General features: G+C 48.3%; 1 protein-coding gene across 1 annotated transcript; it reads left to right on the top strand.

The window, feature by feature from the left end:
* Positions 1-34,384: 34,384 nt before the first annotated feature.
* On the top strand, positions 34,385-61,842 carry CAPN9 (calpain 9; the record flags this gene model as incomplete). Its single annotated transcript, XM_079711278.1, is given in 17 exon segments — positions 34,385-34,418; positions 34,421-34,540; positions 34,543-34,732; positions 35,181-35,244; positions 36,297-36,442; positions 39,778-39,946; positions 40,861-40,944; positions 43,083-43,091; positions 43,095-43,168; positions 45,409-45,486; positions 49,440-49,600; positions 51,810-51,874; positions 52,682-52,750; positions 53,280-53,358; positions 55,197-55,313; positions 58,619-58,677; positions 61,816-61,842. Coding segments are annotated over 17 exon segments (1,545 nt in total).
* Between the last annotated feature and the right edge of the window lie 10,247 nt (positions 61,843-72,089).

The raw sequence follows: 72,089 nt of genomic DNA, 5'->3' as shown, positions 1-72,089 counted from the left end.
CCCTGAGCCCTGTGCGGACGCAGCCCCGGGCTCACTGAGCCTGCCCTTCCCCCCAGCTCCACTGCCTGCACAAGCCTTGCTGCCCTTCTGGCCAGAAGAGGACCCAGTGGACTGTTGACCACAGTGAATCTTCTCCCAAGCCAGCCCTGCAGGACCCAGCCCTGCTCAGAGGGTGCGGAGGACCCGGCCAGCCTGCCTGTCGCTGAGGGGAGCAGGTCCCCTGGTGAGACCCAGGGTGGGCTCAGAGGAAGGACAGCCCAGGCCTGGGGGAAGAGACAGCCTCAGCGTCTTCAGTGCTAATATCCGCTGCAGCCCAGGTCACCACTGGCCCCTGGCGCCTGCGTCCTGGGTGCTGTTTAGCCGTGGCCTTCCAGCAGCTCTTCCCCTGACCCCAACAGAGCCCCCAGCTTTCTTCCCACAGCGGACAAGCCCCCCACAGGGAGAGAGCTGGGGAGGGGTAGGTGTGGAGAAGGCTCCCGCTTACCTTCTGCTCTCGTCCCCAAGACAGGGGTGGCCTCTTCCTCTGGCTGGGCCACTGAGGCCCTATTTATGTCTGAAGGGTGGGGACCGTGCTGTTCCCAGGCAGCCCTGTGCTCAGGCTCGGGGGAGGGGTTGCATCACGGCGCTGGGCCGTGGGGGTGGGAGCCTCAGGCAGCTGCCCGCCTAGAGGGACAGACGCCAGGCCAGGCAACTCTTATGCTGGGCCTCCATCCAGGAAGCCAGGGAGATCGATGCACGCTGTTGCCTCTGACAGACTGAGCCGGTACATGGTCGAGTTACACATTTACTGAAGTTCTCCCGAGCAGAGGCTGTTGCGGAGTGTCCCGTGTGGTGGTGTGATGCGTCTCGGCCCCCAGATGTGATGGCCTGAGGCCAGACCCCCAAGCCTTGGGCCGGAGTCCCCTTGGGGTGTGCTTCTGAGAGGCCCCAAGAATGTGCGAGCTCATGGGCGCAGCGGGAAGGGGAAAGCCCCGCTCAGGTGGCCTGGGGGTGGCCTGACCCAACGGCCTTGAGCGGCCCAGCCGTTGTCCAAATAGCCACTGGGCGCCCACTCCACACGAGGACCTCTGACAGGCGTGGGCAGAAACACACAACCAAGCAAAAGCATCTTCTAGAAGCTTGTGATTTATCTGGGGAGACCATTAGACACCAACTAGACTCAGACAGGTGGGAAGGTGCCCACAAAATACTTTCAGATTGTGAGACAGATCAATCCCTTAAAGCTGGGGAGGGTCTCAGGGTTCTCCCTGTCACTCGAGTCAAACCTTGAAGGATAAATAAGTTGGACTTGGAGGTTAAAGAAGCGCTTTTCAAGGGTGGAGACAGATATGACAGTAACAGAGGTGGGGAAGCATGGGGCTCGTCTGGGGGTCACCAGCCAGCCCAGGGGCTGGAAGCAGGGGGCAGTGATGGCAGCCAAACTGCTGCTGCTCCTGGGCTGCCCCCCGCCGAGAATCCCCCAGACACAGAGTTTCAGGCCAAAGTCTGCAGGAACTGGAGTTGACACACAAGTTGCCAGCCTGGGTCTGGGTCATGTAAAGTGAGTGACAGGGAAGGAAGGATGCTGGTTAGAGCCCGAAGACCACTTCGGAGGGTAGAGGCAATGCCCGGAGAGGGAGGGATTGAAGACCTCTGAGCAAAGCGGGGGGCATGATGCTGGACTTCTCCTTCAAAAAATTCACTCTAACAGCGATACCATCATAGGAGGTCTGGAGGAAAGATGAAGAAGGTACAGGCATCACATTTCCAAGCTCAGGCTACTGAGAGAATGATGAAACCAATAACCCCCGAGAGGGACACGGGAAGTACAAGAGCTCTGGGGAAGGACTGCGCAGAGTTTGAGTTTGGATGGGTTTCTTTTGAGGTGTCTATCGGAACCCAGTGCTGAGCACTTGGGGAGACGTTTCTGACGCTCCAGAGGGCGGTCCAGGCTGGGGACGCAGACGCGGGAGACAAGTGCACCACCAGCATGTAATCCAAGGCCAGTGGGAGGAGGTGTTTTACCCAGGGAGAGTCAAAGTGAGGAGAGGAGCCGCTAGGGAAATCCAGGGGGAGAGGGAATGGGATAGGAGTCAGCCAGCCTAGGAGGGGTCCAAGGGGGCAGTGTAAGAAGCATGAGGTGGAGTTCCAGAGGCCAGGGGGCAGTTCTGATAAGTGAGGAGTTATGGCCTGAAAGAGGTCTTCTGAGCAGGATGTCATAATGGCTTAGACTCATTGGTACTGAGATGTGTCCACACAAAGCATTTTTGATCAATCATTTACTAACCCTTTAGCGCTCGTCAAAGGCCAAGAGGAGGTGGGTTGAGGTCATGGGCAAGTTGGAGAGCGGCCTCAGGGAAAGATGAGGGAGGGACCAGGCGCAGATGGTTTGAGAAGACAGTGGAAGGAGAAGTGGGCAGATTGAACTGTGAGCTCCTTTTTTTTTTTTTCTTTTAGATTTTTTTTTGATGTGGACCATCTTTAAAGTCTTTATTGAATTTGTTACAATATTGCTTCTGTTTGATGTTTTGGTTTTTTTGGCCGTGAGGCATGTGGGATCTTAGCTCCCTGACCAGGGATCGAACCCACACCCCCTGCACTGGAAGGTGAAGTCTTAACCACTGGACCGCCAGGGAGGTCCCGTGAGCTCCTCTTTATTGAAATGTGATAATGAAAGAAGAAGCATTATTCTGTATTCTCAACTCTAAAAGAGAAGGGAGAAAGAATTAATATTTATGGAGCAGCTGCTGCATGCCAGGTATATAAATCTTTCAACATCGCTGCAGTATAAACTTTACTCTACCCATCACCTAGGGAGAGAAAACTGAGGTCCAAAGAGGCTCAGCTATTTGCTAAACGTCACCCAGAAGGAATCCAGGTCTGTCTGACCCCAACGCCCATTCTTTTCGTACCACTTTTGTTCATTTGCCCAACAACAATTTATGGAACACCTATTAGAATACATGCCAAGAATGGAACTCATCTCTGAGGTGACAACTGGAAAAAAATCAGGCACAGTCGCCACCCTCATGAAACCTACAGTTTTGCAAAGTGTCAAAATTAATCCGTAATTGCATAAATAATGATTTATTTGCAGTTTGGATAAATGTTAGGAAGAAGAAGAGTCGTGTGCAACCTGAGGATAGAACAGGAAGCCTAGTCTAGCCTGTACGGTCAGGGGGACTCACTTTGAGAAAGGAGAAGGCAGGACAAGGCCTTGAGGATGAGCAGGAGTGGCCCCGGGAGCTGTGTTGGTGGGGCCCCGACCTTCACTGGCCGGGGTCAACCTGGACCCACGTCTAACAGTCTACGACTCTCGCAGAGACAGGACAGACCAAGGGACGGCATAGTCCTCTGGGCAGGTCTCTGTCTTGCTGGGCTGGGAGCTGCCCCTCACTCCTCTCTCTGCCCTGAGTGACCACAAGCACCCTTCTAGCCCTAGGAGTCCCTTACCTACCTGTCAACTCACCTGGCCGCACAGATTTCCCTGCCCTGAGAAGAAGATGCACCCAGCCCAGGGGAGGGTCTGGGCTGAGAAAAGTGCTCTCCCACTGGGCAGCCCACTTGCCCCTCAGGCACTTAGTTTGGGCATTACAGATAAAATTTAGATTGTGCTTGTTGATGTGGCATTGAAATGGGTCTTAGCCCAGCTCTCAAAAGGACCACAAATGTTTCACAAAACTGACGGTATCAAGAGGTGGTAGAAGACATCTGCTATCTAGACAAATCATAATGCACAGGTTTTTTATTAAAATAGTGAATTTGGGGGAGGGGCCCTGAACCCCAAATATGTGTGTAACCAGGTTTTTTTAGTAATATATGACTTTTTTTTCTATTAGTTTCTGCTTTATAACGAAGTGAATCAGTCATACATATACATCTGTTCCCCCATCCCTTCCCTCTTACGTCTCCCTCCCTCCCACCCTCCCTATCTCACCCCTCCAGGCGGTCACAAAGCACCGAGCTGATCTCCCTGTGCTATGCGGCTGCTTCCCACTAGCTATCTACCTTACGTTTGGTAGTGTATATATGTCCATGCCTCTCTTTCGCTTTGTCACAGCTTACCCTTCCCCCTCCCCATAACCTCAAGTCCATTCTCAAGTAGGTCTGTGTCTTTATTCCTGTTTTACCCCTAGGTTCTTCATGACATTTTTTTTTTCTTAAATTCCATATATATGTGTTAGCATACGGTATTTGTCTTTCTCTTTCTGACTTACTTCACTCTGTATGACAGACTCTAGGTCTATCCACCTCATTACAAATAGCTCGGTTTCGTTTCTTTTTATGGCTGAGTAATATTCCATTGTATATATGTGCCACATCTTCTTTATCCATTCATCCGATGATGGACACTTAGGTTGTTTCCAGCTCCGGGCTATTGTGAATAGAGCTGCAATGAACATTTTGGTACATGTCTCTTTTTGAATTATGGTTTTCTCAGGGTATATGCCTAGTAGTGGGATTGCTGGGTCATATGGTAGTTCTATTTTTAGTTTTTTAAGGAACCTCCATACTGTTCTCCATAGTGGCTGTACCAATTCACATTCCCACCAGCAGTGCAAGAGTGTTCCCTTTTCTCCACACCTTCTCCAGCATTTATTGTTTCTAGATTTCTTGATGATGGCCATTCTGACTGGTGTGAGATGATATCTCATTGTAGTTTGATTTGTATTTCTCTAATGATTAGTGACGTTGAGCATTCATTCATGTGTTTGTTGGCAGTCTGTATATCTTCTTTGGAGAAATGCCTATTTAAGTCTTTTGCCCATTTTTGGATTGGATTGTTTGTTTTTTTGCTATTGAGCTGCATGAGCTGCTTATAAATTTTGGAGATTCATCCTTTGTCAGTTGCTTCATTTGCCCTGAACCCCAAATATGTGTGTAACTAGGTTTTACTGCATCATCTCAAAATGGCCCAATGGCAGTGGGAAAACTGAGGTGTGAAGAGTTACATCTTGGGACCACAGAACTAGAAGGGGCCTCCCGACAGTGCCACCCTTAGATCCCACAAGCCACGCTCCAGAGCACCTTCCTCTAAGTGTTCCAAGCTCTCTGGTGCCTGGGACTGGCAGGGTGGCAGGACCATGACCTGTGTGGCTCCTGATTGCTCTTTCTCCCCTTCAGTGCACTCATCCCCCAAGTGGCACCAGGGGTTGACCAGATGTCCAAGTGGCTCCAGGACTCTTGCCTAGGGAGTATCCCAGTTCTAGGAAGGCCGTCTACTAACGGGATCACTCTTGCTGCCTGGCACAAGGTTTCCTTCACTGTATGTGTGTAGCAGGATGTGGGGTGTGTGTTGTGTACATGTGTGGTGTGTGTACATATGAGTGGTGTGTGGGTACGGTGTGATGCATGTGTATACGTTTGGGTGTGGGTGGGGTGTGGTATGTGATGGTCTGTGTGATGTGGTATGTGATGTGTGTGGTGGGGTGTGTGTGTATGCGGTGTATGTACGTGTACAGTGTGGTGTGGTGTGTGTATGTATGTGTGTGGTGTTTGTATGTGTGTGGTGCGGTGTATATATGTATGTGTGTGGTGCTTGTATGTTTTTGTGTGTATGTATGTGTGCAGTAGGGTGTGTGTGTGTGTTGTGGTGTGTGTAGTGGTGGCGAGCTGGGCACATTGACTGGTGTTTGCCCATCCCGTGTCTCTTCTGTGCACATGTCGCCTCCCTGGGTCACGGACCCAGAATTTTGGCTCCCAGCCTCTTTCCCAGCCTCCCTGTCAGCTGGAGGGGAATAGACACCACGTTGCCCAGTTCCTTCCTCTCTTCTCCAGGCTTTCCCTGGGTCCAGGCTCTGCTGGTCCTGCCCCTTCTATCCATCTTATTGTTTGTGGACTCGCCGGTTCCCCAGTTCAAGCCTGGACCAGCTCCTGCCTGTGCTGGGCGGCCAGTCCTCTGAGCCCTCAGACCAGAGGCTCTCCTCCCCACCTCTAGCCTCGGCCGTGCCCACCCATCCCCCAGACCCAGGTCACCTCCAGCTGCTCCGGGAGCTTCTGCAAACCCTGCCCTGGTGTAACTCCGCTTGGCGAGGCCCCCCCTCAGCCCTGAGGGAGCCTGCCGCACGATCATACATCTTTTAGTATATTTGAAGCAGCTTCTCAGGGATCACGACCCAGGTCAAAGTTCATTTCAGCCTTGTCATGAGGAGTGGGGCTCTAAAACAAGGCAGAAAATTCTCTCTTGGTAATGACATGACAGGAAATAATCGTTGTCGGGTTGGACACAATAAAAGGACATCTGCCTACATTTTCTGCAGGATTGGTTCAAGGCCCTTAATCAACTTTCAAGGGTGACTATCAGCTGGGTGGGTTTTCTAAGCGAGGCTTTTAAGCTCATTAAAATAAATCAGAAAATTGCTAGAGCATTTTATCAAGAATGTAAATTATCCCTGGAAAGAGCAGCCACTTCCAACAAACCACAGACTTTTGACCCAGTCAGATTTAGGACAACTTCTTTCCAATAGGTGCTATTTCTTGTGCTTTCATTCCAGCAGTGGACACTGGGGACAGTTTATCTGTGGCTAAATAAAGACTTGAATGAAAGTGAGCACTGGCTGTGGAGGAGGCTTCTCTCAGAGTCGGACCAGGGACCCAGCCATGAATATGGTCGGCAGATGCGGTGACATACTGGTCAGAAGGTGCCCCTTGAGCTGACGATGTTCACGTCTGTGTGGCTCAAGTCTATTCTGTGGTTGTGAGATGAAGATTGATCTAAGCCAGAATCCCTGCCTTCCCAGCTCCTGACCAACCAGCTAGTCACGGGACAAACACACACAGACTCCTGCTGGGAAGTAAAACAGAGCCAAACCAGGAGAGAAGGAGGTGTTTTATTGATATATGTGAGGCAATCCTGCTTGGAACCAGCTTGCACGAGGTAAGGAAACAAGGAGGGGTCAACACAGGAACTGGGTTTCCATTTTTGCGTCTAGGAAAAAACTAATTGTTTCACAGGGGATTTGTTTCTGCCTGGATCAGACTGTTTTACCATGAATATGTCTTGTGCAAGACACATGGCCACTAAACTCATCATTTACTGGAACCAGAGGATGGGGAGGAGCTCGCTGTCCTACGTCCAAGGTTTTCCCTTTATGACAATGACAGTTTCCACTCCTCCTGAGTCCTCATTGCTGCTCCCTTGCATCAGGAGAGCTGGGGCAGACCAGCTCTGCATTTGTAACCTGGACTCTTTAGGGGAAAGTCCACTTCTTTCTCATAAAGAACACTCACATACAAAGAGTTTTCTCAGTTGGCTCAAATGAGCTTTAGATTTCTGGTAAATAAAACAAAACAGTCACAGCTCCCCCATTTCCCCAGGAGGAATCTGCTCCCCATGTAGCCCTTTTAGACATCTCAGGATGCTCCGGGCCGTGCCCTGCAGACTGCTGCAGGCCACCTTTGTCTGGTAGAAGTGTGGCTGCCACTTCGGACACAGCAAACCATGGAGTGGAGAAGTTGGTGCTATGGGATAATGAGATCTGGGAAATTTTGTGATTGGACCATGTTTCAGGAGTTATAGCCACACTGATGGCTTTTCTTGGTCGCCAATTACAGTTTTGTAAATAAGAAGGGGGTTGTTTGTCCCTATCAATTTTAACATGAGTTGATACAATTAGTGAATTCAGTTGCATGTTCTTTTGAAAAGTAGTAATAAAGTTTTTTTTTTTTAATTGGGGTATAGTGGTTTTACAATGTTGTGTTAGTTTCTACTGTACAGCGATGTGGCGTTTCCTGTGCTATACAGTGGGTTCTCATTAGTTCTCTGTTTTATACATATTAGTGTATATATGTCAATCCCACTCTCCCAGTTCATCCTACCCCCTCCCCCGCTTTCCCCCCTTGGTGTCCATACATCTGTTCTCTACATCTATGTCTCTATTTCTGCCCTGCAAAGCGGTTCACCTGTACCATTTTTTTAGACTCCACATCTATGCGTTTATATATGATATTTGTTTTTCTCTTTCTGACTTACTTCATTCTGTATGACAGTCTCTAGGTCCATCCACGTCTCTACAAATGACCCAATTTCATTCCTTTTTATGGCTAAGTAATATTCCATTGTATATATGTACCACATCTTCTTTATCCATTCGTCTGTTGATGGACATTTAGGTTGCTTCCATGACCTGGCTATTGTAAATAGTGCTTGGCATAAACTTTATTACCACTTTTCAGAGAAAACCATAATTCAAAAAAACACATGCACCCCCAAAACACTTTCTCCCCCTACACCTTTCTCCTTTGCCCACATCCACATAGAAACTGAGAAAAGTAAATACTCACTTTCTTAGCCTCCTCTGTAACGTTAGTGGCCAAATAAAAGAGTTCTGGCCAGTGGGACATAAACAGGAATCTGTTGAGGGCTCTGGAAGTGCTTTTGCTTTCCTTTTATTAGCAGAGTCACTGGCTCAGACTCTACCTCTTCTTCTTCCCTTAAATGTTGCTGTAATGTCTGGAGACAGAGCAGCCATCCTGCAACCATGAAACAACAAACGTAAGGACCAAAGGCCAACAAGTCAAGAATGATTGAGTGGAGCGCTGGAAAAAACCTGGACTTTTGATTGACATATAGAGCTGCTACACTAGTACCAACAACTGCCCGTCTCTAACCTCTACTTGTCTGGACCCAACTAGTGGCATTTTTAGACGGTTATGCGCAGCTGAAAACATCTCTAAAAAATACAACTCTTACTCCCACCCAGAGGCCAGAAGAGCATTCTTTAAAAATTCAACTCCATTGAGTATAGTATATTTCCTGTCAAATTTCAGCCTCTTTGTAATGGGTTTTCTGTTTCATATTTGTTTCAGTTGGTTTTAATTTTAAGGACGCATGCAAAGTATAATGAAGTGTAGCAATTTCCCAATTAAGTTCAGAACTTAATCTGCTATGCACAGATGAGATTAATGACTCTAAACCCTGAATGAATAACAAGGTAAGTGTCATACCTTGCTTTGCTATTAGTTTTTATTTTATCATATAATTAACCCTGTGATGAGGGTCTGGACAATCGTTCTGCCTTCACTTTCAGTAAGATGGGAATATTGTTACCTTCCCTATATCCATTCCCAGGAGGTTTATGGTTCTTAATTTAGCACTGCAGGGTGTTGAGGTCTTCTAAGAAAACTAGGTATGACTCTGACAATGCACACATTGCTGGCATACAGTCTTCTAATAACAGCTGCCATCCTGAATGACTGGGTGAAAAGAAACCATTTCTAATGTGTATTCCAGGACCTCCCTATTTATAGTAGTCTATGGTCAATCTTGGCAAAGAAAGGATACTTTGTGTGTGTGTGTGTGTGGTATGCAGGCCTCTCACTGTTGTGGCCTCTCTCCCGTTGTGGAGCACAGGCTCCGGACGCGCAGGCTCAGTGGCCATGGCTCACGGGCCCAGCCACTCCGCGGCATGTGGGATCTTCCCAGACCGGGGCACGAACCCGTGTCCCCTGAATCAGCAGGCAGACCCCCAACCACCGTGCCACCAGGGAAGCCCAGAAAGGATACTTTTATAAAGCAAATAGAATGAACATCTATTCCAGGGATTGGCAAACTGTAGCCCAAGGGCCATATCTGGACCATGTGTAAATAAAGTTTTATTGGAACACAACCATGCTCAGTAGTTTTCATACAGTCTATAGCTGCTTTCAGGCTACAACAGCAGACTTGAATGGTTGTCACAGAGAACGTATGACCTGCAAAGACTAAAATATTTATTACCTGGCCCTTTACAGAAAAATCTTGCTGACCCTTAACCTATTCTGTTAATTCAGATTGCCAGTGACAGAGGCAATAAATCTAGACTTGTATATTCTCTCCTTTTATTTAAAAATTAGCATTGTAAACATGTACTGTATTACAGCACTTATTTCATGTATAATTTAATTATTTCATTCCTACATGAAGGGATGACTACTCAGGGAATTCTGAATATAATGACACGCACAAATTAGATAACATATTTTATTCAACTCATAATGAATATGACAGGTAGAAGTAGTCTACACAGCCTATCCACAGACAATGGCTAAAACTGCATGTTACACACTTTGTCACCAACTGAAAATTGATTTTAAAAAATAAAAAATTGATTTAAAAAAATTTAAGCCTTAGAAACTGGATTTGACCAAGGTGGGGTGGGAAACAAAGAAAAACAAAAGGAAATTTTGTATCTGACCATAAAAGAAAACTTTCAGTGGCAGAAGTTATAATCAGGAAAATTTGATAAGGACAAAAGCTAATTGATTAATCAGCTCTTCATTATAAACTCTAAACAGAAAAGAATTTATCCTGATGAAGAGTACTTTTGAAAAATCAAAATGGAAAATGTTTCATTAATTAATTTTAGAAAAATAAAAATGATTTAACCAAGTATATAGAAATTGATTAAGGAATTAAATTGGCTTAATGGATTTTGTTCCAGAAAATACATTTTTCAAGGAAAATTCATCAGGAGTCATATAAAAGTGCATACAATATTCTTATTTAAAATGGCGAGACTTCCCTTGTGGCGCAGTGGTTAAGAATCTGCCTGCCAATACAGGGGACATGGGTTCGAGCCCTGGTCCAGGAAGATCCCACATGCCACGGAGCAAATAAGCCCGTGCGCCACAACTACTGAGCCCACGAGCCACAACTACTGGGCCCGCATGCCACAACTACTGAAGCCCGTGTGCCTAGAGCCCGTGCTCCACAGCAAGAGAAGCCACCGCAATGAGAAGCCCGCTCACTGCAACTAGAGAAAGCCCGCACACAGCAACGAAGACCCAACGCAGCCAAAAAATAAATACATAAATAAATTTATTTAAAAATATAATAAAATGGCACATTCTCAGGTATCCTGCTTGTTTTGTGGGTGCCTCCTTAGTTCAGGAATGGCCCTGGACAGGCCTGGGGAGACATTTCTCTGTCAGTAGAGTGAGGTGCTGTGAAAGCAGGTACAGCAAGTACTATTTCTAAATCCATTTCTCCATTCAGACTCTCTTGCCCTTATACTACTGCAAGCAAGGTGGCTGAACGCCAGGTGTTTGCTTTGGCACTCACACAGCTGGGAAAAGTCTACGGAGGACAGTTCCACTCACCATTTAATAAGTTTAGATAAGACGTGGCTGTTGAAATGGAAAAATGTTGTCACCGTTTTTCCACTGAAGCGCAGCATTGTGATGGTAGAAATTCTGTGCTGTGAGCCTGAGATGCTATCTCTTATGAAACCAAGCTCCAGAAATAATATTTATTTAATGATCGGTTTCTCTTCTAGGAAGAACATGGCAGAGAGATTTGGAAAGAGACATATTAGTGCCTTCCTACTGCAAAGGAGGAGAAGTCGGAGGATTCAGCCTGGGGGAGCCCGTCACTGTGGGTCTGTGGGGGAGGCTGGCGGCCACAGCAGCAGGGAGGGGGGTTCCCAGGCACCGCTGGGTGCCCCCAACCCCCATGCTGTTGTGCAGAGAGCTAAATGGTTCCTCCTGCCTGAACATCTGTGTGAGGAGAGCACCCACCACAGTCCCTTTGCTCCTCTTCACCATGAGAGGGCCCAGCTGCCTTACAACTGGTTCAATGGCAGATGGTCAAGCCAACTGGACATAAGGCTTGGCCTTACATGTCACCCTACCAGCCAAGGTGGGAGAGAGCTCCATTTGGTTTGCACTTACAATATTTTAAAAAGCAACACCAAACGAAAACAGTTAGTTCGACTGACCACTTACATTATTTTATTATATCCTTAATCAGCAGTAGGATGTCTGATGGGTGAATAAATCTCTTCTGGCATCCTTTCTAAACATCCTTGTTCCATAATTCAATAAAGAGTCATCTGTGGGTGTTCTTCAAACTGAAAGACTCACAGAGGTCCAGATGACCCAGGGTCAGCCATCCCCTTCTTCCTCCTGTCTTCAGATTTGTCTCCCCTACTCTTCCCACAACAGGGCCTCACTGAGCCCAGCTACCATGTCTCCCCAACACTTGTCTTCCCACCTCACCATTCCCTTGGATCTCAAAATATTTTCCAAGAAGACACCTGGACTACCTAAGTAAGGAATAAGGAATTTGGACAAAACACCTGGAAGTCCTCCCTTCTCTCTCTCTCCTAGATGGTCATGTCATGGAGTCCTTCTCACGTCAAGGTTGCCCTCTCCATTGTCTGTACCTTGAATGATGAATGGTGGCACTTCCAGGCACCCCAGTGGGCCTTGGAGAGCCCGAAAACCACACCAGTGGTGCCCAGGTATGATACCCAGAAAGGACTATCTCTCCTCCTAAAGATTCTAGACAATAGGAAAATACAACTCCCCTTAGCTCCCTGCCCCAGAACATTAGTGATCCCCCGTGCCAGGAACTGCTTCTCGTACGTGAACCCAACTGGGTGGTCCCCCAGGCCAGGGCAGAGAGAGCATCTGATAGCACCAACCATCCAAACTGGGAATCCCAGATGTCTTCCCCAGGAGGCAGATATCCAACTGCACTCAGTTCTTCCAAGATCATAATCTAAAACTATCAATCAACTGTTAACAAATATTTACTGAGCACATATAAACAGACCACAGTTACAGAAGAGATTGGAAAACTGGGAGCTAATACTATATACAGCTTCATGCCATGAAGGGGGAAAACCTAAATGACATGTCACATTTCTCTAGCAAAATCCACATAATCAATACAGGCTCAAGAAGAAACAGAAATCCTAATAACGGAGAAGGGCATAAAAAGTTCAGTCAAAGTTCTACCCCCCAAAAGACACCATGCCTGAGTGGGAAAATGGCAAGTTCTCTCCAGTTGTAAGGAACCAACAATTCTCCTCTTCTGTGAATAATTATCGAGCACCTACTCTGTGTAAGATCTTGACCTAATGCCGGGAGGCATATAATACAGGAAGTTCTCCAGCCTTCAAGGGTCTTACGTCAAGCTGGAGAGGTAATATTTATACACATGAAGATGTAACCAGTGAAATATTAGCAACACTAATAAGATACTGGCACTTACCAAGCACTTTTGATGTACTTGACGTCTTTACCAAGCACTTCACATCTACTTCTTCATTTCATTCTCCATAACACGGTACACAGAACAAGTGTAGCGTGTGCTATTTGCCCTGTAGCTCTTTCAGGGCAGGGATTATTTTTGCTCTTGCATCCTATATTCTTTAATTAAGGTCCGGGAACATACCTGGCACATTTCTGTATACCCTGTAATCCCCAGTAGAAAAATTCCTAACTCTGGTTTGTTCTGAGGATTAAATTAGTGAGCACACGCAAGGCTTTGGAACAGAGCCTGGCTTGCAGGGAGTGTAGTTTAAGCATTAGCTGCCCTCACTCATGAAAGGTCAGCTGGTGGCGTGGTTCTCAGCCAGCAAGCTGGGGAAAGAGAGGAGGTCCCCACGGACCTAACTCGTCCAGGCTCACAGCAACGGCAAAGCCAAGGCAGCCTGACCCTCCCCCGACCTGGAGCCCACGGCTTCTGCAATTTCTCCATCAACTACCTTGCAGGGCTCCCACTGCCCTTTGGCTGCCACTTTCCACCCGCTCCCTGGCCTTTCACCCACATTCAACAGGAAATTGATGATGCTTGCTCCCTGCGCCCCTGACCCTGGTTCCCAACACGCAGCGGACCCTGTGTAAGGACAGATAAAAGTCTAAAATTCTTCCTGTTGAGAATGGGGAAGAGAGTCCCCTCCCATCCTTCTCCTCAGGGCATTTACCTTAGAAAACGCATCACTGTAAATACCTTCTCTTCCTTTTGAAATACAAGCATTAAGGGAGATGGTGCCCTATCCTCCAGTTCAGTGGGCACCTGGCTCCAAGTTGCAAAACCACTTCCTGCCATAAAGATGTGAGAGTTTGTTTTTCCTCTGGATGAGGCCAAGTAGCCAACACAGATGGCTCTCCAAATACCAGGTAAAGCTGGGATGAACCCTGTGTGACCAGTGGCGCAGTCAGGCCCCCTCACGGGAAGACTATTTACTGTTTATCATGAGAACATATGTGTGATTGGTTGTATCTGCTCATCTGCATAAAAAGTCAAGGTTGCTTCCTGTCTTTGCAGTCCCTTAGCGAACGCCTGTGATGCCCATCACACTCTGGTTTAAATGCTTATTCAATAATAAAAGTGTTTGCTTTCCCAGCTGCTTGGTAGAGAGGACGTCTGGGTTGGGAGAATCCAGACGTCCTCTCTACCAAGCACAGCATCCCATGCTGGCACTGCTGGCACTTTGTCCCCAGCAGTGCCCCATAACTCGGCCTCGTGTATGCCTGGCTCGTTCCGCAGGCCTCCTGACTAGGCCCCCTGCTTCCCCTGCTGCCCCGTCCATCTGTTACTCACTCAGCTCTCGGTGTAAATCAAATCACATCATATTCCCTCCCGGAGTCAAAGTCCCCAATGGCAGCCATTCCCATGAGCCAGCTGCTGCCTCTCTGTAAGCCTCACCCTGCGACCGCTGGGCTCCAGCCATGCTGACCGTCTCTGTCCCCTGAACAGAGACTCTCAGTGCTGTCCTGTCCCCCCGCCCCCAGCGTGCTTTCTTCCTCAATCTGGAACAGAGGTCCCTCACCACTTGAATCTCAGCTGGAATCGCACCCCAGGGAAGCCCTGCCCACCTCTCCCCTCTCAGGACAGCCTTACCTGTTTTTTAAAAATTTAAAAAGATTTTTGGTCGTGCCGTGCAGCATGTGGGATCTCATTTCCCCGACCAGGGATCGAACCTGTGCCCCTGCATTGGTGGTGTGGAGTCTTAACCACTGGATCGCCAGGGAAGTCCCAACCTTACTTTCTTTACAATCATTGTCATCACAGGAATTGCATTATTGATGTCTGGGTTAATAATTTATGTCTGAGCTCAGTGAGCTCCCTGAGGAGTGATTTTGTTCGTTGCAATATTGCCACATCTAGAGCAGTGTCTGCCTAAAGGTAAGCCCAATAACTGGTGTGCCCACCAAGTCGTGGGGCGGGTAGAGCTGGGGCAGGCAGCCTGGGCTTTCTGGTGAACTGGTTGAGGGCTAAGCCGGGTCAGCACAACTGCAGAGAGGCCCCTAAAACCAGTCTCTCATGGGCTCAAACGAGCAGTTGGCCCATTAAAAGTCAGCCCCTTCATAGGGAGATCAGCTCGGTGCTTTGTGACCGCCTGGAGGGGTGGGATAGGGAGGGTGGGAGGGAGACGCAAAAGGGAGGGGATATGGGAACATATGTAAAAAAAAAAAAAACAACCAAATGACAACAACAACAAAAAAAGTCAGCCCCTTGTTGTGAAAACTCCTTCCAATGGAAATGATAGAATATTACTATCAACGCCCAAACTCAACTCTTTACTAGATGTTTCCAGGCACACTTCTGTGACAGCTGGCATCTGTGACAAATACTGGCAGGAACTGGTACCCAGTGATCACCTTTGGTCGTGAGGCTGTTTCTCTTACTAAGCGATTTGTGTGCATTTACCTACATCCCAAAGGCTGTCTCATTTGTCACAGTTTAATAAACCCAGTCGTACCAAAATGGTATCTTTGCTTATTGTGTGAAAATAGGAAGGCTTTGAAGGAGTGACTTTCCTCTTTCAGGCAGCAAGGGGTGACGTTCAAAGGTTCTTCCTGAGTCTTTTGTGCCTTCATTGTTTTCATCTCAAAATAATCTGCAAGCCAGAGCGACACATCTTGGGGTGGCGGCCCTGAGCCCCATCAGTTCCCTACTCTGAAGCTTCCCTGGAATTACTTCACACACAAAAAGCTGAGTTGCTGGCTGTGGAGAGAAAAAATGGTATATAACCAAGTGGTAAGGAATCTGCAGAGGGAGAAAAAAACATAGATTGGAATGAGGATCAACCAGCAGAAAAGAACAGAGTTGCCACCTAAAGACTGTCCCTTGTCATCTGCCTCTACAAGGATGACGTCACCAGCCACTGCCATCGCTGACCTTCAACACCCCCCCAAAGAGTTCAGGGCGGAGATCAGGAATGCGGCGCTCTGTGCTCTGGGAAAAACTGGCAGAGCAGGGCTTCAGATAAATATTTTCAGCAGAAGATTTTATGAGCCCAATTCTAGCATCTTCTCACATCTAGAGAAACACTAACATCACGAACAGAAACATTTGCTCCCCATGACTAACAGCCTTCTGCCAAAATGTGTGCTTAAATGCATACAACCCCTTCACTAAAATCACATGTATATTGACTTTCTCCCCTACTTCTTCGGATCAGTTCCTCAGAGCTATGTGAGACACTGTCTCCTAGGCTATAGTCCTCATTTTGCCCCAAATAAAACTTAACTCACGACTCTCATACTGTGTATTAAAAAAAAATGATTTATTTGGTTGCACCGGGTCTTAGTTGTGGCTCACCAGCTCCTTAGTTGCAACAGGTGGGCTCCTTAGTTGTGGCATGCATGTGGGATCTAGTTCCCGGACCAGGTATCAAACCCGGGCCCCGTGCATTGAGAGCATGGAGTCGTATCCACTGCGCCACTAGGGAAGTCCCTTGTGCATTTTTTTTTTCAGTCGACAGAGCACACTTCCTTACACCCCACTGACCCAGGCCCTAACCCTGGGAATGGGCCAGTCCAATGAAATGTTTCAGTTTCATTTATCTAATGGAAAATGCTAAATTTTTTTAACATCTTTATTGGAGTATAATTGCTTTACAATGGTGTGTTAGTTTCTGCTGTATAACAAAGTACATCAGCTATACGTATACATATATCCCCATATCTCCTCCCTCTTGTGTCTCCCTCCCACCCTCCCTATCCCACCCCTCTAGGTGGTCACAAAGCACCAAGCTGATCTCCCTGTGCCATGCGGCTGCTTCCCACTAGCTATCTATTTTACATTTGGTAGTGTATATATGACCATGCCACTCTCTCACTTCGTCCCAGCTTACCCCTTCCCACTCCCCGTGTCCTCAAGTCCATTCTCTATGTCTGCATCTTTATCCCTGTCCTGCCCCTAGGTTCTTCAGAACAATTTTTTTTTTTTAGATTCCACATGTATGTGTTAGCATACGGTATTTGTTTTTCTCTTTCTGACTTACTTCACTCTGTATGACAGACTCTAGGTCCATCCACCTCACTACAAATACTTCAATTTCATTTCTTTTTATGGCTGAGTAATATTCCATTGTATATATGTGCCACATCTTCTTTATCCATTCATCTGTTGATGGACACTTAAGTTCCATGTCCTGGCTATTGTAAATAGTGCTGCAATGAACATTGTGGTACTTGACTCTTTTTGAATTATGATTTTCTCAGGGTATATGCCCAGTAGTGGGGTTGCTGGGTTGTATGGTAGTTCTATTTTTAGGTTTTTAAGGAACCTCCATACTGTTCTCCATAGTGGCTGTATCAATTTCACCACTATTATTCAAGATTGTTTTGGAAGTTTTAGCCACAGAAATCAGAGAAGAAAAAGAAATAAAAGGAATCCAAATCACGAAAGAAGAAGTAAAGCTGTCACTGTTTGCAGATGACCTGATACTATACATAGAGAATCCTAAAGATGCTACCAGAAAACTACTAGAGCTAATCAATGAATTTGGTAAAGTAGCAGGATACAAAATTAATGCACAGAAATCTCTTGCATTCCTATACACTAATCATGAAAAATCTGAAAGAGAAATTAAGGAAACACTCCCATTTACCATTGCAACAAAAATAATAAAATACCTAGGAATAAACCTACCTAAGGAGACAAAGACCAGTATGCAGAAAACTATAAGATACTGATGAAAGAAATTAAAGATGATATAAACTTTTTTTTGGTAGATGTAAGTTAGACACTACTTGCCCTGTTTGATTCACATAAAATCAACTTTTCCACGATGATTACACAAACTCCTCCTTGCTGGGCAGTGTATCTGGGGCATGCTGCTTTGGAGCACCCCAGAGGCCAGGTTGTTAACTTCGACCTGGAGTATTTTCAAAGTTTGCATACTGGTATTGAACTCTTGTTCTATTACCATGGAGAGATTTAAGATTACCTTTTCCAATTCATAACCTCTAAAGCTTAGGAATAAGACCCTCAATGCTGAAAAGAACTTGGAGTTGTGATACACAAGGAGATTCTCTACAGTTTCTTGACTGACACATTTATGAAGCAGAACTTCATGAACGAAGAAGCCCAGGTTTGTAACTTGGCTGGCATTTGGGGTAGAGGATTTGGTGACAGAAGAAGCCAAGTGCCCAAGTCTACATCATCCAGACCATTGAGGTGGGAACCCTTTATATACTTTGTTGCCACATAAAATTAAAAAACCAGTGTGGTTTGCAGACAAGGTTAGAATGGAATCTGTAATTCCCAGTGTCTGGAGCATTCTATGGCCTTTGTCATTGGTGTCCCCAAACCTCCATTTCCCATGTGCTTCTGTCAATCTTTGAGAACAAAACAGATTGCAAAAGAGCCGGTACAGGAGGCCTATCATCTGGTTTTGGCAGCTGTAAAGTTTGGTTCTGTCACCTAACCAAGTTAAGTCCAGGGTTTTAAAAATATATATATATATATATATTTATTTATTTATTTATTTAGCTGTGTTGGGTCTTAGTTGAGGCCCACTGACCCACTGTGTCGGGTCTTTGTTGCAGCATGTGGGCTTCTCTAGCTATGGAGGGTGGGCTTCTCTCTAGTTGTGTCATGTGGACTCCACAGTGCATGGGCTCAGTAGTTGTGGTATGTGGGCTTAGCTGCCCCGCAGCACGTGGGCTCTTAGTTCTCCGACCAGGGATCGAACCCGCGTCCCTTGCATTGGAAGGCAGATTCTTAACCACTGGACCACCAGAGAAGGCCCAAGTCCAGATTTTTGATCCACCCATATATAATTTGGGTACTGGCCCGTTTAATCATGGGCGGTAGCTACAATACCCAAGTTGTTCAAGGGTGGCTGTGAGCCATTTGGAACATGTGGTGATTTGGCAGACGTTTGTGTTAGAGTCACTCACAGCTTTCTTGAGAGGTTTGAGGATGCCACCTGTGGGCTCAAACTGCAGAGTTTGATTGCAATATTGTCCTGGAATGTCACCCAAGAAAGGTCCAGGGTCATGTTTGTTTTCAATGCAAAGGGAAAAGTTTCCACCTATGGCCCTTATCTGAGTAAGGGACAGACAGTCCTTGGGCTTCTATAGAGTTTTCTGGGGTCCAAATGACCATCCACAAAGAAGACAGAACATGACACTGGACCTCTCCTGGAGTGTATTTTCTTCTAAAGACCCTGACATACACCCAGTCTCTTGATCTAAAGGGATGGCGAGCCTTGTCAGTCGGTGGCGGCCATGCCCCTTTTATCTGTTGGTGATGTGCTTCAAGTACACTTGTTAGTTCTTGTATCTAGCTAGTCATAGCATTGGTTGTTCACGTAAGACTCCATAATGTTCATTTAATCCAGGAATGGAAGGTTTACAGATGCCAGTAGGCATTGGTTGTCCAAACACTAGTTCAAAAGACATCAATCCATGCCTCCTATTTGGAGTTTTCTGATCTCTTCAAGGGCCAAGGGCAAAGCTTCTGGTCATTTAAGTTCAGTTTCTTGACAAAACTTCCCTAAAGTCTTTTTATGTCTAGATTTTTATGTTCCACTTGCCCCGATGATTGAGGATGATATGGGTATGAAAATTTTTTGTTTTAATTTGGTTGCACTACGTCTTATTTGCAGCACGTGGGCTCCTTAGTTGTGGCATGTGAACTCTTAGCTGTGGCATGCATGTGGGAATCTAGTTCCCAGACCAGGGATTGAACCCAGGTCCCCTGCATTGGAAGGTGAAATCTTAACCACTGGACTGCCAGGGAGGTCCCTCATTTGGCACCCTTTTGTATCCATTTGTCTTTTTCAGATTGCAGGGCATTTGCCCAATAGTCAATAATGTCAGTCAGAGATAAAGGCTGGTTTAAAAATTGGGTAGGGAAAGGATCAGGGGCTCCCTATAGAGCTGCATGTTTAGCAGCTCTGTCTGCCCTATCACTTCCTAAAGATACAGCATCTGTGTCCTTAGTAGGGGCTGAGAAAGGAACAATAGGAATTTTAGAAGGCAGGTGAATAGCTTGTAATAGGGCAGCAATTACATGCGCACTAGCAATAGGAGTTAATGATCCGCTGGATTTCCAAATTGTGGCAACAGCATGGCAGACTCCAAAAGCATATCTGGAGTCTGGGCAAATAGTGGCAGTTCTCCCTCTCGCTAATGTACAAGCTCTAGGAAGAGCTATGGGTTCAGCAGCTTGGGCTGATTTCACAGTCAACAAAGAATAAGCCTCAAGAATTTCATCAGGGAAGCTATGGCATAACCACGTATTATGTTTCCCCGGAAATTTCGCTTAGAGGAGTCCTCATGAAATAGAACTGAGTCTGGATTGTTTAAAGGGCCGTCTGAGACATCATCTCGTGGCTTAGAGACCACTTCTGTGGTTGCAGGGCGATCATATGGGAGAGAGTGGGTTCTCTGTAATCTGGGAGGCGCAGCAGAGAACCTGGGGTCAAGGGGTTACAAGACTGAGAGGATGGAGGGTTAGTTAGAAGAGCCTGTCCAGAAGTGGTCTGTGCTGTGTAGAGAGGTGTGTGTCCTATGGACGCGTAAGATGGCAGACACAGCCTGGGGAACACAGAGACAGATGCGGTCTAAGGTTACAGCACTGGTGGCAGCTGCAGACATCATATGGGGCAAATCTGATGCTATGGGATGTAACTGCCATGAGAAATATGCTATAGGACAGATCCGAGAGGCACAAGCCTCTCCTACAATGCCTACAGCAATCCCATCATTTTTATGGTGGTATAGATGAGGAAGTTTGTGAAAAGTAGGTAAGAGCTGGGAGTGTGGATAAAGCTTATTTTAAGGCTTCAAAGGAGGTGCATGTCTCTGGAGGCCAGGAAATGGGTTCTGGAGTGGTATCTGGGAGGCGTGCCTACAGAGACTTAGCAAGGGCTGCAGAATTAGGCATCTATCAGCAGCAGTAGCCACCAGCTGCCCCTAAAAACTTACGTAACCATTTTTTCATTTTAGGGAGAGGGATGGACAACAATGACTCTCCAGGTGTTTGGGGTGAGCCTTTGAATGCCCTGAAATATCTTATGTCTTAAGTAGGTAACAGTGGTTTGCACCCATTGAAGTTTAGATCTGGAGGCTTTATGGCCTCGTTCAGCTGGTCCCTTTAGGAGAACAAGGGAGTCTGTAAGAGCTGATCACAAGGTAAAAGGTTGAGACTTCCCTGGTGCTACAACGGTTAAGACTCCACGCTCCCAATGCAGGGGCCCCAGGTTCGATCCCTGGTCCGGGAACTAGATCCCACATGCCTCAACTAAGAGTCCACATACCGCAACTAAGAGTCCACTTGCCTCAACTAAGGAGCCAGAGAGCCTGCCTGCTGCAACTAAGACCAGGCGCAACCAAATAATTAAATTAAATAAATATTTTTTAAAGAAAACAAAGTAAAAGGTCAACATACTGAACAAACATTGGAGACTTGGGTAAAGACTACAGGATCTGGTTTGCCTTAAAGACTTGGGAAAATGCTGAGGGAGACTCACAATATCCATGAGGTATGAGAGTCCATATTAATTGTCTCCCTTTAAAGGTAAATACAAAAAAAAAAAAAAGAGAATGCAAGTCAGAGTGCAAAGAGTTTGAGAAGAAAACTGAACAGAGGTAAATTACTGTAAAGCAGGAGTCTGCATCAGCAGGAATTATTTCTGTGAGAATAACAGCTGGACCAGGGACCACAGGATGTCAAGGAATTGCAAAAGAGTTTTTGGCTCTTGCATCTTGTACAAATTGATAGATTTGGTTCCTGTCAGAATCAAATTTGACTTCTTTCTCTGTTGGCAAGATTGGGATGTTACAGGGTGAGGAAGTAAAGACTAGTATACCCTGCTTCAAAAGGGAGTCTATTATATAAGCTACAATATATAAGCTATATTGTACACCACAGGGAATATGGCCAATATTTTATAATAACTATAAATGGAGTATAACCTTTAAAAATTGTGAATCACTGTACTGTATACCTGTAACATATACAATATTGTATACCAACTATACTTCAATTAAAAAAAGGGGAATCTATTAGAGATTTAATTCCTTGCTTTGCATCCCTAGACAGAGGGATTAGGCTATGTTTGTGATACCGAGCAGAGCCCTGTGGGACTCCTGGGCACAAAGCCTTTCTGTGTCCCCCTATTTCTTTGATTACAGGAAACAGCCTTCATTCAGCCTCCATGACCTTCCCTGAGTTCCAATGGGCAGATCCAAGCAGTTGCTAATCAGGGAAGGAAGGGGATGCAGAGACAAGGGAGGAGCAGCCAAGAAACAACAGTGCAGCCTTGGGACAGGGTCCTGGTTCCCCCTCAAGGGATTCACACAACAATATCTTTTGGACTCTTTATAGAACTAAAACTCCAATAAATGGAAGATGAAGCAATCCTCCTTCCAGAGAGAAGGTCACTGGATTGATAGCCTCGGAAAACCAGAGAAGCTTATCTGGAGACCTCCTGAGGCCAGATTAAAGGAGTGAAGGTCCTGCATACACCCTAATCTTATCAGCAACCCCACCCTTGAACTATTTGCTATAAAACTCCTCACCAAAACCTCCTGGCTTGGGACACATACTTTTTTTTTTTTTGCGGTACGCGGGCCTCTCACTGTTGTGGCCTCTCCCGCTGCAGAGCACAGGCTCCAGACGCGCAGGCTCAGCGGCCATGGCTCACGGGCCCAGCCGCTCCGCGGCACGTGGGATCTTCCCGGACCGGGGCTCGAACCCGTGTCTCCTGCATCGGCAGGCGGACTCTCAACCACTGCGCCACCAGGGAAGCCCGGGACACATACTTTTTGAGGGGCCTGACCCCGCTGTATTCCCCTTTGCCTGGCAAAACAATAAAGCTATTCTTTTCACCCAAAACTCTGTCTCCAAGATTCGATTCAACACCAGTGCACGGAGGTCGAACTTTTGGCATCAAATTCAATAAGCCTATTTATGATAAAACCCAGAGGTAACTTTCCAGGTTTAGAATAAATCTTTACCATGGATGCAAGGGGCATCCCTGGTGAGGGGGTAGATGTAGCCCTCGTGATTCAGAGGTTTACTCCCAGAAATAGTCTAAAAAAGTAAAGACCTTCGTTGCATAAGTGGTAAGGATGGTATATATTTGTGGTCTCCCACAAAAATGTGTGGCACCTTTGCCTATAAACCCACTAATTATATGGCACTGGGCAGGTACTACTGGAATGGGACTTTTCCAACACTAACAAGCAACAAAGTTTGCGACAACGAAGGTCCCTTTCAGACTGGGACTCCTTGTGAGAGCTGGAATGGCTGGACAAAGAGGGTGTTGTTTGTGACTTAGTGTCTCAGAGCCCCAGTCTACTTGACTGGCCACAGGATGCACCCCCATAAATGCTCCTTCTAGATGGCGGAGACAAGAGAGAGGTTTCTCACTGGCCAACAAGCCAAACTCTTCAGGACATAGAACAAGACAGAAAGGAAAACTTCAACTTTTTCTTATCTGCACATTAACAGTTTGCCTAGGTCTTGAGTTTCTTGGGGTCATGCTAATGCCTGGGAGGGTGGGGATTGGGTAACATTTTACAGAGTACTTTGTTGCATGGAAATTTTCTTGAGGTTGGTGGGTGACCTAGTGTCAACCTGACAGGTTCTGTGACCAGCTTACCCCCTCGCAGGTGTCTTCTTGAGGTGGCGGGCACCCTAATGTCTATTAAATGCTTGCCTTGTACCCACCAACGGGGCAGCTGTGGCTTCCAAAACGTCCCTTAGCTTTAACCTCGTGGGTCTATCAACCCACAGCAGTGTTTGTCTACACAGACTCGTGGTCTGTGAGGTTGGCCTGAACAACAGCATTATAGGGCCTGTGCCTGTATCCCACCCTATGGAATTTCCTTCTTATGACAAATGACACAATACAGACGAAGAAAGACAGTAATCATCTCTGGGGGGCTGAGGGGCAGGGAGGATCAACACACCAAGAGTGTGCTACCAAATTCCCAACCAAGTGTCACTGAGCCAGGGAATTAGTTCCACAAATGTTTTCTCCTGCTAATCTAAATTTAGAGACAGAAAGAAGGAGATTCTCACCACATTCGTGCCCCTGAACCCCACAGACAGATTCTGGGAGGCCGGCATGCTAAGAAGTATCACCTTCTGCTGGCCTTTGTCAGGTGTGCCAGTATCTCTTCACCTGCATCCGTCTTCAGGAGGAAGCAGCTTTCCACCCAGAGAAGGCAGTTTTTCAGCCAGATGTTCCCAGCCAGGGAAGTATCCTTCCAACTACGCCAACTGTGGGGAAGGGGAAATTTCCCCTCTTTCCCCACCTCGTTCTTTTGTCTGGCAATTCAAATGACCTAGGGAGAGTAACAGGAGAAACTCATCTATGTTACCTGTGCACAGGGAATCCACATAAGTATGAAGAATTCCAAAAGCAGTGAGGCCAGGTGAGGTAAGGAGAAGGAAGTAGGGGTTTGAGGCCTCAAGGGGAAGTAAGGTAACTCACAGAAGATACAAAGTTATGTTTGGTAAACAAATGTTTTCTGGGCCATCTTTTTTTTTTTTTTAATAAACAACTTTATTGAGATGTGATTCACACAACACAGACTCACCTGTTTCAAGTGTACAATTCAATGATGTTTAGTACATTCACAGGTATGGGCAACCATCACCAGGGTCACTTTTAGTACCTTTTCATCACATCAGAAAGAAACTCCACATCCTTTAGCTATCACTCCACCTCGCCATACCCACCCTCCCACACTCCCCCAGCCCTAAGCAACCACTAATCTACTTTCTGTCTCTATAGATTTTCCGATGCTGGACTTTCATCTGAATGGGATCATATAATATCTTAGCCCGTTTGCGCTGCTGTAACAAAAATATCAGATTGTGTGGCTTAAACAACAGACTGTTCCAGAATCTGGGGAGTCCAAGGTCAAAGTGCCAACAAACCTGGAGAATCCATTTCTCGGTTCAGCGATGGCCATCTGTTCACTGTGTCCTCACATGGGGAAGGGACAAGGGAACTTTCTAGAGTATCTTTTATTAAAGGCACTAACCCCACTCGTGAAGGCTCTGTCCTCATTATCTGATTACCTCCCAAAGGCCCACCTCCTAATACCATCACATTAGAAGTCAGGTTTCCACATCTGAATTGGGGAGGGACACAAACATTGTCTGTAGCACATAATATGTGGACTTTTGCGACCAGCCGCTTTCACTTAGCATAATGTTTGCATGGTTCGTCCATATTGTAACATGTATCAGTATTCCATTCCTCTTTATGACTGACTAACACTCCACTGTATCGATACGCCACATTTTTTTATCCATTCATCAGTTGAGAGACACTTGGATTGTTTCCACTTTTAGGCAATGAACAATGTTGCTATACACTTTCCCGAACAAGTTTTTGTGTAGACGTATTTCATTTTGGGGGAAATATGCTTAGGAGTGGAACTGCTGGGTTATACAGTAACTGTTGTGAAATAAGACTCACATTCTATGGCAAGACCAGAAAAATTTAAACATACAAAATCTTCTTTGCCCTTTGGCCTCCTCTCTCCCCATGCTGTGCATTGTGTGTCTGCATTAGACATCGACCAAACCTCCCATGGGCAGAAATACCTGCTCAGCCATAAAAAGCAACGTTCTCCCACCATCAACGAGACAATTCCTTAAAGATAACATGCCTTCTGATCTCGTAAGGGACCACAATAACGCTTAGATCTGGATTGTGTAAACTGTGAATAATATCTTATTTTCTGTCCAGCCCTCTGTCTCAAAAAACTTGCATAACTGTGCCTGGACTGCAGGACAATTCTCAGGGTTTTCTGAGGTGCTGTTCCCGGGTTATAAGCCTCAAATTTGGCACAAATAAAACTTTCCATTTCTTTCTTAGATCAACTGATTCATTCTTTTGTCAACTCTGTTTAATCATCTGAGGAACTTCCAGACTGTTTTCCCGAATGGCTGTACCATTTTACATCCCTACCATCTCACACATTTTTAATTACCTACATTAAACAGGAAATTATATTTATAAATCAGTCATACTAACTGAACTTGTTACTGTAGTAGTTCATACCATAGTACTCAGATGAAAAACAGTCCTATCAAAAAAAAAAGATTATTATGTTCCTTTATGTCCTCACAGCTATGACTGACAGTCAGTGACTTTATAAATTATCTTTTCATAGGAACCTAAGCTAATAAATTCCTTTTGAAAGTTGGATCATAAAGATTGCTATAAGGTTTTATGAAAGCCATTAGCTTAAAGAAGACATATAGTTCTTTCCCTGAGGCATTCATCCACAAAAACACAGCGTGTTTGCTGCTTAGTGCTGCCTTCCTAAAGTAGGAGGACACGTCATTTATGAGAATCTGACAATGGTGTATCAAAAAGAGGAAATATAAAGTGCAAAAGAAAAGACACAGGAGGAGATTCTGAAGATAAACCTTGACCACAAGAAGATGAGAATTAAATCAGATATATGTCACATATCTAAATATGCAACTGTACTTGTACGGAGAGCGCCAATGAGATATTTTTAATGAAATCAATTCATTTAATAACCCAGAAGTATTATACTTGGAGAAGATAAAAATCTCTATAATGAAAGGATTTTCTTTTACGTCTCCTTCTGCTGTAGAAGAACTTCACAAACTTTGACCTCCAGTAGCCAAGAACCTGATTTGTCAGCGGTAATTCACGTTAATCATGCTCTGGCTACTGTGCCCCTGCTTCTATGCATCAGTGACCTCTCCAGTGTTCCCTGTAACTAAAAATAATAAATGCCCAAACATTAATATTGTTGATAATAGGATACAAGTGAGGAGAAGGTATCTTTTTTGTTCGGCTTATCATTTTGTGTTACTGGATCTCAAAAATCACAAGAATGTTAGAACTGGAAACTATATGCGAGATAAGTGGTTTTGGGGTTTAAAATATATATTTATATATTTATTTATTTATTTGGCTGCATGGGTCTTAGTTGCAGCACGCGGGATCTTTCATTGCGACACGCAGGCTCTCTAGTTGTGGCGCAGGGGTTCAGTTGCCCCATGGCATGTGGGATCTTAGGTCCCTGACCAGGGATTGAACCCACGTCCCCGGCATTGGAAGGTGGATTCGTAACCACTGGACCAGCAGGGAAGTCCCAAGATATGTGGTTTTTAACTCAAGGGAAACAATCTCATTTGGGAATCTGGTGAAAAATGTGGACTTCTTTCCTAGAAAAATGAGTAGCAACCATAAATAATATCAGGGTTGCTAATTAGCCATCCCTTATCCTGCTTAACCAGTAGGGTTGTGAGTGACACTCTTACCTGCAGGATTCTCACAGAATAGATGGCCTTAGAGTCTGTTGATGGGGCAGAAAAAAATCGCAGGTGGTCAGAGACTTCTGGAGATTAGCCCCTCCAGGCAGGCACGCAGATTGCCTCCAGGGGCAATAGCAGTTGCCAGTTTAGAAAAATATGTATTTAGGGAGCTGACAGTTCCCGGGGAAGGCAGAGACTCGGGCTCAGAGAGAACAAAGCCAGAAACAACACTCGACCCCATCAGGAGGCTGCATTAGAGAGATGGCATTGTCACTGCCGCTCGCAGAGACCTTGCTCTCCAGCCATCCCTTCCCTCCTCCTTCTCCCCGTCACTGGCTCTGGATCAGCCTTGTACAGGAGCATCTGATGAGCAGAGCCTGAGTCAGGAGGCCGGGCCACCGGGAAGACCAGGGAGTGCGATCTGCTTCCAGCCCTGGGACATGGGGCTTATAAAATGGGAAAATCTCCAGTTAGGAAGAAGGATTCCAGGCAGCCCAAACACAACAACTTCCACTGTCTGGGAGGGGCTGGCCGAGACTTAAGAGTTGGGGAAGCGGGACTTCCTTGGTGGTCCAGTGGTTGGGACACTGCACTCCCAATGCAGGGGGCCCTGCAGGTTGGGGAACTAAGATCTCACATGCCATGGGGCAACTAAACCTGCATGCCACAACTAGAGAGCCCACGCACCGCAACGAAAGATCCCACGTGCCGCAATGAAATATCCCGCGTGCCGCAACTAAAGATCCCACGTGCCGCAACTAAATATCCCGCAACTAAGGATCCTGCGTGCCACAGCTGGGACCCAGAGCAGTCAAATTAAAAAAATATATATATATATAAGAGTTGGGGAAGCAACTGACATTGGAGAGACCTGGCGGGAGCTCCTCATTAGGGGAAAATGTTGGACTCAGGCTGAGCCATGCATTGCCGTTCCCCAGTAAGAAACTAAGACGCAGGTTACACCAGCCTTGGTCCTTCCCCAGTGGATCGGAGGTCCTGCCCCGATGCCCTGGATGCATGAGATCTCCCCCTGTTCCCATGCTACTACTGGAAAGGAAGGGAAAGGAAGACTATGGTAGAAATGGACTATATAGGGTGTTTAAACTTTCAAGTGACTGCTAATTTACAGACAGAGAGAGGGAGAGACTAATCCAAAATGAAAGAGTGTGTCATACAGCAAAATATAAATTGAAATTTTAGTACTAGACAGAAGGGGAGCTTCAGAGCAAGAGGAGATAAAATACATAGTTTAAAAAAGTAAAGATAGCATGTTTGCACCTTAAACCATGGGGCGTAAACGCCCAGGGTTCAAGTCGCCCTAAGAGCTGTGTGCAGGGGCTTTTTTTTTTTTTTTTTTTTTTTTGCGGTACGCGGGCCTCTCACTGTTGTGGCCTCTCCCATTGTGGAGCACAGGCTCCGGATGCGCAGGCTCAGCGGCCATGGCTCACGGGCCCAGCCGCTCCGTGGCATGTGGGATCCTCCCGGACCGGGGCACGAACCCGTGTCCCTTGCATCGGCAGTAGGACTCTCAACCACTGCGCCACCAGGGAAGCCCGTGTGCAGGGGCTTTTAATCTGTGGAATGAGATTAAACGGCAGGGGGAGAAGTGCCGGGGCAGAAGTAGCTGGGCAATATTTATCCTTCAGCAACACAAGATTTTTTTTTTACTTTATTTATTTTTAATTGAAGTATAGTTGATTTACAATAGTATATTAGTTTCAGGTGTACAGCAAAGTGATTCCGTTACACATATATATGTATATACCTACATTCCTTTTTTGCTATTCTTTTCCATTATAGTTTATTACACGATATTGAATATAGTTCCCTGTGCTCTACAGTACATCCTTGTTGTTTATCTATGTTATATATGGTAGTGTGCATCTGTTAATCCCAACACTGGAGTTTTGAAGAGTCGAGTTCCTTCTCAGGGATGCAAGGGCAATTTCAACAGTGTCAGCTGGGGTCAGGGGCTTCCTGGGGAGATTAGGCCTCTGAAAGAAGCTGTATTCCACAATAGAGCCTTCAGGCAGCTTCAGCAGTCCTGGGAAATGGAAGGGAAGTTCATGGTCTGTGTGACTCCAAACTGGAATCCCTGTGGGTCAACGGAGGCCCAAGACTGGCCAGAGAGCATGGGGGGATGGGGCGGGTGCCTGGAGATGACCTCTCACCCCATGATGCGATGCCTTTGCGAGGCTCATTCCCACGCAGGAGAAAGTGGGCTCCTGCCGGGGGGAGGAGTGCACAGCCCGACGAGGGGGTGGCGGGTGTTCCAGGGGAGGGAAGCGAGTCCCGCGTGGTAACCAGGTTTGCTGATATGAACTTGGGAGGTGGAGCACAAGCTCTCACCTTCTAAGACACACAGTGACACTCATGACCACAACTGAACCTCCTATTGCAAAGCACAGACTTCTGGGGACGGCCCAAAAAGGGAGACAGAGCTCGCCTGGAACAATGACATCTTTGCTCCGCTCTGAGCTTCAAGCTGGACTTCTAAGTCTATGGTGAGGCTTTGGAAAGCTGGGCTGTCAAGTGAGAGCAAAGGATTTCTCAGAACCCACAAAATGACCTTTTTTTTTTTTTTTTTTTTTTTTTAAGATCAAAGCTTGGAGGCATAACTGGAAAGTAAATCATACAGCAAATCGCCAGGGGACAACGGTTATAAGGTCAAGGTCATTCCCACCTAAGAGAGAAAGCCCCCTGGGGCCCGGAGATGTGAGGACCTGAGGTGGGGAGGGCAGAGACCATCCCCCCTGCCCCCATGTGCCCCTGGGGAGGGCGGAGGGGGCAGCGTCACTGCAGACGGTGCTTACCCTGAGCGGACTCCACCTTGGCCTTGAGCGTGACTGAGACAGTAATATTTAAAACCGACCGAAAACTTACTGCATTGGACTGAACACCCTGCAGAGCGCCAGGAGAGATGCGTGCACTCCATGCAGTTTTCAGGCTCCAGGGCCACGGGGAAGCAGGTACTAGAAAAGAGGGCATTGCGTTTCTGTACATGTGGGACACAGAGTGTGGATTTTGAGACCCCAGGCCCAGCTCTTACTGTGGAAGCTGACGATTCTCAACCTGGTTATGTGGAGCTCCTTTGTATACGCTGTGAATGCCACGTACTGGGGCACAGGTGGCAGGTGACGACCAGGACAGCCAGTAAGGGAAGAGTGCAGAGTGTTCCGTGCTGGGGGAATACAGCCACCAGGATCCTATGGCGGAGGGGCTTGGAGTCTGAGAGAGGATGACGGGGCATCGGTCAGGGCCTCCTCCCTCTGTGAAGCTGCCCTGAGGTCTCGCCACCACTGGGCCTTGCCCTTTTATGGGCGTCTCAACGTAAAAAGAAACTCAACCAAGTAAGTCTAGAGGGTTACAAGTAAAAACGCATTCCCTGTACTCAGTCCACCCCTCTCGTTATGCTTTGCGTAATTTCCAAGAGAACTTCATGCGGCTGTAAACGCACATCCTGGTCCCCCTTTCTCCACAAATAGGAATGTCCTCTGCGTGCTGTGCTGACCGTGACCTATCGGAGACCTTCCATGTCAGCGTGGAGGGCTTCCTGGCTCTGCTCTGTGGCTGCCTGGTACCCCACTTCGTGATTGGCTGGGCCATAGTTTTTTTTAGCATTCCCCCCAGGGGTGGGCACTGAGTGTTTTTCAACTTGTTTCTAAAGTGAGCAATGCTACAACGAAATGGATAAGCTTGAACATCTTCACTTTTCAGGGGTGCAGGTTCGTCTGCAGGAGAAGTTGCCAGGAGGGTGTGGCTGGTTTTAGAGAGTGTGTGCCTTTGTCATTTTGATAGATACTAATAAGCTGCTCTCCAAAAAAACTGTACCCACTTACACTCCCACCAGCTATTAGGAGGGCATCTTTAGCTCAACAGACCCAAAGTTTTGAACCTTTCTTCCAGGCCTGCCCCCACTTCGTTCGCTTGCTCAGGCCCGAGAGCAGGAGGCCCCATCGTGCCCCCCCGTGAGGAAGCCCGGGCAGTGATTCTCCGAAGACAATCTGTCCCTTCCTCTCGCCTTCTCTCCTACCACACCTGCCCTGCTCACCTGGACACCTGTGTGAGCCTCCTGACTCACTTCCCCTCTTGTATCTTCCGCCACCTCTTCTCCACACGCAAGCAGCGGGGCCCATGCTACACCCATCACTGCAGGCAGGCTTCTGACCACCTCCCGCAGACACCAAAACAGAGCAATGCCCACTGCGGGGTCGTCTGTTTTGCATACCTGTCAAAACCTGGTGCTGGTGAAGAGTCTGCTCTGCTACTATAACTCCTGGCCCCCTGGAGTCCAGGACAAGGTCTCTGCGCCCAGGTGAAGGTTCAGAGCATTGTTCTTGGGTTTTGCCCAGAGGCCTCACAGACCCACCTAGGGGGCTTCTTGCATCCCACTGCCCTGATACACACACACACCACACCACCCCCGGGCCTCTTCTCTGGAGAAGGGAAAACACAGCGGCCTCTGCAAGCTGAGGGTGTGGAGAAAAGAGAAAGAAGGGACAGGATGGCCCCAGGGCCAGGGTGAGGGTGAGTTAAGCTGGAGTTCACTTTAGCAGTTGTTCTGTTCAGCGGAGGAGAATGCAGCTAAAGTGATGAGTGGTCCCCGTGGGCACCACAGGGCTCAATGCCACACATGCCTCTAGGCTGGTGACAAGTGGGCAGGCCTTGCGACAAGCAACGTGCACCGTCCTGTCCTGTTTGTGAGCAAACCCACGGGCCTTGCCCTCCGGGCGGGCAGAGCGCTTCCCTGTGTGTGTGCCGAAGCTGCGCACAGGACGCTGAGATCCCACTGGGCCTCCAGAATGCATGGCTCAAGTTCCTCTAAATATTCCATCCAGAGAAGAAACAAAGGTTTGGAAGAGTCACCTGAGAGGCTCAGGTAAGGTGTCCGCTTTCCAAGTTCCCACAGCAAATGGGCAGCCAGCTCCGACCCGCCGGGCTGAGCCGGGGCCGGGCTCAGAGGTGCTGGGATGCAGCCCTAAGTCCAGGCAGTAAGCTCTGCTAAGTGCCTGCACCTGGGACGTGGCGGGGGCACGGGCGGGGGTGTGGACAGTTGACACCACCAACAGCACTCCTTCCCGCGGACCCTCCCCGCAGATCCTTGCAGGGGCCGGCGAGCAAGCAAGCTGGGGCAGGGTCCTGGCAGCTGGCCTGGCCCCCTGCGCTGGAATGAGGTCCCGGAGAGCAGGGGTGTGGGATGACCTCCAGGAGACTAAGGCATCTCTAAGCCCTTTTCGTGTATTTCCCACTCGCATATGTTTTTGCTTTAGTCACAAATGACAATGCAGTCTCTGATTACCTAGTAACTAAGATGGGCTTTAAGTAAACACGGGTTCATCCAGTCCACAGGAGAGACCAACATGGCAGGACAGGACCCCTTGCCTGGAGAGGTAGGGGCACGGTATACGTACATGCATCCCTGGAGCCTGGAGAGGGTCCGGCATCACAGAAACCCTTTATGACATTGAGATCGTGCTGAATTTCACTTCAAGGTCCTTCCCCCCACTCTCGGGGTCGTTTGGAGGGGAAATTATGAAAAATCTGAGCTGGTGATTATTTCCCTGACCAAGGTGTCACAGAAATGGATGGCTCTCATGCTGCTGCACCTGTCTCCCTGGCTGTTCTCCTTAATCACCTGGAAACAGAGCTGTCTTACAAGACGCCGGCAGCTCCACTGTCTCTGGCAGAGAATTATTCCAGAATCCTTTATGGTGTGGTCAAAGAAACATAAGAAGCCTTTACTAGAGGCAGCAAAAGAGGCTCAGGAAGGGGGGTTCTGAGATCCGGTGTCTAGGGCAGGGCAGGGGATAGACAGGACAGAGACAGACAGGACAGGGAAGGAGGCACCCGCAGCTCCTGACCCGGCCCGTGGACACTGCCGGCTGCTTTGTTCCCATCCACCCCTCGCAGCCCTCACAGTTGCCCGTCATCCGCGTCACTGAGGAACTGGGGCAAAGAGGTCCTGCCCAAGGTCACCCCAGGCAAATCTGGGAGTCTGACCCAGATGCCCCCAACTTCAGTGTCTGTACATTCCTGTAGACCATATGCAGGATTCTCTGGACAGAAAGTATGTGGAGGCAAGTGAACGTTCCTGGGAATTGGGGGTCATGTGAAAACTCAGGCCACAGGCTTCTAACCACACCTATTAACTCCAGACCCCTTGACTCCACGGTGAAGCCCTTAGAAGCCCCGGGGCTTCACGCGGCCGCTCAGATTTTTATTAAACTGCTGCCCCAGAACATCATTTCTTCTCAAACGTGACAGCCTATTTGTAGAGTTTGGCAGGGCAAGGAATTTCATTAATATGATGTCTGTTTTTGCAACTGTTTTCCAAGACCAGCTGCCAGGAAGGATGGAGACAGAGGCATCCTTGCCCTGGAGGAGGGGTGGAGGACCCCTGTGAGTGCACCCTTGTCGGGGGTCAGAGCCACCGATGAAATCCAGTCCTTCTGCTTTTGTAAGTAGAGTTGGATGGGGCACAGCCTCGCTGTTTGGTTCACACAGCATCATGGTTGCTTTTGCTCTACGACCCAAAGTTGAGTAGCTGCAACACAGACCACACGTCCCACGAAGCCAAGAAGATTTACTATCTGGTTCTTTACAGACAAAGTTTGCCAACCCTGCTCTAGATCAAAATGGGAGGCTGTGAGAAAGCTGTCCGTGCAACATGGACTATTGTGATTCACTAAGCTCTCTGCCAACCACAGAACACTGCGACTCTCTGACTTACGAGGTGATTGAAGATCACCCCGTGCCCTCTCCCCACAGCAAAGCCCGCGCTGCCTGCCACTTCCTGGACCCGTTTGGTATCTTGTGCTCTTTTGCCATGAAGCCATCCTCTCTCTCCCACCGGGGTCTCCCCCGTGCATTAAGCAGAGAGCGCTGTCTCCGCCCAAACCCGGCTCAGCCTCAGAGCTCCTGCTGCGCTACAGGATCCCCTGGGAGGGCTCTGTGACAGTTTGCCATCAGGGTGTGCCCCGTTTCCGTCTAACAGGGAGGTTCCCAGGAAAGCAGGCAGGGGCCAAGGTCCACTTAGCCCAGTGCTGCCTCACTGGCTCCTTTTGACTGGCACCTGCATCTCACCTCTCCCCATCCATCACTGACCCCGAGTCCGCTGGCCCCAGGACAGCCATGCCTTACCTCTACTGGGACCCAGGGCCTCAGAAGTCCCCACCCCCAAGGATGCCCGCATCACCCACTCCTCGGGCCAGAGCTTGGAGGAGCTGAGGCAGGCGTGTCTACAGAAGGGCGTTCTGTTTGAGGATGCAGACTTCCCAGCCAATAGCTCCTCTACAGCGAGAGGCCCCAGATCCCCTTCGCGTGGAAAAGGCCGGGGGTGATCGCTGCCAGGGCAGGTGGGCAACAGACAGGGGGTGCGCAGCTCAGCAGCCCAGGAGGGTGCATCAAGGAAAGGATGGCCTGGGAGGCGTGGGCTATGCACAAACTGGACTTAGGCACATCTCCTGAGACCCCTAGAAGGTATGCGGTTTGAAGGCAGGAATGAGGCTCGGGGGACAACTGGCTGCTCTGGGTGGTGGCCAGGGTGTCTGGCTGCACACGGCCCCCGGCTCCATGATTCCCCACCGAGGCCCGGGACTCAGGATCAGAGAGGGTCTTGTCATAGGTGGTGAGTGGAAGTCAAAGCTTTATCCGGAAGTGTCAGGTGACATGTCCCCCCAGAGCCCAAGGGCAAACACGCAGAATCAGGTGGGAGGTTGTTCCCCACAGATCCCTTGCGCTAATGCTGAGACAGTGCGCCCGAGATGCTCAGGGGCTTCTGGCCAGAGCCTAGGATGCTTAGAGTGGACAGAAACTCACTCAGCGAGTGCTCAGGACCTGTGCGATGGACAGAAGGCATGTGAAGCAGGGCTTCTCTCCCCAAACCACCTCCCTTCCTGGAGGGCAGCCACCATCTGTGTCCCCGCAGGCCCCTTGCCACCAGCAGTCTGGAGGTGATGGTCCCACGTGGCACCAGCTGGTGCCTGGAACCAGTAATCAATATTTGCCATGCTGGATTAGTCAGGGCTCGACCTCTGACCGGGCGCCGGCTGGCTCTCCTTCCGCCAGGGAGGGTGCTGGTCTGGGAACGGCTCCTGTGGGGACAGGACACTGTGGGCAAGGCTAAGGGTGCCGGACCTAAAGGGGAGACCCTGAGTGCTGGTGCCACCCTGCCACTAACATGACCCCTGACCGTGGTCCCAGGCCTCAGTCTCCCCACCTGTAAGGTGGGAACAATAACGACCAACGTAGGTCCCATGTCCGACACACAGAAGTTGCTCAACAAGTGACGGCTGTTGTTCTGACTGCGGCTGCTGTTACTGCAACAGCTCTGAATCTCATCTCACCATGAGCACCACATCGACCTCACCATCTCCCTACATTCAAATAATGTTGATATTGTAAATATATAACATGTCTCCTTTAAACAGACAAACAAACAAACACGAAAACCTCCGGCCTCTTCAGGGCCTGGCCCAAAGCACACATAAGCTGTTATTTACCCAGTGGTAAGCTCTTTTTTTAAAATTAATTAATTAATTAATCTATTTATTTATTTTGGCCGCACTGGGTCTTAGTCGCGGCACACGGGATATTCGTTGCAGCACGCGGGCTCCTTAGTTGCGGCATGCATGCAGGATCTAGTTCCCCGAGTGTAGAGTCTTACCCACTGGACACCAGGGAAGTCCCACGCAGCCGTTAGCTCTTTATTGCTATTTCCCGTTGTAGACCATGTGTGTGTGTGTGTGTGTGTGTGCGTGTGAGTGCGCATCTATATGCCATGCCGCCCTGGTTCAGGTGTAAGCCGCTTCTGGTTGTCTGGTATTTTCCTGTCTGACAAGGCTATCACGGAATGGCTCAGCCTTTCTTCTGAGAAATTCCAGTCACTTCCTTTCCTCCTAACTGGTCTCCCTACTTCCAGCTGTAGCCCGTCAGGCCCCCCCTACTGCCTCCAGGGGCCTTGCCACCCCCTGCTCAGCGCCCTCAGTGGGCTCAGCATTAGCCAGGAGTGAGGCCCAGGCTCCCACACAGCCCCTGTCCCCAGGCTGCCCTGCGCCCGCCGCCCCTCCCTGCAGTCGGACCCTCCCATCGGGACGCCCTGTCCATCTGGGAGGCCCTTCTCCGCGTGGGGAATTCGGGCTCTTGCTCGGGGGCCTCGACCACCAAGCTGTCTTGGCCCCCTGAAGCACGGTCGGCCGCCCTGTTTCAGCACTCGTGCTGTTTTAATGTAATGACCTGCCTGTGTCCCTCCTCGGCGCCCAAGTCTTCTGAGACGCAGGCCCTCATTCATCCCATACCCCACTGCACTCTCCGCTTCCAGCACCTTCTGTCACCTTCTAAACAATGCTATCAGCCAACTGTTACTATGACTGGCCAACGCTGACCGTTCCAGGATTATCTCATTTAATTTCAAACAGGCCTAAGAGCCGGGCATCGTCATTATCCCCATTCTACCGAAGGAGACGCTAGAGCCTGATGGTTGACGTGCACACGCAGTACATGACAGAGCCGGGCACCTCCCCAGGCGCTGCCCCAGAGCATCGGCCACTGGTGTGACTGGAACCCAGCGTCGTCAGCCCCGTCCAGGAGGGGCCCACCCTCCAGCCTACATGGTCATCCCCTGGCTTCAGGTGTCATTCTGGAGCCTACGGCTCACCTTCTCTTTGCCAAAGTTGAAATTGCTCCACGATAAGAGTGTGATGTGCACAGGCCAGGCTGGAGACTGCCTTTGTCCCCTCCTGGAACAAGGGCCCCCGTGACCGCCAAGGGATTCCAGTGTCCCAGACCTCAGCTCTGGGAGGTGCTCACCTTACATTGACGTCTGCTCAGTGCTGTCCTGAATGATGGGCGAGGCTCCCACCCAAAGGCCTGACACCTGGGGCCCCTCCACGCTCCGCTTTGATATATCACAACTGGGCAGCTGTCCTTCCTGCATTCACTTTCAGAATCCGTCCTACCCTTTGCTTGGTCTGCGGCCGCGTTCACCCACTCTGTCTTCATTCCCAGAAACACACTCTGCGTGTCTCCTACTCAGGGAGGGCAGGGGCTTTGCATCCCATCTTACACACATCTCTGACATCAGAGGCAAGGACCCGGGTGGGGATTGAGGTTGCTCTGGCAGGACAGAGCGCAGGGTCCCCGGGATGGGGTCAGCCAGGGAAGCAGGGCCACGGGAAGGGTCGCGGCGTCCCTCTGGGGGCCTCCATGGCTCGGGTGCTGTCTGCCTTTCTCCTCGGCCCTCACGCACTGCGTGTCCCAGCAACGACTGCCCGGCCGTCCGGTGGGAACGTGGGGCGGGCGCTCTGCCAGCACCACCTTTTTTGCAAACACAGCTCTGCTTGGGGGCCGGGGAGTGGTGCACGAGAGCAACCAGAGCCAGGAAAGTCATGGGACGTCCAGGGGTGCCGGAGAGGCACCTCATCCCCCCGGGAGCCCAGGGCAAGGAGGCACCGAGGGGGAACCTGGGCCTGGGGTTGGGGTAAGGAGGGGAGGTCACCCAGGGGTGAGCCCTCCCCGGGCCTCGTGGGGAGGGCTGTGGATCTGCGGGGGCATCTCCCGGCCTGATGGGGACACAGCCAGGGTGCAGTGCAGCCGAGGGCCTGCCTTCTGTGCCTGTAGCCCGAGCCCCTCAACTCACAAGCGCCTCGGCTTCCCTTCGCCCCCCGACTTCCTGCCTGCCTGCTCCCATCTGCTGTCTTCCATGCAATTCCCTCCTGACTCTCAGGCCTCCTGAAGGCCCCAGTCCCCCCTCGAGCCTGGGCTGACGGCCCCTGGCAGCCTGCGTGCACCACGGCACGTGGCTGAGACCTCGCTGCACAGTGGGGCTCCCTTTGGGGCTGCCCTCCCCCCAGAGGCCACTGCGCTCCAGGTCCCCCTTCCCCCACCCCGTGCCCCCTTCTGCCTCAACGGCCCTGGGCACACGGCCGGGATCTGCGCACAGCCGTGGATCGTAGGGCCCAGCCTCTCCAGCCTTGTTAGAAATGCCGCTTTTCCCTTCTTAAATTAAATACTTAATAGAGAAAAGTCTGTGTGTTTGGCTGAGCCCCTAATGAGGTACAAGGTGAACCGTACAGGCCCTGAAAGCAAACATTCTTGGATGCTCGGTCCCAAGTCCTCCAGGGAAACCACCTGCTGGTGCCCAGGCCGGCCTCCCTCCCTGGGTCCCCAAGCCACAGTTTGGGGTCACCTCAGGTCTGTGGAGACCCCGCTGATCCTCCCTTCACAGGACGGTGGTTTCAGGTAAGCCTCGTCCTCAAGCCCCCAGACAGCATTTCTCACGAACAAACACACCTCTGGGGCCCACACACATATGCAGGACTCCCAGGCATAAGCGCCACGCACGGGGGTGCACATGGGGCACACGCATGGGCTCACGCACTCCACATGCCTACACACGTCACACATTCAGCAGAGGAGGCACCCACACCTGTCAGCACACGTGCACGTGGCACATGGGCGTCCGACGCTCCCACACAGCGCCCCTTCACACACGCACGCACAGAGCCCTGTGACCAGCACAGGGCTGCACCGACTCATGGCAGCGCTGGACAGACAGAGGCATCCGTCACACATAACAATCTCACCAGCTTATATCTGATGGCTGATTGACATTGGCTTGCTGAGAATTTCTGAGTTGTCTCTTTTCTGTATTTTTCTCCCTCAATGCACAGTTTGATGCAATTTGATAAAATTCTCCTGGACAGAAACAACCAGCTGCAAGACAAGAGCTGGGAGGCGGTGGCACCTGCAGGGGCAGTTGGTGGAGCTGGTGAGGCGGGCAAGGCCGCATACGTCGTGGAGGGGTGGACAGAAGGGAGGGGAGGAGGGGCCTTCACGCCCACAGCCCATCGTGGGCCAGGGGGCCCAGCGTCTGGCCCGGGGCTGGGCAGCGCTCTGCCAACCTTCAGACTCCATTTTACACGCGCTGCTGCTCATGCAGGCCCTGGAGCAACTCCCCTGGGAGGGCCTGGGGGCCGTGCAACAGGGCTCTGGGGACTCCTGGGGTGCCCTTGTGGGCAGGGGCTCCAATACAGATTCTATCGCCAGCCAAAATGTCCCCTCTGGAGGAGGGGTGTATATGTCTCACGTGACAGATAAGAACACAGCCTGGAGAAGTCAGATGGCCGTCCTGACCCGCCGGTCGGGGAGGGCTGCTGCTGGGGCCACTCTCACTTCCCCGGTTTGCGCCTTCCCACATGCAAACGCCCTTGGGCGCTGAGGTCAGGGAGAAAGATAGAACATGGGGGCGGGGGGGATCCTCAGGACAAGGCAGGGCGTGGGCACAAAGGAGCTGCCCCTCACCTGCAGCTGCCCTTGCTGCTGTCATACTCAGCATCCCTGGTTTCCTCAGAGCTCCAAGGAAACCTCATTCCTGCTTCCCACGTTCTTCCACATCCCCAGCCGGGGCGAGCCCCGGGACGTGGTTCTTGGTTAGAAAAGGTAGAAAAACTCTGGCTGAGGGGCGCCACCTGGTGGTAGTCCTTGTTCCCTGCAGCCGTTGCCAGGCTTTCTTGCCGCCCTCACAGGCTGAACGGGAGCTGCGAGGCTCTGAAGGGGGGCAGCGCCATCGAGGCCAGGGAGGACTTCACCGGGGGCGTGGCAGAGACCTTCACAACCAAGGAGGCTCCCGGGAACTTCTCTGAGATTCTAGACAAGGCCTTGAAGAGGGGCTCTCTGGTGGGCTGCTCCATTGATGTAAGTCGCTGGCTGGACATATCCCAGGCACTGTTCTAGGCTCAGATGCCAGGCTGCCCACGGAAGAGGCATACATGGCAGGGGGGCGGGGGTAATGCCTATTTATTTTAATTAAAACAAACGTTTGTGTTTAATGGTTTTCGAGTTGCAGAGGTAAGACGCCCTTGCTGTATCAGGTGGAAGAATCCTGAGATGATGGACAGGGCGAAACTCTGTCTCCCTCCCCCGTCCACGACGGGACGCCTGTCGGGTGCCCGTCACACCTCTGTCCTCACTCGTGCAACAGGCACGCGCGTATATGCACAGACTTGGGGGCGGTGTTTACTGAATGGAATCTTACTATACACTTTCTTGAAACTTGTCTCTTTCACTTCATAGATCATGAAAAAATATATCCATGGATAGAAACTGAACAGCACTTTTTCTAATTTCTTTATGCATACAAACACACGCATGTAATTTTACCTCATCTATTTTTTGAAGCCTATTCAACTTTTCTATTTCCTCTAGGATTAACCTGGGGAATTTATCCTTTGCTAGTAAATTTCCTCTACTTTTTCAAGTTTGTGACATAGAATTGCATGTCATATGGTTATATGCTTCTTACTGCCTCTTTGGTGTCTGTTCCTTGCTATTGCTACATGGTGGGAAAGGTCAGGTTTTTCTGTTCGGGGCAAGAATGTAAACTCTTCTGTGAAGTCCAAGCAGAGAATGAGGGACCTCCCCCCCTGGGAAGAGGCTGGGAATTGCTGGATGTCACTGCTAACCACTTAGGGGGGTTCCCGTGCACCCATTTTACATGCCCACTCACAGGGCCCTCACCTGAGGGGGCAGGAGGGACTGGGCCAGACACAGAGGTGTGTCTGGCCAGCTGGGGAAGGTTTGACATAGATACTGCTCCTTTTTTGTTTTAGATCAGAAATGCTGCAGAATCTGAAGCCCAGACACCTTTTGGTCTCATTAGGGGTCATGCCTACACAGTGATGGGCGTTGCCCAGGTTGGCGACAGGGACTCCTGTTGACAGGGTATGGGGACAGACTTCATAAACCTATATAGCGCATTGCAGTTTAAACTGCACTTTCGGACATGACAGAGGATGTCTCATCCAAAGAAGAAAGGCTGGAACTCAAAACAGCAAACATGAGTGAGAGAGAGAGAGAGAGAGAGAGAGACCTATGAGGCTGGCACAGTATAAACTTGGTCAGCAGCTGTGAGAACCTGGTCTTTGTTTTTTCTGTTCTTTTCTTCCCTGATTCCACATCAGTCCTGTCATAGTCATGGTTCTCCAGAGAAAGAGCACCCATACGCTAAATCTGTATATGAAGAGACTTAGTAGTCGGAATTGCTCACCTGATTATAGAGGCTGAGAAACCCTGCATTCCACAAGCTGGAGCCAGTGGTGTAGTTCCAGTCCAAGCCCAAGAGCCTAAGAACCAGGAGAATCATAAGTCCCAGCCCAAGAGCAGAGAAGGACAAAAGTCCCAGCTCAGCATTCAGGCAGAGAGGGCAAATTCTCCCTTCCTTTGCCTTTTTGTTATTTTTGGACCTTCAGCTGATTAGATGGGGCCACGCACAATGGGGAAGGCCATCTGCTGTACTCAGTCTACCAGTTCAGATGCCCACCTCACCCAGAAACACCTTCACAGACACAACCAGAATAATGCATAACCAAACATCTAGGCACGTCATGGCCCAGTCAAGTTGACACATAAAATTAACCATCACAAGTCGTATTCTCTGCAGCTGTAGTTCAGGGTGGAACTAATCCCCAGGGCGGGGAGGGGGCGCACCCAGACCCCACATGGCACCACTGTGACTTGCGGTGAGTGCTTTGTTTGGAGGAGTGCACGGGAAAGAGGAGGGGAGAAAGTGAGATGAGAGAGGAAGATGAGAAGCAGAGGGTGGCGCCCTTGCAGGGTCAAGTTCAGTGAAGTCCAAAGCATTTCCCTCCGTGCCCCCCTTGGGTGAATCTCAAACCCAGTCGGTAGGGGACCTGGGCACCTCCGGTCTCCTCCAGTGGCTGCCATGTTTTGAGCGACATGCTCCAAATGAGTGGGGGGCACGGGGTGCAAAGGGAGCCTGTCCCTCCCCCTCAGCGGGCGGCATGAGCAGCGTGCCCAAGAGAGAGATGCAGCTGGACTCTTTGGAGTGTTAGCTCCCTCCTCGCCCCTCCCTGTCTACACACGCCTTCCAGTCACTCACTTGAGCAGGGCTGTGATTCCTGATGTCAGATCTTCTAAATGTTATTCCAAGTGATGGCAGAAACCTTCCCATCGTATGACACTCTGTTCACCTGCGTTTGCTTCCTTTCCACCTGTAAGGAATTCACCTCCCCACACATTTCAATGAATGAACCTCTTTCATGGCGAACTTGGACTCTGGAGAGGTCATACTAACTTAAATGATTTTGCACGTAAAAAGAGCAAATTTATGCCAAAGGTATGAGGATAAAGGTTCTGAGAACTAAAATTCCTGGATCATTGACGAATCGAAGTCTTTTACTCTCACCCTTCCACCCCCAAAACCTCTCTAAGCATTGGTGCTCTTTCCTGCTCTGGGCAGAGCCTGAGGGCTGAGTCCTCTTTCTGTACTGGCTCAAGGGCTCTCAGTGTGGCAGCAGAGACCCTCATGTGACACCTGAAAGGGGGAGAAGATCGGATTTAGAAGACTTAGAAGTGGGTTTTTGTTTATTGTGGTTGTTTAAACTCCCAGCATGTGCTTAGATTCTGATCATCTAGGAGTCAGATGCTAAGGATGAAGAAAACTCAGTGTTAGACCCACTGACTGCTGGATGCTGAAGATACACGATAAATAAGACTTGGCCTCTGCCTCTGGGGGGTTCCAGTCTAGAGAGAAAACTCACTCGTTTGAAGATTCCTGTGGACTCACTTCTTGTTCATTACAATTCCACTTTGTTTCCCAGATGCGACATAACCATTCTGGGGTGATTAATGTAATATCGCGTTCAATAGGAATTAGGAAATTTTGAGGGCTACTTAACAACTGATGAGTTTTGACATGTTCTTAGTGTGTCAACAGGCTTTCAGAAAAGCCAGCCTCAGCTGGAGAGAACCCACCCTGGAGCTCACAGATGGATTTAGCATCTCACATTTCTCTGACGCTTTTCCCTTTTAGGTAAACTTCTGAGGCCAGAAAATAGAGCTCATCAGAGTCCGGAACCCTTGGGGGCAAGTTGAGTGGACTGGGTCCTGGAGCGACAGGTCAGTCCCCGCCCCATCCTTCTGACCTATCCCCACCTCCCTACAGTTCACGGGGTACGAGGCTGGCTTGTGCACGTGTGAAGAGGGGGCAGCCTGACTACAGTTCTCTCCTGGCTCCTGTTCAGGGAGGGTCCTGTCCTGCCTCTGGACCTTACTTCTGCCCTCGGGCCCTCCATGCTCTCAAACTTGAAGACACACGGTGCTCTTTACCTTTCACATAGTTGTATTATGTCAGTGACTGTATTACCTCCCATGGGAACTTTAAATCCCACGATATGGTGAAGGCTTCATCCCAGTGATGAAGAGCTCGTGTGTGTGTGTGTGTGTGTGTGTGTGTGTGTGTGTTGGGTGCAGGTGGGGTGGCAATGAGTACTTTAGGTGTGAGAATCCCTGAAACATTGCCAAGCAGGTCGCTAAAGTGTTCTCTCTCATGGTCACTGACCATTGGCCAGAGGCCCAGTGGCCCACAGTGAGACAGAGGAAGTGGAGCAGGAAATTCATCCATCACAGGGCAGCCACCTGGGCTATTTATACGGCCCCCGATTATAAAGAGAGGGCTGCCTGTCTTGTATGTGTCCCCTTCTCGTTCCCCGGGGAACAGCCTAGGTGACTGGGATGGGGGCTGTTCTAGCTCAGGCAGGGCCCCCTAACCTGTCCCCACTCCTGCCCACCCACGGCTTGGGGGGCTCCAGGGAGCCTGGTAGCGAGTCTCGAGCTTCAGTAAAACTGAGCAGTGTTTGTCCTCGGCTCCCACAGAGGCACCAACCCCCAGCCGTCGATGTGCTGGGGGCTTCATTAAGCTGACTCCACAGCCCGGGCCTGCCTGTCAGCCCCATCGCCGGGCTTGTGCCACCGTCCCTGCCGTCCGCTGGGCTTCTGTCTCCTCAGACCCATCAAAGGAGAGAAGAGATCAGCCTCCCTCTCCAGTCGGAAATGGAGAGAAAGAGATAAACCCACATGAATGAGACTGCTTCCTACGGTGAATAGATTTTGAGTCTGTCAGTTCAGGGAACACGGTGTGTAAAACGGCCGAACACTTTTTCCCCCTCCTGGGAAACACGCAGAGGGAGAAATAAAGGAAGTGCATTTTCACTGGCTCGAGGCTGGACACCAGCTTGCCTTCTGATCCCACCCAGCCTCGGGGTGATGGGAAGCTGGTCCGCAAGCCAGTCCCTGACCCTGACCCTGACCCTGCCTGCTGTGAGAACAGGGCTGAAAGGGCTGCTTACTCCCCCAGGTCCATGAGGTGTCTGGGGAGGGCCACTTAAAAGATATCGGCCCTGGGTACTGCTCTTCCCCGGACCGGAGAGATGTTCTACCTGAGTTCTCCCCGCCCCCATCCAAGACAAGGTCTACAGGGTGTAGGGGAGGTAGACGCATCACTTACAGCACCGCAGTGGTGGTGACTCAATTTGAACTATTTAGAGGTGGTCATGGGGGTCACAGAAACTCCGTGGTCCTGGAGGTGGAACTCCTGAGTTTGCAGGACAATGGGCGCCGTGCACCTGAGCCTTCTTGCCCATAGGCGGGCACGTCTACCTGGCAGAAGCCCACCGGGCTTCCTAGCACGGTCTTGTAAAGAAGGTACTTGGTAGGTTTAATGTCAAGCACGGGTGAACATGAGGTATTATCACCACTCTTCAAAGTGTCAGCTTGGGGCTTCCCTGGTGGCGCAGTGGTTGGGAGTCCGCCTGCCGATGCAGGGGATACGGGTTCGTGCCCCGGTCTGGGAGGATCCCGCATGCCGCGGAGCGGCTGGGCCCGTGAGCCATGGCCGCTGGGCCTGCGCGTCCGGAGCCTGTGCTCTGCGACGGGAGTGGCCACAGCGGTGAGGGGCCCGCGTACCGCAAAAAAAAAAAAAAAAAAAAAAGTGTCAGCTTGTAAACCAAGAGCAGAGGTAGAGGGAGTGTTCCAGGTCCCACATCTCAGCCCGCTGTGGCTGCTGGCTGGGCCCCTTCTGCCGCCCTCTTCATGTTCAACTCCCTGCGACGGCCCCAGGAGAATCTTCCGTGGAGGAGGGTCCAGTGGTCCTGAGGGCCTTTTTGCATCAGCTGCACTTGGAGATGTACTTTCCCACCAGCCTTTCCCCCTCTGGCACATTTCCAGGGCCCCGATCGGGATCAGTTCCCCACATTATGTGTACCCTGGTTCCTAGGGAGGGGCAGGTCCACCCCAAGGCCAGTGTCGTTCCCATTGCTGTCCGTGACCTTGTACCTAATGCTGGCTTTGTTCACCCCTAGTTCTTCTGAGCGGCATTCCGTTGGCCCAGCCGAGCAAAAGCGCCTGTGTCACACTGCTCTGGATGATGGGGAGTCCTGGTACGGTGCTTGTCTCTGTTTTCCTTTCCGTATTAACTCCATCACAGGTGTGAGCGTGTCTCACTGCCCTTAGGTGTAAGAAACACTGCTTTTCTTCTTCTATTTTCTTTTATTTTATTGGTAAATCAAATCCATTTGTCTCAAAACCCAGGTTGGCAGAGAATATAATGTCACGTTTGGGGGACTCACCCTATCTACAGGTTTAAGAGGCCCAGGGGAGTCAGTGCGATCTAGAAAACATGGGGCTGAGCCTCTGGTCTCCGGCCCAACCTCCTTCCTCTGAGCACTCCATCATCCCCGCTTGCACGTGAATTCGAAGACAAGCAGCCCTGACGCTCACAGGTACACCCCCTCCGTGCCCAGCTTGGTCACAGGGACCCTTGAAAGCTTCTACCTGAGAGCATCTAAAAATACAGACCTAAGTGGGAAGGAAACATTCCTAACCTGGAGTTTCCACAGGGCTGAATCTCTGTTTAACTGAAAACTTTAATGGGCCTTCATCTCTGGAGGTTTTTTTCAATCTTATTTCTTCCCGTCGGGTCCAGAAAGAGTTGGTGCGTCCAGCCCTGCAAGACCACAAATTCTTTTTTTTTTTTTTTAAGAAATACATACTTTTACATTTTTTAAATTTTTGGCTGCATCGGGTCTTAATTGCAGCATGAGGGGTCTTTCTTTGTGACACTCGGGCTCTTCTGTGGCATGTGGGCTTAGATGCCCCGCGACACGTGGAATCGTAGTTCCCCAACCAGGGATCAAACCCGCATCCCCTGCGTTGGAAGGTGGATTCTTAGCCACTGGACCACCAGGGAAGTCCCAAGGCCACAATTTCTGAATTTCTAGCTCTTTTCCTTTTCATGTGCTCAAACCAGTCCATTCTAGCCTGAACTCATCTCTTTTTTATGACACCTTATTAAATACAACATGCAAAAACTAATTAATATTCCAGTTTCTTCCCTTCTTTTCCCCTCGAGCGCAGCGTCAGTGAGCATTTGTTCTGGCTTCAGTATATTTACATATTTTACAGACAACAACTGTGGCAAGTATTTTTGCCCTTAATAACACGGATATCTATTTTCCAGCTCCAATAGTCCCTTGTACCCTCCTGCCCAGCTGCTAAGCTAGCATCACATATTTTAGATTCCGTTATGGTGGTTCCACACTTCCAGTGACTCCAGGTATCACCAGCTGCCATAACAAATAGACTCAAAATGTATAGACTCAGATGCAATCAAGTGTATTTCTCACTCACTGTAACCATCCAGGAAGACATTCCTATGCTGTGGGTGGCCCTCTCCATGCAGCGATTAGGGACTCAAGTTCCCTCCTTCGTGTGGCTCTACCATCCCCTGGAGACACAGTCACCTGCAGGAAGCCAGCAGAAGAGGGGGGAAAAAAAACCTTTGGAGAAGATATCCCCAATTCCTAAAAGCCTTGACCCAGAATTAAGACATGCCACCATTTTCATCCTCCACTCACTGGAAGGCCCCGCCTGGTGAATGAGCTTGGTGTCCTGCTAGCCATCTGTCTCAGGAGCCATGAGTTCATAAGTAGAAGAAGTTTGTGGAAAACATACAGGGTGTTTGAGAGATTGACAAGCTGTTGAACTGGACATTAGACACACATTGACCTTGAATTTTGAGTACTGTGCAGGGTTGATGAGTTACATGAAGAGAGCAAACCAGAAGAAAGGTGAGGTCTGGAATTCGGATTCTCCCACGAATTGCCGAATAAGAGCAGCAGGTGGGAACAGAGTTTGAGAGGCTACCTGAAGTCAAGCTAGTGGAAGGAAAGTCAGGCCCAGAAGGAAGGAGAAACAGGGCAGAGGAAATGAGGAAACCCAGCAAAGGGAGTGCCCTGTGCATGGCCCACGGTCCAGCCCTGCACCACGACCACCCTTCCAGAAGGAGCTGCGCCCGACACCTGGGACTGAAACTGGCCCGGGCAATGCGTGACACTAAACCTGTCAGCACTCTGAATCTGGAGCCTTTCCTCTGGGAATCTTGACACTAAAACCTTTCCAATCTCTTTCCACTTTTATCTTTCACCGCCCCTCCTCCCAGGACATACTCCCCAAACTTTCCCTTCTCTCATTTATGAGCTCCTCTCCGTCACTGAATCATTTTCGTTCGCAGTACAGTGCTGTCATTTCACCTACTTCAAAGGACAAAAGTTTCTCCTGACCCACTGAAACCACCAAGCCTTTTCTCTCCTCTTCGCTACACAAAACTCACCAGTGGGCTTCCCTGGTGGCGCAGTGGTTGAGAATCTGCCTGCCAATGCAGGGGACACGGGTTCGAGCCCTGGTCTGGGAAGATCCCACATGCCGCGGAGCACCTAGGCCCATGAGCCACAACTACTGAGCCTGCGCGTCTGGAGCCTGTGCTCCGCAACAAGAGAGGCCGCGATAGTGAGAGACCTGAGCATGGCGATGAAGAGTGGCCCCCGCTTGCCGCAACTAGAGAAAGCCCTCACACAGAAACGAAGACCCAACACAGCCATAAATAAATTAATTAATTAAATTAAAAAAAGAAAAACTTAAAAAAAAAAAAAAACACTCACCAGCTCCTCTCCACCCTCCCTCTCCTGACTACCCTCAGCTGTGGCGTGTGCGCCACCATCCACTGAACCTGCCCTTGCCAAGGGCAGCCCGGACTCTCACTTTGCTAAATCTGATCGACTTGATCCGTCAGCAGCATTTGACATGGTTGCCACTGTGCTCCCTGCATCCCAGATGCTACCTGGGTTCTTTCTCAGCACCCCGTCCCGGTCCCTCCCCAGGCCCCTAACCTGTTAGCACTGAAGGGCTCCAGGGCTCAGTCCATGGACCCCGTTCCTCGCTATCTGCTCCCCGTATTTAGGGCATCTCATCCTGTCTCAGGAGTTTAACGACTGTCTTCACACTGATAACTCCCAGGTCCTTTCCCCAGAATATTCCAGATCCACGTACTCACCTGCCCGCTAAATCTCCCCTTGAACTACAATTTGCTTGACTGTGACGAGACCTTTTAAAGTCATAGCTGAGTCTGTGCAAATCCCCCCCCAAAAAATAAAAAATACCAAATGTATGAAACCTCAGTTATGTGTGAGCATGGGCTGATTAGTCACTAACTCTCTAATTGACATCTCGGTTAACATCTCCCAAACTTGCTTCAACACCCCCCATCTCTCTCCTTCCGGTTGCTCAAACCAAAACCTTGATTCCTCTCCTTCTCTCCTTCCCCACATCCAATCTGTCAGCAGGTCCTGTAAGATCTACCTTCAGAATGTATCTCAAATCTGGTCCCCGCTCACCACCTCCCGCCTACCAGCCTGGACCGACCAGCCTCATCTCTTCCCTGGACGATGGCGTTAACTTCCTCGCTGGTGGCGTCTGTGCCCCTGAAGTCTGTTCTCAGCATAGCAGCGCCGGGTCCCATCCCTCCTCCGTGTAACACCTTCCAAGGGCTCTCCATCTTGTCCAGGTCAAAAGCCTTATGGTGACCAACCTGACCCACCGTTATCTTTGGATGTTATCATTTGCTGGCACCTTGGGCCACATCATTGGCCTTCCTGGTGTTCCGTGAGCACATGAGGAAGGTATCTGTGTCAGGAACTTGCTCCCTACGTACCTGGAGCTCACAGAGAGCCACCTTTCCCGTCCCCCATGCCTCAGGCCTCCACACCTGATCAGAGAGGCCTCCCTGTTTAAAATAGCCCCAGGCCCGCAGTCTCACCCCTCACCCTAGTCTAACTTCCTTGTAGCACTTACCTATAATCAACCTGTATTTTTGCCTGTTTAAACCTTTTTCGCCTCTATGTTTTGGTGTGCATTTTCCATCTTCTCGCACCTGAGGTCTCCCTGCTCCTTGAGGAAGCAGCCGGCCCTTGTAGCTGTTTGTTAGATGCGTGAACGAACGGAGAGCCCACGTCATCACCATCACCCCACCACGTGCTGCATCTCCACTTTGTTGCAGGATGGCATTCAGAGACTTCCAGGCCCACTTTGACAAAGTAGAGGTCTGCAACCTCACTCCTGATGCCCTGGAGGAGGGTGCTGTCCACAGGTGTGAGGTGACGGTCCGTCAGGGAAGCTGGGTGCGGGGCTCCACAGCTGGCGGCTGCCGCAACTTCCTGGGTAGGTAGCCCGCCTGTCACTCTCTCTGTCATTCCCAAGTGTCCAGTCCACTTGCTGGACATTGGTGGATCAGGGCCAGGACCCTCGGGAAAGAGTAGAGGTCGACAGCAGGATTTCAGGGGTGACCAGCATAAGAGGGCTACAAAGATTGAACAGGAATTAGATAAGAATTGCTCAGGGAAATGCCCATGTTTTACCACTTAAGTTATTTTCCGTTATAAGTAATAGAAAGCACAGCTCACACTGCTTTATTAATAAAAAGGATGTATTGTCCTCCGTAATTGGAAAGTTCAGAGGAGAAGGAGGGCATCAGGCCTGGTTCTCTCAGCCCGTTTGTTTGCGATAGTCTGTCCTGCCCTCTTCCCTCTGTTGACTTCTTCCTCTGTCTGGTTTTCTTCATAGTCACAGGAGGGCTGCCAGCAGCATCCTGACCTCTCACTGACACGCACGGCAAGAGCTTCTAATGGTCATTCCACAAAAGGCCTCAACGTCCCTCTAACTGGGAGCTCCTGGAGCTGAGATTGCCTGGTGAATGCTACGGCTTATTGGCTTTGCTCCAATTCTCCGTGGCAAAAGCCCAGATTACTCAGAGCTCACCCTTGGAGCTGGGGGTGAGGTCCATCCTGCTCCAATTGTGCAACCACTAAGCGGATGCTGGGGGACGACCACAAGGGCGCTGCACTCTCCTTTAAACGCCAAGTGGAAAAACAAGATGGTGCACACTGTAGCTGACTAGCCCCAGAAGAATGTCTTTAAAAAGCTGTGTGGGAAACGGTTGGAAGGAGGGTGGAAATGGAAGAGGGGACACTTTGCGTTCTCACGGGAGGTTACAGAAAGGAGGGCAAGAGGGGATCAGGACAGAAAGGGAAGAACTGTTTTCTCAGGTTTGGGAAATACAACCAACTAGTGAATATATAACCAAAAAGAAGCAGACTCACAGATACAGAGAACAAACTAACAGTTACCAGAGAGGAGAGGGAAGCAGGGGTGGGGGAAATAGGAGGTACAAACTATAGGGTGTAAGACAGGCTACAAAGATGTATTGTACAACAGAGAATATAGCCAACATTCTGTAATAACTGCAAATGGAAAATAACCTTTAAAATTGTATAAATATAAAAAAAATTTTTAAATAACATATACAACTCAAAGGATGTTAGCATGTTCATAGAATTGTGCACCCATCACCACAATCAATTTTCGTTTGATTCAGAGCATTTCATCACTCCAAAAAGAAACCACGTACCAGTGGCATTTATTACCCTCCCCCGAACCCCCAGGCCCTGGCAAGCATTCATCCATTTTCTGTCTCCATAGATTTGCCTGGTCCGGACTTTTCGTATAAAAGGAATCATATAAAATGTGGTCCTCTTTGGCTGACTTCTTTCACTTAGCATGACATCTTCTAGGTCCATCCATGTTGTAACATGTCAGGACTCCTTCACTTCTTTTTATGGCTGGATAATATCCCATTGTCTGAATATACCAGGTAGGGTTTATCCGTTCATCCATTGATGGACACTTGGGTTGTTACCACTTTTTCGTTATTATGAATAATGCTGCTATGAACATTCATGTACAAGCTTTTATGTGGTCATGTGTTTTCATTTCTCTGGGGTAAATAGCTAAGACAGTTGCTGGGTTAAATAGTAACTCTATATTTGCTTCTTAAGAAGCTGCTTATTTTCTAAAGCGATTTCTGTACCTTTTCACAAGCAGTATGTGAGGGTTCAAATTTCTCCAATAATTTTAAACCCTGTCTCCTAAACTTAATTTTTATGAGCATTTCCCCAGAAATGATCTTAAGAATCAAAGCATGATTCTTAAGGATTGTGTAATAATCCATCATGTGGACATAACCTAACTGTTGTCCATACCCTTCCATTGGTCATTTGTATCATTTCTAAGTTTTTGCCATTACAAGTAACCTGATGATAAAAATCTTAACTTATAATTCTTTGCTTGGGACCCTTGAAACTCGGCTAAAGAGTGGAAGGCTATCCCCATTTTTAAAGCTTTTAAAGCTTTTTTTATATTTTGCAAATGTTCCTCCCCAAAGGCCATGTTCTACTCTCACCAGCATCTTAAGAGCGACTACATCACCACCCTCACCAACCCGGATCTAACCACCCTACTGGACTTTCAGCTGATGGAAATAGGTTTATCTTATCAGGAGTCAACTGAATTCTGCTTTCTTTTGTGATTTCAGAAACGGACATCAAATTCAAGAAGTTAAGCCTGACTTCCTGTAAAAACATCATTTCTCTAATGGACATATCCTTCCAAATATGCAGGCAGAAATAGAAGTTAAGTGTTTTTCTCTAATGTAGACTTCCCTAGAATGTGGAGAGTCTTCTTCACAGAGAATAACCAAAGCCTGGGAGACACTGGTGCTAGAAATGGAACAAAATCAAGAGGCACAGGGGACTTCCCTGGTGGCGCAGTGGTTAAGAACCCGCCTGCCAATGCAGGGAACATGGGTTCGAGCTCTGGTCCGGGAAGATCCCACCTGCCGCGGAGCATCTGAGCCCGTGCGCCACAACTACTGAGCCTGCGCTCTAGAGCTCGCGGGCCACAACTACTGAGCCCACATACCGCAACTACTGAAGCCCGTACACCTAGAGCCCATGTTCCACAGCAAGGGAAGCCACTGCAATGAGAAGCCCGCGCACCACAAGGAAGAGTAGCCCCTGCTCGCCGCAACTAGAGAAAGCCCACGTGCAGAAATGAAGACCCAGTGCAGCCGAAAATTTTTTTAAAAAAGAGGCACAGACTGGCCAGTGGGGGGAATGTTTGTGAAGGGACTTGGGGATCTTTTTGCCACTTTGGGGTGCTGTCCAGGACAATGAAGAGTTTTTCATATGTGTGTTTTCAACCTTTCTTTTGCCATCCCCCCCACCCTTGCCATGCCCCCTCTTCAGAGATTCATGGCTTAATAATTAACCCCCCTCCCTCAGAGTCCTGAGTCTGTGTCACACATGTCACCCGTGCCAGCCCATCGCCCTCCTCCCCTGCAGCTCCAGGAGCCTTGGGGTGATATGACGCTCACGTCTTCCTTTCTTCCTTAATTCACTTGCACAGACCAGTGGCAATGGGAAGCCAGCCTTTGGTGAATTCAGAGTGTTCTGGGACAAGCTGAAGAAGTGGACAGTGTGTAACCCAGCCAGTGTGTGGCTGCTAGGGGACTGTACAAGCCTAGAGCAGAAGGGGATTTTATTTTATTTTATTTTTAAATATTTATTTATTTATTTTGGCTGAACCATGTCTCAGTTGAGGCATACATGCGAGATCCAGTTCCCCGACCAGAGATAGAACCCAGGCCCCCTGCATTGGGAGCACAGGGTCTTAGCCACTGGGCCACCAGGGGAGTCCCAGAAGGGGATTTTAAAGGTCCAGGTGCTGCCGACCAGAGGGTTTGTGTTTGAAAAGGTGGAACGGAGGAAATCAAGATGGAATTCCCATATTTACTTCCCATACTTATGGGAGTACCGCAGGGCTTCCACCCAATATGAAAGGAAAACAAAGGGACCCACACTTTTGGAGACCCTAAGCCTACCATTGCCCCTTCTGCCTGGTGAGGAGTCTCTCCCCCGCATGGACCCCATTACTGCCATCAAAGGAGCCTCAGCGGGGGCTTCTGCGTGCTCGCATTCTCAGAGCCTCTGCTCTCTCCCTACAGAAACTTTTCCTTCAGTCTGATGCTGACAAATCCGGCACCATGTCCTCCTACGAGCTGCGGACCGCCCTGAAAGCCACAGGTAAAGGAAAGCCTGGGCCACCAGGCGAAAGCTATCTGCGTGCCGGGTGCTGTCTGTGGCAGCCACTCACCTCTCGCGGCCCACAGAGGGGGCTGGACTTTGACCAGCATCGATGCTTCTTAAGGGCAGGGCCCAGCCTCAAATTCAGGACTTGCTCACTCTCATCAGGGATCTTTAAAGTGTAGCCACTGAGGCTGAACTCAGCCTGACCCCTGGAGGCCTCAGCCTCTGGCCAATTTTCTGGCCAAGCAGAGTTATATGCGACTCTGGTGGCAAGCTCCCACGCCTTTAATTTCTGCTTTCAGATGGCAATTAACACAGAGAGGCAGGGCATGTCCATCCCATGGTTTGGGGTCAGGTTTGGGGTCAGGTTTGGGGTACACAGAGTCGTGTACCCCTCTGCCACGGAGGCCCCGTCTCTGGCTTTGTCACCAGCGGACTGAATCCAAACCAATGATTCTGTTGTCGTTTATACCCATTTCCTGCATGAGGGATGGGCTCCGGGTGACATTCCTAACCCTCTGGCAGCCCCTGCCAGGGCAGTCTGAGTCTCTGGGGCTCAGCTGTCCTTTGCATAGGGCGGCCACTGCAGCCTACACCCCGCCAGGCCACAAGGCATTTCTCACAAAGCAGGCTTCACACACATACCCCTGGGCCCGGCCAAAGCCTGGAATCTGGTTCCCTTCCAGTTAAAATAAACATCGGGAAACACTGTCAGCTTCATGGTCTGATAATGGGACAAAATCAGGACCAGCTTGGTCCTGTGTGATGGCAAAGAATCAAAATTAATTATAAATGTGGAGAGTGCCACGGATGAGAAGGGCCTGATCTTCTTAGGGTCTGGGGACCTGGTTTCTAGGGCAGAAGGACAGAGCAGGGGGAAAAGGGAGCCCTTCAGAGAGGGAGGTGTGGCCACGTCTTTCTTTTCCCGGCTCGGGGAGGGGGAGGGAATCCGCCCTCACCCTGCCCTCTTCCTGCCCCATCCAGAGCTGACTCCAGGATTCTGGGTGTTGCCTCCAGCCAGCTCCACTGTGCAGGCTCCAGAAACCATGTCCTGCCTCTGGACTGGCCCCCTCTCGGTCTGGAATTGGGAACGAGGACACAGGAAGACCCTGGGCAGGCTTCTAAGGAATACTTTGAACATTTCCTGGAAAGGGGGCGTGCAGGCTGAAATGAAAGAGGGCAACGCTGGTTAGAAACCAAAGCCTTAAGTGTTGAATCTATAAGGAGCGTTACCTTCTCTAAACCCCTCATTCGACCGATGAGCAAAGAGGTTGAATGAGCAAAGAGAAGGGAAGCAAAGCGCTCAGGCCCAGGTTTTTGCTCCATCGTGGGCGTGTGTGAACGAGCCTAGCATGGGGTCTTTCACTGAGGGCAGCGGCATAACTCGGTCTCCAGAGCCCCCAACACCTCTGGGTTAAAATGCCCATGAGAAACAGACACTTACTGCAGGTGTCCTGGCTGGAATCCCCCCAGGGCCAGCAGGAGCTGGAAGTGGAACCCTAGAACCAGAGGGTAGCACCGGGCTTGGGGCTTAAACACTGTCCAGCATCAAGTTCTCCCAAGCGAGACTTCCTGAAAAGTCAGCAAGACCCTATGGATGATGTGAGGTCAAAGCTAAGACCCTGAACTTGGCGAACTCAGAAGTTTCACCAAGTGACGCTGTGGGTTCCCCAGTGTCCCCCCGACAGAGGCGCACTGTCTTACTGCATCGGAGCCAAGGGTGCCGGGTGGACACTGGCTCCCTTCCTTGGTGCAGCCCTGGGCTGACTGGTGCTCCCAAAGGCGCACCCCATGGGGCTCACCCAGGGCAGCCATGCCTCTCCCTCTCCCCACAGGCTTCCAGCTCAGCACTGCCCTCCTGAAGCTGATTGTTCTCAGGTACGCAGACCAGGAGCTCCAACTGGGCTTCCATGACTTCCTCAACTGCCTGGTCCGGCTGGAGACTGCAAGCCGTAAGTGTCCAGGGGGGCTGCATGTTCCTGAGCCCAGGGAGAGCACACCTCCCTCCATCACCTTCCAGGAGCATGTAAGGGGCAACCTGCTGAGAACTGCAGCAAAGGCGGGCTGAGCCACACGCCCCACCATCTGTGTGCCGTGTGCGGCTAGCTGAGGGGCAGGTGTGCACGTCTTCTCTGCAGTGCACCTGGTACCGTCACCCTCCTTCCGTTCCCAGTGTCTTTGTGGGAGGGTAACTGGGTGGGGATGGGGCTCCTGCTGCGAATCAGAAGAAAGATCAGATCCCATCACAGGGCACAGAATCGGGAGTCTCTCTCTCTCTACCTCTGTCCCCCGCCCTCCTTCCCTCTCCATCCCTCTGTGTTTACAAAAGCCCTAGACACTGACCCGATTGTCTCACAGAAGATCTGTTAGTCCAGGAAGAGAGAGAGAGAGAGATTACGTGCAGGTGGTCCTTAGCGTTTGCAGTTCATAGCCACCCACCCCTCACTGGGTAGTCACGCAGTTGAAGCTGAACGAAGCACATCCAGAACCTGTGACTCAACACCAGGGTGACTGCTGTGCAGGTGTCCCCCCAGATGCCCATGCTCTGGGGTCACCATCTTGAATCTTAATAATTTTTTAAAATATTTATTCATTTATTCATTTATTTTGACTGTACCGGGTCTTAGTTGCGGCATGCAGAATCTTTAGTTGCAGTGTACAGACTTCTTAGTTGCAACATGCATGCGGGATCTAGTTCCCTGACCAGGGATCAAACCCAGGACCCCTACACTGGGAGCATGGAGTCTTACCCACTGGACCACCAGGGAAGTCCCTTGAATCTTAATAATTTTTTTAGAGGTTTTTTGTTGTTGTTGTTGTTGTTGTTAATTTATTTTTGGCTGCATTGGGTCTTTGTTGCTGCACACGGGCTTTCTCTAGCTGTGGCGAGCAGGACCTACTCTTCGTTGCGGTGCGCGGGCTTCTAATTGCAGTGGCTTCTCTTGTTTCAGAGCATGGGCTCTAGGCGTGCGGGCTTCAGTAGTTGTGGCACGCAGGCTTCAGTAGTTGTGGCTCGCGGGCTCTAGAGCGTAGGCTCAGTAGTTGTGGCGCATGGGCTTAGTTGCTCTGTGGCATGTGGGATCTTCCTGGACCAGGGCTCGAACCCATGTCCCCTGCATTGGCAGGTGGATTCTTAACCACTGCACCACCAGGGAAGCCCCTTAATAATTTTTTAACAAGGGGTCCCACAACAAATTATGGAGCCAGTACTGCTTGGCACTTTCTAAAGTATGTTTACTGGGTGACTTCCAGGCACTGGCTAAACAAAGGCAAAGTCTGTGCTCCTTGGTTCCACGGTGGGGAGCTCCCGCTGCTTCTTTCAGGACACTTAGAACACACGGAATTACTCATCTGAAGCTTGTCTCCACCAGACTCTAAGCTCCAAGAGAGCCGTACTGAGTGGACAAACAAGGTACACGTGATGATTGATGGGGATGATGGTCTGAGATAGGCGGGAAGGTCCTGCAGGGCCTGGCCGGTGACCTCAGGGCCCAGGCTTTCTCTAGGTGTGAGTGGGAGCTAACGAGAGGTGCACTGTAGAAACAGCCTCCTCAAAGGCGGTCGCGTATTAGACTTACAGGGCAGTCAGAGCTGACCTCGAGATAGTGAGATTTGGTAGCTTCTCTTCTCTCAACTGCACTTTTCCTTTCTGAATCCCCTCAGGCCCAGTTGTTTCATGCAGGGGGTTCTCAGCTTGTTCTTATAACTGAGGAATCCTAGGGAGAAGGCACTCAAAACTGAACATCACTGGTCAGTTTAGCTAAAAGTATATCAATATTATTGATCTTTTCTAAGAACCAACCTTTCATTTCCTTGATTTTCTCTGTTCTTCAGTTTTCTAGGATCCTTATGTTAGATTCACCATCTGGAGAACTTTAAAAATCCCAAAGATAGGGCTTTACCCCAGGCTGATTTTAACTTTTTATTCTAGAAATTTTTGCTCATACACCTAAGTATAAAGTGGGATACAGAGGGTGGGAGGGAGGGAGGAAGACGCAAGAGGGAAGAGATATGGGAACATATGTATATGTATAACTGATCCCCTTTGTTATAAAACAGAAACTAACACACCATTGTAAAGCAATTATACTCCAATAAAGATGTTAAAAAACAAAACAAAACAAAACAAAACAAAAAAAAGAATAATAACCGGTCCCCGTGTGCCCTCCATTGGTGCATCTCAAACCCTGACCCATGACAGTCCTGAGGACAGCATCCAAAGCTGTTAATGATCAGGCTACACAGACTAATTAAATTAGAATCAAGGGGGTGGCAATACAGCATCATCTTTATTAAAATTTCCCATTAGTTTGAGCGCCTTCTACCCAGCCTCAGTTGTCATCTTGCTTATCTTTTCCATATGACCCCCTAAAGCATACTGTTTTTCCTGAGTTATTTAATGACAGATTTCAGAAATTTGGTCCTTTTGTCTGTAAACATCCCTATCAGAGAGACTTCTTTTTAACATAATCGTCATGCCATTTGCACCCTCACAAAATTCTCAGTGAGTTCTCAACATCATCTAAGACCCGGTCCACACTGAGATTCCCCAGGTCTCCTCAGGACCTAATCACTGCATGTGGCTGCTGGGTTCTGTCTCTTTTGTTCTGTGGCAGCCCTTCCTACTTCTTGGTGTATTTTAAAGCTCCCCGGGTGATGCTCAGGTAAAGCCAGTGTGGACTGGTTCCACCACCGGGACTAAGATGGGGAGACTGAGGCCAGGAGAGGACAGTAACTGTCTCGGGTTATTCAATGCGGCAGACGGGCTCTCTCTTCTAGCCCAGCTCTGCCTACGGGTGGGACCACCCGGTGCTCACCTTCTCAAAAGGGACGCGTAGAGACTGAACAGCTTTCAAGACTCATGCAAACCTTTATGTACACGCGATTTTTTTTTCTCTGGGGAGAAGGTCTGTGGATTGCAAGGGCTCTGTAGCCCCCAACAGTTAAGATAGGGGAGATATTTTGGGTCCACGAGCTGGCCGGCTGACCCACATACAGTAAATGAAGAGACCCACTCCCCAATGCTCAGGCCACCGGCTTCTGCCATCACAGGAATTCCAGAGGCTCCCCCAGTTGAGAGACACCCCGCTCAGGGGGCCTGAGTCTGGCCGCCGCCCTAGAAGATGCTCACCTCTTAGCAACAGATGGAACGGCTTCTCCACCAGCCTCTCGGAAGGCCCCTCGGCCATGGGAAAATAGCTAGGCCTGTTGAAGGAACTTCTCCACAATGATACCTTTCTTGTGTCTCTCCCATCAGGGATGTTCCAGGCCCTCAGCACGAAGAACAAGGAGTTCATTCATCTCAACATAAACGAGGTATGACCCAGCCAGGGCTAGGCAGAGCCCACACTCCATAATGCTTGCTGAATGCATGATCACATGGGAGGGTCCACATCTAGCCTCAGGGTAATAATTAATAATAATAATATTGCTAATAGTTGTGAGGCAGTATTCATGTAGCAGTCAGTAGAAGCCTACAGTAGCCCTTTGAGCTAAGGACTAATAGTATCCCCATTTTGCAGAGGTGGAAACTGAGGCATAGAGAGATTAATCCCCTGGAAGAGTGAGCGAGCAAACCCTGCCCCCTTGTCCTGTCCTCCTTCTGCCACATGGGCTCCTCGGCCCCCTGCCCTCTGCCTTCCGAAGTTCACTTTTTCTTGTTCATGTCGTTGCCCTGTGGGTCTCGAGATTCTTGTGGGGTGTGAGTGTGTGTGTGTGTTTATGCGCATGCACACACACCTCAAAGACCCTGAGGAATACACAACTTTTACCTGTTGCAGGGACTGCTCACAGCAAAAATGATGGAGGGGAGAGAATGGGTCAGTTCTGGAGGCTTGGATGAGGGGTCCCAGGAGTGGACAGCCCTCCCCCACTGCCCAGAGTGTGGTCTGTGGGCCAGCGGCATGGCCATCACCTCGGGGAGCTTGTGAGAAATGCAGAGTACCACACAGTGATCACAGTCAACAGTACGGTGTCATAAACTTCAAAGCTTCTAAGAGACGAGATCTGAATTGTCCTGACCACAAAAAAGAAATGACGATGTGATATGATAGAGGCTCTAGCTGATGCCATGGTGGTGATCATCTTACAGTATATCAGTGGATCAAATCAATGCATTTACACCTTATACTTACACAATGTTATGTGTCAATTATATCTCAATAAAAGAAATCAACAAAATAAAAGCAAAAAAAGAAATCCAGAGTACCAGGCTCCACCCCAGACCCAGTGGATCAGCTCTCATTTTAGCAGGATACACAGTAATTCCTAAACCCACTAAAGTTTGAAAGCGCTGGTTAGACATTCTTCTGCCCAAAAGTGCGGCAGGGGGGACTACAGGACACTTTCCTTCAATCATTCCGTAATTTTTATTTCCCTTTTTTTCCCATTCTCTCCCTGTGCTTTCTGTCCAACTCTGCTTTCCCCTGGACCTAAGAGCAGAAAAGTCAGGCAGCCTGTGTCTCCTCCATCTCTGAGCTCTTTCTTCTCCCCACACGTTTCCATGCTCACATTGCACACATTGGCTCACTTCCAAATTCAGTAGTAACTTTGGATGTGGGTACCATTTTATTGACTATTCCAAGACAAAGAGTTGGATGACGGTGTGTATTAGACAAGGGATGGAACTGTCAGTCTCTGTGCCTCAGTTTCACCTTTTGCAGAAAGAGATCTAGGCCTTAATCTTACACCAGAAGCTTGGTTTCTAGTAATATCATGTAACTTAGCAATTTATTATGTTGACTCATCACTAATTTTCTCATGTGGGTCTCAGATTCCTGGGTACATTATAATTTCACCAAGAATAGAAACTGGGGGCTTCCCTGGTGGCGCAGTGGTTGACAGTCCGCCTGCTGATGCAGTGGACACGGGTTCGTGCCCTGGTCTGGGAAGATCCCACATGCCGCAGAGCGGCTGGGCCCGTGAGCCATTGCTGCTGAGCCTGCACGTCCGGAGCCTGTGCTCCGCAACGGGAGAGGCCACAGCAGTGAGAGGCCCGTGTACCACAAAAAAAAAAAAAAAAAAAAAAAAGAATAGAAACTGGACATTTTTCTTTTCTAGTATTCTCTTTCACCTTTAGCACATACAACACATTCAATAAATGTAGCTCCTCTGACTGATAACGTATAAAACACCCCAAGGATGCCAAAGAAAGACATACATACTCAACATAGTCCCTTATAAAAACAAGACAGACCCCTATACCCATCTTTATTTCTCATTTACCTCAAGGTTTTGCCACCAATAAGTGTGAAGAATGTGTGGGAGTTGCCATGTGTCCATGGTGCAGGGGAAGCGTGAGTGGGTTTTGTATTCGATAGCTCTTAGCTGGTCAAAGGCCCCGAAGTACCAGAAACATGGAAGGAAGCATTGCATTGCTTCAAGTTCTAGGTGTCACTTCCAGCCCAAGTGTCCACAGGTGTGGGGTCTGGAATGAGCTCTGTGTCCCCATTTCCTCTTCCTCAATAGGCCAAGCCATTTTGTTGTAAGTGCTTGCGCTTGCCCCATACTTACCATCCTCCGAGACAACAGGAAAAATCTTTGAGTTCTGCCCCTCTCCTTCTCCCTTTAAACCTGCCGTCCTCAACTCTGGCTAGAAGTTAGAATCATCTGGGGAGGTTTTAAAGCCTCAACGGCCTGGTCACATCCCAGACCAATTAAATCCAGATCTTTGGGAGTGGGACCCAAGCATCAGTATTTTAGAGATTCCCCTGGTGAGCCCAGTGTGCGGCCAAGTTGAGAGCCACCTTTTTAAATCCCCCCCCCCAGACCCCAGCAAACCATTCTAGCCTTCCTCTGCCTTGAGTTGGCCTCATCGGCAGTTACTCTGCCAAAAGTAACTTCCTCCATCCAATTGCTTTCCACAATCCTGGCCTCGTCATGTGCCATGCCCAGGAAGGAGGGCAGAGAGGAGAGAAAAAAACCATCCCATACAGTCATGTTCCCCCAAGTCACCTGGTCATGATAAGAAAGCTAGTGGAAAGGAGGAGGTGGATGGCTTCCGGAGAGAGGAGCAGAGGGGAGGCCCATCCACCTCTCCACCGGCTCACCTGTAAAAAGCCCAGGCACCGAGTCTGCTTCCCTTTCCTGCAGCCCTTCTCTGACGGAGGGTCACCTCTGTCCTCAGCGTCCCCGTCAAAGAGGAAAAGGTGCTTATTTTATACCGCCTGGACCAAGGTGCCTCAAGGTGTCTCTTCGACAGGGAGAAAGCACATTTCTCTCTCTCTCTCTCACTACCCTCACTTGGCTTGAGCTCACTCAGAAAAGGCTCAGGACCTCCGGAAAACTTAAAATGCTGAAAATTAATTAATTTTTTAAAATGTTTCTTGTTGAGGTAGAAGTTCATGTTTGCATCACAGTGATCAGGTGGTAGAGCTCCTGTGGCACAAACGTACTGGGGCTGGTAGGGAAATGAAGGAATGACCATTCTCTCTTTCTTTCTCTTTTTATTCCCAGTTCATCATCCTGACAATGAACATTTGAGGCTTCCCTGGCAGGGATGCACTTTGTCCAGCTGAATCTTGGTTTGGACCATGAACTTCAGTATGTCCCCAGGTGTAGAGCCATCATGCCCGGAGCCCTCTCCCCTTCCACTGTCCGACCCTCTCATCCCCCACACCCCACCCTTCTGACCTCGGAAGAATGAAATGGACTCAGTATGATCTCTGATTTTGTGCTCCTTCTTTGTAAAATCACTGCACTGAGATGGTTGATGCCAGCACCTGTGCCTTACAAACAGGTTTAGGCATCGCCAGCAATTCCTCCCCCGACTTTCCCCACCTCCTCCCATTACTAATTCTTCAAAGTGCAACTCAGTGCACAAACCCTGGCCTCCGTGTAGCTTCGATCATTGTTCTCAAACATCCTCTATGGGACAATGCTTTTGTAAATGTGTATGGGGCTTGAGAAGACAAGGAAAAGGTGTGAGGTCATAATTAAGCATTCTTCTGCATCGTGGGCATGTTTCCTTATTGGGGAGAACATCAGGGAATTCTGGATGCTTACTGGTAAGAGTAGAACAACCTCCTCCAAGAACTGGTAACTAAGACAGACTCTGTCCAGTCCAGACATTCTTTGTGTCCAAACCTTTGGAGTCAGAAAAGCCAAATGCAATGCTGTTTCTTCTCAGGGAATCCAGATTCAGGTCAGACTTGATCTCATTCATCTCCCCCATGATGAGGGAGGATAGAGTGAAGCCTCTCTCTAGCTCCCCTAACACTGAACTGGAAAATCCCACCAAATTGGAATAATGGAAAGACTATGATAAGATATTGGCTCAATAAATGCTAGGTCTCATTTTCTTATTAACACACTTGTGGCAGATGAGGTGGAATGGAGGGGTGAGCAGAGAGGAAAGGAAGGAGAGTGGTTGGGATGAAGATCCAGTTAGGATGGAGCTTCATCGGAACCCTATCCCTGGTTAAAGAGGCCAGGGCAACATGGTCTCCTCTCTCATTGCCAGCCCTTCTCCGAGTCACTCAGCAATGGATGGAGGATAAGAGTGTTATGTAATAACCATGTCTTCTAGTTTCTGTATTTGATGTTCGACATCTTGAGGCCTTGCTGACTCTGAAGGGATTGCCCCTCCCAAAGCTACTTAATCCCTAAGGATAGTAATTATTTTCATATGCAAACCAACCAATCCAGAGCCTACACCCCAACTACCTCCTTTATCAGGCTCTCACACTCTAGGCCACTACCCAGCTGCCCTAATCGCCCCACTGCCAGATACTCAACAACCAGGGACAGACCCTATGCCCTAGACCCTGCTGCAGTTATTCAAACTAGCCAGTCCTCAGCCTGCTTACCCTGCCTCACCTTTTCCTTCCCATGGAAACCACAATAAAAACTCTTGCCCACATTTTTCCTTTACTCTTTCTGCCTTGTGATTGATCCTGGTGCTTCCCCATGTGACGCTGCATGGCCTAGTGAACCCTCCTCTTCTTGGGATCTGTGAGTATAACAAGTTATCTTTTCTGATCTGTTGGCCTCACACCAGATGATAACTTGACTTCGCAGGAAGAAATTAAGAGCACTGGAAATGGTATCTGGGTAAATATAAGAAAAGGTTGTGTAAATGTATTTTTTCTCTTTTCTCCTAATTTTGTTAAAAGACATAATATTATATAAAGTAATAATTATAACACTATACTGTTGGGTTAATAACATATATAGAGATATGATAATAGTAGCACAAAGGAGAAGGGGAGGAAATGAAGATATATTAGAGCAATATTGCTGTATTTCACAAGAATTAAGTCAGTATTAACCTGAAGTAGATGGTATAAGTTAGCATGCATATTGTAATTTGTAGAGCCACGACTACAAAAATAACTCAAAACTACAGTAAGACAACAGAAGAATCAAAATGGTACCCTAAAAAATTGTTTAGCACAAAAACAGTGAAGGGGGAACAGATTTTAAAAAGAGATGTAGAAAACAAAGTGGCAGCCCTAAATCCAACCATGTCAATAATTATATTAAATATAAGTGGACTAAACACTATAATCAAAAGGCAGTTTTTGTCAGACTGGATAAAAAAATCAAGGTTCGATGGATACTGTTTATAAGAGACACATTTCACACACACACACCAAAACCCCACAAATAGGTTGGAAGTAAAATGATGAAAAGGGTATACCATGCAAATGGTAGCAACTAGAGAGCCAGAGGTGACATATTACTATCAGACAAAATGGACTTTAAGACAAAAATATTACTAGAGACAAGGAGGGATATTTCATGATGATAAAGGGTAAATACATTAGGAAGATATAACAATTTAAAATGTAATAGTACCTATCAGCAAAGTCTTAAAATTTATGAAGCAAAAATGGATAGAATTGAAAGAAGAGATAGACAATTTAACAATTATAGTTAGAGATTTCAATACCCCATTTTCAGTAGTTGATAGAGCAACTAGACAGAAAATCAGCAAGGATGCAGAAGACTGGAGCAGTACTATCAATCAATTTGACATGTATAGAACACTCTACCTAAAAATAACAAATACACATTTTTTCAAAAGCATATGGAACATTCTCCAGTTTATATCATATATTAGTCCATAAAACAAATTTCAATATATTTAAGAGGATTTAAGTCATTTAGAGCCACAAAGGAATTAGAAATTGGGAACAAAGAAATTTGGGAAGTCCTCAATTTTTAGAAATTAAACAACACATTTCTAAATAACCCATGAGTCAAAGAAAAAAATCACAATGAAAATTAGAAATATTTTGAGCTGAACTAAACAAGAATAAAACATATCAGAATTAATGGGATGGAACTGAAGTAGGACTTAGAAGAGTAGAAAGCTCTAAAAACAATAACTTAAGTTTCTGTCTTAAGAAACAAGAGAGATGGAGAGAAAGAAAGAGAGGCAATTAAACCCAAAGAAAGAGTAAGAAAGGTCGGAAGAAATCAGTGAACTAGAAAACTGAAGAATAGAGAAAATCAAGGAAATGAAAGGTTGGTTCTTAGGAAAGATCAATATTGATATACTTTTAGCTAAACTGACCAAAGAAAAATAAAGACAAATTTACAACATCAGGAATGTAAGAGGGGCATCACTGCCGACCTTACAGAAATTAAAAGGCTTATAAGTGAGTATTATGAATAACTTTATGCCAACAAATTAGACGACTTAGATGAAATGAAAAAAATCCTAGAAAGAAAGGAATTGTCAATACTGACTTAAGGGGAAACTGAAAGTCCTGGATAGATCTGTAACAAGTAAAGAAATTGAAATAATAGTTTAAAAATCTTCCCATGAAGAAAATCTCAGGCATTTCTTTTCATCAGAATTCACTGGTGAATTCTAATATTTAAAGAAGAAACAATACCAATCTAATACAACCCTTTAGAGTACAGAGGAAGAGGGACGATTTCCCAACTCATTCTATAAGGCTAGTATTACCCTAACAAAGCCAGACAAAGACATCAAAGAAAAGAAAACCACAGACCAATGTCCCTATTGCAACAGATGCAAAAATTCTTAACAAAATATTAGCAAACCAAATCCAGTAGCATATAAAAAATGTTTAAACACCATTACCACATAGGATTTATCCTAGAAGTGCAAGGTTGATTTAATATTCAAAAATCAATCCATGTACTATACCGTTCAAACAGAATAAAGGACAAAAACCTCATGATCATCTCAAAAGATGCAAAAAGAAAAAATTCAACACAATCCAACACCATTCATAATTAAAATTCTTAAAAAACTAAGAATAGAGGAAACTTTCTCAACTTTATAAAAAGCATCTATGAAAACCCTACAACTACCATACTTAATGGTAAAAGACTGAATCCTTTCTCCCAAAGGTCAAGAATAAGGTAAAGATATCAGTGCTCACCGCTTCTATCCAACTTTATACTGGAGGTTCTACCCAGTGTGATAGGGGCAAGAAAAAGCAATCAAACACATACAGATTGGAAAGGAAGAACTAAACCTGTTCACAGATTCATAGATGATGTGAATTTGTATGTAGAAAATCCTGAAGATTCTACATAAAATCTACATAAAGAACAAAGTAAGAATACTTAAACCACTCAATTTCAAAACTTACTACAAAGCTACTGTAACCAGGAGAGTGTGATTTTTGGCTTAAGGACAAAACATGCAGACAAACTGAATGAACAGAAATACAGAAATGAACTCTTACGTTTATGGTCAATGAATTTTTTACAAGGGTGCCAAGTCAACTTAATGGAGGAAAGGATGATCTTTTCAACAAATGATGCTGGAAGGATTGGATATCCATATAACCATATGTAAAATAAAAATAAAAACAAACTTAGATTGGTATCTCACACCATATTTAAAAAATCAACTCAAAACATATCATAGTTAAATGTAAGAGTTAAAACTGTAGTCTTCTAGAACAAAACATAGGAGTAAGTCTTTTTGACCTTGGATAAGGCAAAGATTTCTTAGATATGACACCAAAAGTTCAATTCATTTAAAAAAAAAAAAACTTTTAGTAAATTAGACTTCATTGAAATTAAAATATTTGCTTTTCAGAAGGCACTATTATATTAAGAAAAGCCACAAACTGGAAGGAAATATTTGCAAATCAAATATTTGCAAATCATGAATACATATCATGTCTGATAAATGATTTGTATCCAGAATATATGAAGAATTTTTACAACTCAGTAAGGAAACAAACAACTCAATTTTTTAAATGGACAATATTTCAATAAACATTTCTCCAGAGACGAAATACAAACGGCTAATAAGCACATGAAAAGATGTACAACATCATTAGTCGTTAGAGAAATGCATACACCTACCCATTAAAGCCACAGTAAGACACCACACATACAATGGTGTTCATGAAAAAGACTGACAATATCAAGTATTTCTGAAGATGTGCAGAAACTGGGCCTTCATCCCTTGGTGGTACTGCCAATTTGAAAAACAGCTGGTAGTTTCTTTAAAAGTTAAACATAACACTTACAATATAAATAAACAATTCAAGTCCTAGGTATCTTCCTAAGAAAAATGAAAATGAATGATGTATACACAAAGGCTTGTGTGTGACTATTCATAACACCATTATTTATAAAGCCCCAAAATGAAAACAATCCATGACGGGGGAATGGATAAACAAAATTCTTTACAGTGGAATTATTATAAATATTGTAAAATAAACTGCTGATGTATGCTTATCCCATTTCTATTTCCATAAAGCTCCTAAAAAAGGCAAATCTGTAGAGACAAAAAGCAGATGAGCAGTTGCCTGGGGCTGGAAGTGGGAATGGGGATTAACTGCAAACAGCATGAAGGAACTTTCTGGGGTGTTGGAAATGTTCTAAAAGTGGATGTAGGGGTGGCTGCACAGGTCTGTAAATTTACTAAAAAGCATTTGTTTGTACACTTACAGTGGGTGTGTTTTGTGGGATATAAATTACACCTCAATAAAGTCAGTAATAAAAAGTACGTGATCTATGAGAGAAGAGACAGAGACAAGGATATAAGAGAGAAAATAAGTAGACAAATAATGTCGAATTAATCGATGTCTAACTCAGCTCCCGGTCTTTGTTAAATCAGTCAAAATGATAATCTATGTTGGTGTTTTACTTAGTTTGAGGAATAATTGTTGTTTTCACTCATCATTTAGGGGACAACTGTTCCTATTTAGGGTAGTAGCGATCAGTTCAATAAGACACATTTGGAGCTGAGGTTGAACACATCTAAGTAGGCTAATCTATTAATTTTCAATTTTTTAATAACAGAAGCTTCGGCTTGGTTGAGTGAAATATGTATATATCTAGGCAGGTCACGGCTCCTTCCCTGACTGCTGCTGGGGTGATGTGCAAAATATTTAACCACCACATAGACCTTTGGTCAGGCGACCGTGTCAGTGGATTCAGCCTCAGTTGCCCATCCGGACCTTGGATGAGACATTTTAAAATACTGACTTGAGAATGTGTTTCTTTCTTTCTTTTTTTTTTCTTAAATTATTTATTTATTTATTTGGCTGTGTCAGGTCTTAGTTGCAGCATGCAAGCTTCGTTGAGACTTGTGGGCTTCTCTCTAGTTGTGGCGCACAGACTCAGTAGTTGTGGGCTCTAGAGAGTGCGGGCTTAGTTGCCCCATGGCATGTGGGATCTTAATTCCCCAACCAAGGATCGAACCCGTGTCCCCTGCATTGGAAGGCAGATTCTTAACCACTGGACCACCAGGGAAGCCCCGAGAGTGTGTTTCTTGAGTTCCAGTGTCTGTAGGTCTGTCGGTTACCTCGGGAAGGCCAGCGAAGGCCTGAGGCCTCTCCAACTTCTCACCCAGGGCCTAGTCAATGAATCACAGTGGAAAACAAGACCAAGGTTGCTTCCTGAGTTCATGCTACTCATTCAAATGAACAGTCATAGTTTCTAATTAGCTCCATTAATATTCAGACAACTTTTCAAGTTTGATTTTCTCATTCCCATAAAACAGATTTTAAAGCAACCTAAAGTGAGGCTCAGAGGGGCTCAGGAAGCAGCCGAGGAACACTTTGAATGCAAGGCTGACCGATTCTGGTTCCAGCAGAAGTTGGACAAAGAGGTTCAAGCCTTGGCTGGAGGACATGGCATCCTTCCCAATGTTGAGATTCTATGATGTTATAAAATAACCTGAAAATCATTCTTATAATAGTATAAGTGACTAATGACACTTTAAAAAAATCTCCTCTCCTCCTTACATGTTGAAGGGAGATGAAAGCCTTAAGCTTAAGGAACGATGTTCCTCAGTGAGATTTCAGGTTCAGAGAAGAGGGTAGATGTTATTTTGCAGTGTGGACTTTCTCCCCTTGCAAGCGGTTGCCTGTTCACTGGGGCCAGCTTAGCTCGAAGGGTGGATGCTGACTATCTGTGTATCTTAACTTTCCCGTGACCTAACTTTCCTGGACTCAAACTGCACAGTGGATGATAAATGGAAATTCATGTATGTGATAGCAGTGTTTGATACACTATAACATTGTAAGTCCTCAGTAAAGTGCAACCTAAGGGAAAGCATTCTTGAAACAAAGACTTCCATGGGCCCTGACATAGAAGGGGGACAGCCCTGGGCCACTTCTGCAGCCCCATTCCCTCAGGCAACAGGAACGATGTGCCTTCGCCCTCTGTCTCCCCACGGGGCTTGTCCCCAGATCTGAAGTCAACCACAGTGCTGTGTCACATCTAAAGAGCCTGCACCCAACTCAGGGAGTGCAAAATCTTTCCCCAAAGATCCTTAGACCAAATCCCTCAGACCCTACCAGGAGTGTCACAAGCTGTAGGCACCTTGATCTGAAATCTGGAGCCTACCCGGTTCCTCTCCACCATGGCCTAACAGAGCCACACGGTGCACCGAAGGGCCCGGCTTCACAAAGTACCAGAGCACGTGACCGGGTTGGCAGAGACACGGAGGTCATTGGTGCCAGCTCGGTTCAGTGCACTGGATCATTTATGATACAAAGCGCCATTCTACCGAGAGCCAAGTACCAGTGGGAAGGCTGCGTGGCACCACAGCTGTGAATCAACAGTAGCCTGTGCAGCTACGGATGCCGCCCGGGGCATTTTCCCAGCCCCACTGTGCCTTTCTGAAAGGCGGGAGGGGTTGGGGAGAAGAAAGGTTGGGGGAGGGGCAGAAGAACATCAGCAGAGAGGGAGGGAAAGAGAGAGATGGATTTAGCCCCAGCTAGCTGTGTGACTTTAACCATATCACTTAACCTCTCTGGGCTGCCTTTTTTTTTTTTTTGTAACATTTGACTTTTTATTACTTTTTAAAAATCCAACTTCAGTTAGATTAACAGACTAGATTAGAACTTCAAATGTGATACATTATACACTGCCCTGGATTTCTATTACTCAAAAGCCAGTTAGAATGCGGCCTACACAAATCACGGGTGAGTACAAAAATGGAAGTAATCATTGAGCGATACCTGTTTCCTTCCACCTCGTCACCGATTGTCTGTACCCTGGGGATTTATAGATTCAAGTTTGACACAGTTGAAAAGCCCAAGTGGGACTGCTTTTCCAAAGATACTCTGTTGTCCTTCAGAGACATGTTATTTCCTCCTTGCACTGTGCAATTGTATGATTCCTTCCCTAACACTGGGACCTCGAAAGCAAGTCAAATGTGGCTCGGTCCTGGTCCAGTAGCTGGAGACAGACTGGTAGGAGACAGCAGAGGTGGGGCTGGCAGGCCTGAGAATTCATTCATCCGATTTCCTGACAGGGCTCAGGGTCCTGGGAAGAAGGAGACCAGAGCAGTCTCTCTTGGCCACGTCAGGACCTGGCTTCTAGGAAATACTCTGTACTGTCGACATCTCAACGAGCTCAGCTTCTCCCTCCTGTAAACACCTTCTCTCTTGTCCCTTACCGTTTGCCTTCTGGGTCCTAAACAGACAGTCATCCACCTAGACGGTCTCCCCTGTGACCACTCCTCAGCACTCTGCTGGAGCTGGCTTCCTCTCCACTTTGCTGACACCTCTGTTGAGATGCTGCCAGCTCGGGGGACCCCCATCAGTCCCCATCCTGTGTGAGGTCTCTGCAGTTCTGGGTGTTTGGCCACGCCCCTTCGGTGTGAAGGACTCCTTCGCTCTGGGCCCTGTTACCTCTGGCTTCCCCTGCCTTCCTGGCCACTCTTTGACCCTCTCATTTCATGCTCTCTTCACTTTGTTCAGACTTAAACACTGGTGCCCTTTGCGAATCAACCCTCGGCCCCTCTTCATCTCAGTCTATGCCTCCTATGTTTGGTGTCCTTGTGGCCTCGATCACCATTTCTCTGCCACTTACTCCCAAACTCATGTCTCCCTCCTCCCCTCCTGGGCTTCCCAACCACACGGGTTGGAGGAGAAGTGTATCTGCACTTGCCCTGCATGAGACCTTCCACAGGCGTCTCCACTTCTGCATTCTGCAAATATTGACGGCTCAGCCAGGTGGTGTTGGGTGCCGTGTCACCCTACTGCTTAAAATATGGTCATCCTTCTTCACTGCTGACAGGAGAGCCCTGCTTACCTCGAAACATCTTACCTCTTCTGACACTTACCTCCTGGCTGCATCTCCCTTGTCCTCCGGGAAGCAGCCCAGAGCCGGCCGCCTCTCCTCCCATTTGCCCCATGCCCTTGGTCTTGCTGGATGCCAGCACTGCCTTTACTGTGCTCTTGATCCTGTCTGCTGTGGAGTACGCTGCAGACAAGGAGCAACTTGATAGCAGGGACTGGGTCACTCACCTCTGTGTGTCCCAAGTGTCCAGCACAGCTTCTGGCCCATGTTAACGGTTGGGCCCTCTCTCTTCTGCTCAGCTAGTGTTTGTGAACCACAAGCATTGAGGAAGGGAAATTAGACCCAGCATATGCATGCCTGCGCCCCTGTGATCCATTGGAAGAGTCAGGATAGGCTTGGCTTTGTGGATATTGGAAAGGCTGCTCACTGAACACTTTTGCTGGCCTGTGGCACTGCCTCAGTTACTGCTGAAGAGGTCCCAGCGTGTTCTGCTCCAGAGACAGCGTCATGCCCTGCAGATACTAGAAATTTCAAGCATGCAGGGGGCTTGCACTGAAGCAATGAGCACTGTGGTAAAAAAAAAAAACTTTGACAGAGAACAGGTGCAAGTCCCTTTTTCTAAACAAAAGAATCATGGTGCTGTTCATGGAAAATGCCTGAGCATTCAATAATTACAATTTTAAAAAAATCACCCTATCCAAGCAGCATTCAGTTAGTCAAAATTCCCTGGAAATGTCAGAAAACATGGGGTTGAGAGTCTCACAGAAATCCCACATCATGTTTACCTTTATTTATCACTGCATTTGGTAGAGATATGTACAAATCAGTCCGTTTTTTTGCAATTGATCACTGTATATACAGAAACAGAAGTTTCCTTAGCTGAAACCACAGAGGTATATAGGATTGTGGTGGCATCATATCACAGGACACACACACAATAATAATTCAAGGAGCTCTTGCAGAGCAGTTTCAAGGCCTATTATAAGCCCTCATATTTCTAAAAAACAATCCCAATTTTGTTTTGTTGTTTATTTATTTATTTTCAGCTGCATCGGGTCTTCGTTGCTGCGCACGGGCTTTCTCTAGTTGCGACAAGCGGGGGCTACTCTTTGTTGCAGTGCGCGGGCTTTGCATTGCAGTGACTTCTCTTGTTGCGGAGCATGGGCTCTAGATGTGGGCTCAGTAGTTGTGGCGCACGGGCTTAGTTGCTCCGCGACATGTGGGATCTTCCCAGACCAGAGCTCCAACCC

This window comes from Hyperoodon ampullatus (assembly GCF_949752795.1).
Source record: "Hyperoodon ampullatus genome assembly, chromosome: 1".
NCBI classification, from domain to species: domain Eukaryota; kingdom Metazoa; phylum Chordata; class Mammalia; order Artiodactyla; family Ziphiidae; genus Hyperoodon; species Hyperoodon ampullatus.
This window is presented reverse-complemented; position numbering and strand designations above follow the sequence as displayed.